This window comes from Leucoraja erinacea, chromosome 10, assembly GCF_028641065.1.
Source record: "Leucoraja erinacea ecotype New England chromosome 10, Leri_hhj_1, whole genome shotgun sequence".
NCBI lineage: Eukaryota > Metazoa > Chordata > Chondrichthyes > Rajiformes > Rajidae > Leucoraja > Leucoraja erinaceus.
This window is the reverse complement of record NC_073386.1, coordinates 8046629-8118717: the sequence shown is the minus strand read 5'-3', so window position 1 is coordinate 8118717 and position 72089 is coordinate 8046629. Positions and strand designations below refer to the sequence as shown.

Sequence of the window (72089 nt, the reverse complement as noted above, 5' to 3'; positions counted from 1 at the left end):
AAGTCAAACATTCCAGGACTTCTCCATTCCTCTGATCAAGTGCTTGTTTACATAATTTCAATGCAACGTCAATGAAAGAATAGCTTTGATGCCCAACTGCTCAAATCATACCTGATTTTCCACAATAAAAGTGCCTTTTACCGAACCTTTGCCCTTCGAGTTTAACACACTTATTCTGAATCACTGAATTCTAGAAAAACATTAAATCTCTAAACTAAACTTAACATCAATTTCCGTATTTTAATCTAATATTCCAGACAATTGAATCAACTTATCTCACGCTCACACATGAATATTCACAAGAAAGACTGGAATACAATATTCTTCACTGGTAACATTTCGTTTAGTTTTGAGACACAGCACGGAACCAGGCCCTGTGGCCCACGAGTCCACACTAACCAGCATCACCTACACAACCTTGTTCTATGTTATCCCTCTGTCTCATCCGCTCCCTACACATTAAGGGTAATTTCCACAATTAACCTACCACCCCAGCATGTCTTTGGAATAAAGGAGCAATTGTATTTCATTTAAAAATATATATACATTACAATATATAAGATGTTGTACTTGAAGTAAAAATTGTAAAATGTTTCCGTTGTCAGTTTGGTTCATGCGGTAACACACTCATAGAAACATGGAAACATAGAAACATAGAAACTAGGTGCAGGAGGAGGCCATTCGGCCCTTTGAGCCAGCACCGCCATTCATTGTGATCATGGCTGATCGTCCCCTATCAATAACCCGTGCCTGCCTTTCTCCCCATATCCCTTGACTCCACTAGCCCCTAGAGCTCCATCTAACTGTCTCTTAAATCCTCATGTTTGGTTGGAACAATTCTGGCAATGAACCCCACCTGCTTCAAATCATAAATAATAGTGGTGGTCCAGAGGAACTCAGCGTCTGAAGGTGCCGTTTTGGGTCAGGACCCATCTTCAGACTGTTTGGTGTTGGGTGGTAGAGTTCCTCCAGCACTTTGTGCCTTCCTCCTGCTCCAGTTAGACTGAAGAATGGTCTTGTGCGTGATGTGTAGGAAGGAACTGCGGATGTTAGTTTAAACCGTAGGTAGACACAAAATGCTGGAGTAACTCAGTGGGCCAGGCAGCATCTCTGGAGAGAAGGAATGGGTGACGTTTCGGGTCGAGACCCTTCGTCAGACTGATGAACACTTTACACTTCCTTATCTATGTATCTCCCTCTCCCCGGCATCAATCTGAAGAAAGGTCTCGACCCGCAATGTCAACCATTCCTTCTCTCCAGAGATGCTGCCTGTCCTGCTGAGTTACTCCAGCATTTTGTGTCTATCTTCTTGTTCATGATTCCAGCATCTACAGTCGCTTTGGTCTCCAGAGACTGGTAGTCCCCTGTAGTGTTGAGGAAAGCTTGTATTGCCAGAGGAGCATTGCTTTGAATAGATCCGTGATCCTGTTCATTGGTTTAGGTAGATGGTAAATTATGATGTGAAGTGAGCCAGCACAAACATCAGTATCAAAGTACCAAATGGACCTGAGCATCATGTAGTAGCCATTTAGCTTAACTCAGTTTGCTATAAAGGGCCTGTCCCACCAGCATGCGCCTGCATGCGGCGAGCGCGACCAAACCGGAAACGGGGGTGGCGCGGAGGTCGAGTGAGTGACGTGAAGTTCGAGCGAAGTCCGCAGGAAGTTCGCGTGTGACTTACGGCGTCAAGACGCTGCGTACGGCGTCGAGATGCTGCGCACGCCCGTCGAGGCGGTGCGTACGGCGTCGAGGCGGCTGCGGGCCGGCAGGCCGTTGCCGCGCGGAATTTTTGAACAGGGTCAGTTTTTCGGAGCCCCGCGCGATGTCGGGACCAGCTACGCACAACTCCATACGGCTCCGTCGATCAAAGTGGGACCGGCCCCGTGAGGCCGTGCGGCTCAAGCGACCACGTTAGGTCGCGCTTGCCGCATGGAGTCGCATGCTGGTGGGACAGGCCCTTAACTGTAACCAGTTACCTTTAAATTTTATCTGCCTGTAATTATGTGGGTGGGATTTATACGTAGTCTGAGGCGTGTTTGCGGCTGGGATTCTCACGCAGACTCCCTGTAAGTTTACTTTAGCTTGAAGAAGCATGGGGGAGAGGTCACAGCTTTTGATCATGCATGAGTAAGATCAAAATGTACTTATACAAGAAGAAGTTTGGATGAATATCTTACTGATTTTACTGTTACAATAAAGAAACTATTAATCAAGAGACTGTGTTTGGAAGATTTATCTGTCAACAGCATTGAATGCCTCGTGGAGAGCTCGTGAGTGCGTTTTGATTATCTCCTGAACCCCTGTCTTCAATAATAGTGACTAAAGGAAAGATTCCTTGAACAATATGAAAATCTGCCACTATACATTGTGTTCCTCCAAGGGAGATCGATCGAGTGACCAAATGGTGTCAGAACAACAACCTTGCTCTCACCATCAGTAAAACCAAGGAACTGATCAATGACTTTGGAACAGAAAGGTCGAGGATCCTCAAACCTGTCTTCATCGTTGGGCCGATGGCCACACCATCCTGGCCACACACTCATCTTTCTGCTACCTTCAGGTAGAAGGTACAGGAGCCTGAAGACTGCAACAACCAGGTTCAGGAATAGCTACTTCCCCACAGCAATCAGGCTATTAAACCTGGCTCGGACAAAACTCTGATTATTGGTGGCCCATTATCTGCTATTTGCACTTTATCAGTTTATTTGTTTATGTTTATATATATATATATTGTGGTATATGGACACACTGATCTATTTTGTAGTAAATGCCTACTATGTTCCGTGTGCTGAAGCAAAGCAAGAATTCCATTGGCCTATCAGGGACACATGACAATAAACTCACTTGAATTTGAACTTGAGTGAGTCAAAAACCTCAAATTCCTGATTGTGCATATCTCTGAAATTCTGCCCTGGACCCGGCACGCTGATGCTATCATAAAGAAAGCCCATCGATCTTCCTTAGAAGATTGAGGAGATTTGGTAAGTCAATGAATACTCTGTTGAACTTCTACAGGTGTACGGTAGAGAGCATATTGACTGGTTGCATCCTAGTCTGGTTTCGCAACTCGAATGCTCAGAAACAAAGAAGATTGTAAAAATTGGTGGACACTGCCCGATCCATGACGGGCACTGACCTCCCCTCCCCTCCCCTCCATCAGAGAGATCTACAGGAATCGCTGCCTCAAAAACACAGACTCTCAGAGATCCACACCACCCTGGCCACACTTCACTCTTGCCATTGGGGAAAAAGTTATACAAGCCTGAAACCTGCAACCTCCATGTTTACATATCTGTCGTGCTGCTGCAAGTAAGAATTTCATTGTTCTGTTTCGGGACAAATGACAATAAAACACTCTTGACTCTTGTTTATGGTCTGTGGTCTGCTCTGTTTCTAGTTAAATTATTTTTGTGGTTTTACAATTTGGGAGTAGGAGTTGACACCCAGTCCTTTGAACTGGATCTGCTTTTCATCAAGTACACTTCTGATCATTTACTTTGGCACCAAATCCCCCCTACTTTCCCCAGATTCCTTAATATTCAAATGTCTTTCCATCGCTGCTTCAAATAAACTCAGTGACTGAACCTCCACGGCACTAATGGAAGTCATCATCCTTTGCCTGAAGACCTTTCTCCTCATCTCAGTCGCAAACAGGCTGCCCTTGCTCGGTCTGTGACTGTTCCCTGGGTCCAGACACCTCAGGCAGGGGAAGCATCCTCCCAGCCACCGTCCCGTTGAGCCTCATGAGGACTTTGCAAGTTTTGTTGAGATCTTCTCTCATTCTTCTCAGCTCTATAGAACACATCCCCAGTCTCCCTAGTCTCAAGTGCCAGAGCAAACTCACCATGTGTACCCAGTCAAGTGAATCTACAGTCATGGGTCAATAGACAACAGACAATAAGTGCAGGAGTAGGCCATTCGGTCCTTCGAGCCAGCACCACCATTCAATGTGATCATGGCTGATCATCCCCAATCAGTATCCCGTTCCTGCCTTCTCCCCATGTCCCCTGACTCCGCTATTTTTAAGAGCCCTATCTAGCTCTCTCTGGAAAGCATCCAGAGAACCGGCCTCCACCTGAGGCAGAGAATTCCACAGACTCACCACTCTGTGAGAAAAAGTGTTTCCTCGTCTCCATTCTAAATGGCTTAATCCTTATTCTTAAACTGTGGCCCCTGGTTCTGGACTCCACCAACATCAGGAACATGTTTCCTGCCTCCAGCGTGTCCAAGCCCTTAACAATCTTATATGTTTCTGTCCTGACCTGAAACACTCTCTATCGCAAGTCATCTTTTCAATTCAATGAATATGATTGGTTCAATGGATATTTATTGTCACATATGCAATTAAACATCACACAATGTAATTCATTATGCATGTAATAATGCCGGTCCCGCCACGTGTGGTGCCAAGTTACCGAGTTCCATGTCCGGATTTCCGCGTGTCTGTTCTACCGCAGCGGCTCCCGGTCCCCTCTGTTGCCCACGACCGTCTCGGCCCACGAACCAACGTCTCTCTCTTCTCCTCATAAGTCATCTTGTCTCCTGGGGGCAACCTCCTGAAACTGTGACCCCCCTTGTTCTGGACTTCCCCAACATCGGGAACAATCTTCCTGCATCTAGCCTGTCCAACCTCTTATTTGCTTCTCAATTCCCAAACTGATTGAATCAACAACACAGAGGCAAAGTTATTTATTTATTTTGAAACTGGTTACCTTTTCCCATCGCATCTATCCGCTGAGACGTGATTGGAATGGAGTACGCGGCGGATATTTTTTTCTACTCCCTACGTTCAATCTGTTGACATTCTGGTCCCAGCTCATTATGGACCATAGATTGGATCACTCCGCTCGGCAAAGCTTATCTGAATCAATTCATTTTATCGCATGGCTAGTAAGAGTTGATGGAGTTTAGGCTGTTCACTTGCGTGAACTCCATTTCTCACAAACAATTACAATTCCCAAGATCTCCAATTACTATTTTTCCCAGTCGCACTGGAATTCAGTGCAACAGGATTCAGTTGCAAGGTGATAGCAATCAGGATTTCAGCCTCCAGCTCTGAGCAGCAGCACATAAATGCCAATTAACCGTGGCAACACTTGGCAGCCCCTGGGCTATTCCAGATTATTGTGCAATTAAAGAGTACATATGGACAACACTGTAACATATTAAAGTATATAATCCATAAACCTACAGGAAATTGACAACACTTACAGCAAGACCAAAAGGAAGGATCTGCAGATTTTTAAGTCATGTGAAAGAGAAGCGGAGAGTGGACAGTTTGGCTGCTCATGTCTGTCACACCATCGTCATGGCTAATCTTTTAGCTTAGTTTAGTTTAGAGATACAGCATGGAAACACGTGCTTCGCCCCATCGAGTCCACACCGACCTCCCATTAGCAATCGCTCTACGTTATCCAACCTTCTCATCCACTCCCTGCCCGCTAGGGGGCGATTTACACCGTGCCACTTGACCGACAAACTCGCACATCTTTGGGGTGTGGGTGGAAGGTGGAGAACCCGAGGGAACCCAAGCAGCCACAAGGAGAACGTGCAAACTTCACACAGACAGCACATGAGGTCAGGATCAAGCCTGGGTTTAGTTTATAGTTTAGAGATACACCGTGGAAACAGGCCCTTCAGCCCACCGAGTCTGCACTGATCAGCGATCCCCGTACAGTAACACTAACCTATACACTAATGCCCCTGCCCCACTTAGGAAACCTGAACGGGAACCTCTGGAGACTTTGCGCCCCACCCAAGGTTTCCGTGCGGTTCCCGGAGGTTTTTGTCAGCCTCCCTACCTGCTTCCACTACCTGCAACCTCCGGCAACCACCTGCAACATCCGGGAACCGCACGGAAACCTTGGGTGGGGCGCAAAGTCTCCAGAGGTTTCCGTTCAGGTTTCCTAAGTGGGACATGGGGCTTAAGGGACAATTTACAATTTTTACCGAAGCCAATTAACCTACAAACCTGCACATCTTTGGAGTGCGGGAGGAAACCGGAGAAAAACACACGCGGTCACAGGGGAGAACGTTCAAACTCCGTACAGACAGCACCCGAAGTCAGGATCGAACCTAGACCTCTGGTGATGTGAGGCATTAATTCTACTAGCTGTACTGTGCTGCCCAATTGTACCTTAATATAAATTAATGTAAAATGTAAAACCCTTAATGTATCCTTTAAAACTGGAACTGTTGGGCCATTTTAAACCAGTAAAACACACGAAAAGTAAAATATGCACCTTGTTAAAATTAAGTACCCTGGCAACTGTGCTCTGAACAGGCTTTAGGAGAAACCTATGAAAGTAACACAAATCAAATTTACCTACAACACGGCCAATATAACACTTGAAATTAATTTAAAGTGGAAAAGCAAGGGAAAATACATGCATAAAGAACAATTCTGCAGGGGAATACTATTGCTAAGCCTCTTCAATGTACCTGGCTTAGCACACAGCTATCACACACTGGAGACCTTAATTCAGTACAGTACATTAAGGGCTAACCCCTGCACACACTGGCTTTAAAACTCGGAGACAGCACACCCACTATTTTCCTTTTCTACAGCTCATCTAAAGCGGAAGCTACCCAGTCTTTCTGAAGAAAGGTCCCAACCAAAACATATAACCATATAACCATATAACAATGGTTATATGTTTTGGTTGGGACCTTTCTTGGACATCATCTCTCCATGTTCCCCAGAGATGCTGCCTGACCCGCTGTTATTCCAGCACTTTGTGTCACTTTCAGTAGCTTTGTTAACTCCAAACTCAACACGGAATGGAGATGAATGAAAACAACACAAAATAACAAAATGTTCTAGGATAAGAATTCTTATAGAGTCTTATAGCACGGAAACAGGCTCTTTGACCCAACTTGCCCACACCATCCAACATGTCCCATCTACACTAGTCTCACCTGCCTGCATTTGACCGTTTAAATCTGTCCTATTCATGTACCTGTCCAAATATTTCTTAAATGTTGCGATGGAACCTGCCTCAATTGTGTGCAAAATGTTACCGCTCATTTTCCCCCCCTAGCCTTATACCAATGTTCTCTGGTTCTCGGTTCCCCTACTCTGAGCAAGAGACTCTGTGCATCTACCCGATCTATTCCTCTCATGAATTTATTAAATGAACCCTCAGTCTCCTTCGCTCCATGGAATTGAGTCCTAGTCTGATCATACTCTCCCTATAGCTCAGGCCCTCGAATCTTGCCAACAACCTCGTCAATGTTTAATGTTTCATGAAACATTGGAATGGACCTCACCCTCACCCCCAGTCAGATTGGACTGGACCAGGTTCATCCTAATCAACATCTCCAGATGGGACGTGTATCTGCCTCTTCAACTAAGAACCTTCAACATTTTGAGCTGCTGTAGCGCTAAGCCTCGACAGTTGGCGGCATTTAACGGTGCCGTATGGCCTGGGGAGGCGTGGCTTTTTGCGGTCTGCAGACGCGGTAAAGACATTGGTTTCGCTTTGTGGGCTTATGGGCCTGTAAGCTGCTCGTGGAGGAGGCCGTGTAGAGGCTCTCTTTGTCTCCCCCCGGATACGGTCCCAGCCCGTCCCCACGTACCTCGGTGTGACGCTCGACAGAACGTTGTCATTCAAACAACACCTGGAAGGTGCCAAGGCAAAGACAAGCGCCCGTGCCGCACTGATACGCCGCCGAGCCGGCACCACACGGGGAGCCACGACGTAGACACTGCGCATGTCCACAGTGGCCCTGGTGTTCTCAGCCGCCGAGTACTGCGCCCCGGTCTGGTGCCATATCCCTCACGCCAAGAAGCTGGATGCTGCCCTCAACAGTGCCCTGCGGACTGTCTCCGGATGTCTACGGGCAACCCCAGTAAACCAACCACCCGTCCCCGCTGGCATCGCCCCAGCCAACATCAGACGAGAAGCAGCCACGCTGGCCCTCTCACGAAAGGCACAGACCAGTGAATCCCACCACGTCCATCAGATCGTCACAGATACACCACGACGTGTGCGCCTCAAGTCATGGCGCCACTTTGCCACGCAAGCCCAAGAGCTGCTCCACACAACACAGGCTGATGCTTCCAAGTCCGTCTGGGTCAAGACGCGATGGAGAGACCAGTGGAAGTCAGCGGAACCATCTAGGCTACCCCATTACATCGATGACCCCATGGACGTCCCTGGCCAGGACCTGCCCCGAAAGCAGTGGACAAACTTCAACCGCTTGAGGACAGGCGTCGGACGCTATGGAGTAGCGATGAAGATGTGGGGCCTCGTGGACAGTGAGCGCCTCCTGCGAGTGTGGGAACCCACCACAGACAGTGGAGCACATAGTCACCAGTTGCCCCAAACACCGGCCACCGAATGGTGAACGCAATTATCAAAAAAGCTCATCAGCGCCTCTACTTCCTGAGAAGATTACGGAGAGTCGGATTGTCAAGGAGGACTCTCTCTAACTTCTACAGGTGCACAGTCGAGAGCATGCTGACCGATTGCATCGTGGCTTGGTTCAGCAACTTGAGTGCCCTGGAGAGGAAAAGACTACAAAAAGTAGTAAACATTGCCCAGTCCATCATCGGCTGTGACCTTCCTTCCATCGAGGGAATTTATCGCAGTCGCTGCCTCAAAAAACCTGGCAGTATCATCAAAGACCCACACCATCCTGGCCACACACTCATCTCCCTCCTACCTTCAAGTAAAAGGTACAGGAGCCTGAAGACTGCAACAACCAGGTTCAGGAATAGCTACTTCCACACAGCCATCAGGCTATTAAACCTGGCTTGGACAAAACTCTGATTATTAATAACCACTTTCTGTCATTTGCACTTTACCAGTTTATTTATTCATGTGTGTATATATTTATATCATGGTATATGGATACATTTATCTGTTTTGTAGTAAATGCCTACTATTTTCTGTGTGCTTAAGGAAAGCAAGAATTTCATTGTCCTATACAGGGACACATGACAATAAACTCACTTGAGCTTGAACGAGGACTGATTGAACTGGACGATGACACGTTGGCCTGGCTCGCCTCAACGGAGCTGCAGGTCTAAAAGACATACGACAGAAGACGAAGAAGAACTAGTTACACACAGCTTAAGTCTGGCACGCACTAACCTATGCACCATACGAGGGGTCGCAGTGCAACCGCTAGCCTCACTAATGCAATCCAAACCCTTTAACTCTGCTTCTCCCTCCACAGTTGCTGCCTGACCTGACTGAACATTTGCAGCATCCTCACAGTTTATTTGAGAGGAGATTTGACAAAGATGTACCTGACCATGACTGGTTTGGAAAGGATAAGAAGATGGATGTTGTTGTAATTAACTGATGATTCAAGGCCAGGGGATACTGGTATAACAATGAATGTAACAAACGATGTAAGGAAATAGAAGGATAAAACGTCACTATGTAGATATCGATTATCATCTGAAATTCATCACCAGAAGTGTTGACGACATTTTTTTTGATAACACTTTCAAAAGCAAATTGGATAGGGGTACGTGAGAATACTTTCTAGAGCTACTTGGCACGAACAGGGAAGTTGGACAGATGGAACTGTCCATCATTAGGGTGACACTGTGGCGCAGCGGTAGAGTTGCTGCCTCACAGAGTCTGGAGTTCCGGATTCGATCCCGACTACGGATGCTGTCTGTACGGAGTTTGCACGTTCTCCCCGTGACCGCATAGGTTCCTCCCACACACCATAGACGTACAGGTATGTAGGTTAATTGGCTTGGTGTGTGTGTAAGTTGTCCATAATGTGTGTAGGATAGTGTTAATGTGCAGGGATCGCTGGTCAGCGCAGACTATGTGGGCCAAAGGGCCAGCTTCTGCGCTGTATCTCTAAACTAAACTAAACTAAACTAAACTTCATAGCTAGCAGAGATTCAAGGGTCCGAATGGCCTTTTGATAATGCTGCGTCATAGAACAATGACATACAACACACGGTCCACATCTCTGACTTCACCCTAGAAGAATATTTCAATCTAAAACTCAGATTATTTTGTCTTCACTTTTGTTTTGCAGTTTTGTGCACCACTTAATTTGGCCCATCAATAGGATAGGATATTCAAGAAACGCGGGGCTTTGGGAAGCTTGTGTAAGCTGATCCCACCCTCATTCTCCTGTCTTAACTCATTTCAAAACCTTTTCTAACTTCAGCTTTCCTTTGGCAACAAACTCAAGTAAGTTGAAGCTGGTCAAGTTGAGCCTGAAGACGGGTCTCGACCCAGCAACGTCACCCATTCCTTCTCTCCAGAGATGCTGCCTGTCCCGCTGAGTTACTCCAGCTTTTTGTGTCGATCTTAAGTTTATTGTCATTTGGTGAGGTTCAGGCACCATTAAAATTTTATTCTAGTTTCTTTCCCCCCCCCCCCCCCCCCCCCCCCCCCCCCCCCACACTTGCAATCAGTCTGATTGGGTCCCCAACCCGAAACGTCACCTATCTGTCTTCTCCAGAGATGCTGCCTGACCCGCTGAGTTACTCCAGGACCTTGTGTCTTTCCTTGGTAAACCAGCATCTGCAGTTCCTGGTTTCTGCACCATGAAAATCTTACTTGCAGGCACATAGACATAGACAAACACATAAAACACAAGACATACGTCAATTATACAAGACAGTGAATAAAGGCTGTGCAAATCGAGACATTATTGTTGCATATGAGGATGCAAATTCAGCAACTTCTAAAAGAACCTGATGTTTTTACCAGCCTGCCTATAATTCCAGATGGTTATGCACAGCAATATATACCTTGCGTTCAGTCATCTAGGATTACTGGTAAATTATGCAGGATATTAACGTTTCCTGTCATCTGGCAGTCATTTCAGTCACACGTACAATTAATCATTTGTGCAAATTAGTAGCAAAGTGACTAAAGTGATCAAGACTCTTCGGAGTAGCAAAATTAATGTAGAACAATTTAAGTTGCCTTCATCCAGCTGCCTTTCCTGTTAAGATATTTTACTGCTTCAGAACAACTTATCGCAATGAGTCAGCTCAGCACAGAACATACTGTTCAAAACTAAAATGTAGCAGACTGAGGAGAATTGTTTCGGCCAGCAGATTGAGGCCGATATGTTGGGAAGGACAAACATGGCAGAGATAACGAGCGCCCCGTCCTTGAAGCTTGACACCTGCCAGAACCTATCACCTGCTCTTGGGGAAAAGATGTTCCCAAACTCTTGTGGAATGTTAACTTTCCCCGCGAACGCAGTGAAGGTTGCCCTTGGTCTTCATCACGGCTACTCTCTTCCCAAATCCTCCTGCTCCCTCTCTCCTCCTGAAGATATCAAGTGTTCTTTAAGATAGAATGCTTTGTATTATCCAGTTTTAGAGACTGAGGGGAGGAAGTCATTTTGGTCCATTGTTTTATGCACTTGATTGTTCGTGGAGTTAGTAAGTTTGGGATGAACCCATTCCAATTGGGTGCTCTGGTATGTAAGAGGTTTGACCTACGTTCAGTTGTATAGAGAAGACTGGCCTCATGGAATTACGCAGGAGATCCTGAAAAACAGATTAGGAATGCATTTCCGTAAGCAGTTTATCACTTTCTGGGAGACAGCATGCGTGGATCTATAGATGGTAATCTTTCCTCTCCAGCTGAACACAGCTATCCTGCAGCAGACAGACGTCATTGCTCCCATAAAAAACAATGGCTGCTATTTCATTTGTTTTGTGGCCCCAGCATATGTGGAGGCTTGGTAGACTGCCACGAGGAATCTTTCAGGAAACTACTGCAAAATGTTTTTGAAAATATACTGCAGAAATAGTGAAACATTTTAAACCAATATGATAAGATGCATTCCTGTTATCAAGCTACATCCATCTAACATAGAATATTGAACACACAACATGGAAATGTACAGCAGAACAACAGGCCCTTTGGCCCACAATGTCTGTGCCGCACATAATGCTAAAATAACTTAATCTAATCTGCATGCAAATGATCCATATCCAAGTGCCCATCTAAAAGCCTCTTAAATACCACAATAATATCTGCTTTCCACCACCACCTCATTCCAAGCACCTCCCATTCCCTGTTAGAAATCTGCCCCTTCATTACTCTTTTAAACTTTGCCCCTTGCCTGTTAGAGCTTTGCCTCCAGTCTTTGACATTTCCACCCTGGGAAAAAGGTTTCCACTCTGTCTACCCTATCCTTGCCTCTCGTAATTTTATATATTTCTATCAGGTCTCCTCGCAACATCCTGCGTTCTAGAAATAAAAACTATCTAAATTTGTTCAATGTCTCCTTCAGTTAATGCCCCCCAAATCCATGCCGCATTCCAGTAAACCCCTTCTGCTATCTCTATATTTACTCTTATATTAATTTACAGCACTCTCATTACTCTGCAGATTGATGAAAAACTTTGAATTCACACCTTTTGATTTCACTATATATTATGTGACCCTGCTTTATATACATACTCTCGGGTCATGAGTTTTAAATAAATACATTTCAGAATACTTGCAGGCAGCTAAATCTATGGTGACTGTTCACTTTGATGCGGAAGTGCACATCAAGTCGTAGAGTCACAGCACGGAAACAGGTCCTTCGTCCTAACACCCATGCTGACCAAGACGCTCCATCTACACCAGTCCCACCTGTTCAGTTTCGACCCCTATCCCTCTCTAAACCATTCCTATCCATGTACCTGCCAAATGACTCTAAATAGCTGCTTTAGTATCTGCCTCAACGACATCATCTTACAGCTCATTCCATATACCCACCAATCTCTATGTAGTAAAAGTTTTTGCATTTCATATTAAATGTTTTGTCTCAACTTAAACCCATTTGGGAGATCATCCTTTCTTGAGTATCATGAGGAGGGTCTACACAGAGTGTGTACAATTATTGTTTTGCCAACCAGGTATCTCAGTTGTGCCAAGACTTTGTGTTCATTGTAGGGTGTTAGATCGCCTTGGTATTGGGAGACAAGATAGACTTGAGCATGTAATTAACGAGAATCCTTGCCCTGTTCATAGTAGGTCAAGTATGCACTGGCTCATGCCCAAGAAAAGAGCCCCAATTACTTTAGATATTTCTCGAATGTTTGGCTCAATGTGCTGGAGGGCATAGGAGGCCTTGAGCTTGGGCAGCCATGAACCCTTCAATTATTTGATATTACATGGCAAGTGATAAATAGTTCCACAGCATTAAGCAGAGGGCCAAGATGTCTCAGAGTTAAAGAAAACCAGATCCAACAAAGTGCATTAGATATTACTGAGTACATAGACAAAATAGTAAACTTGGAAGCATTTATGTTGTGATGGAAAAGTATTAACTATTCACTGTGGTGCAATGCACCCAGGTCTGCACTGCTTATTTATGCCTTAACACGAAGCTGGCATGGTTCTGCGCTTCCTTCTTCCAGTGCCAGTTGTACAACTGCAAACTCACAATGGGTTACCCCTGTCATGAATACAGGGAGAAGGCAGGAGAATGGGGTTAACAGGGCAAAATATGAGTCGCGTGTACCGAGGTACAGTGAAAAGCTTTTGCTGCGTGCTAACCAGTCATCAGAAAGATAATACGGTTACAATCAATCCATTTACAGTGTATACATACATAATAAAGGAATTACGTTTAGTGCAAGGTAAAGCCAGCAAAGTCCGATCAATGATAGTCCGAGGGTCATCAAAGAGGTAGCTAGTAGTGCAGCACTGCTCTCTGGTTGTGGTAGGATGATTGCCTGATAACAACTGGGAAGAAACTGTCCCTGAATCTGGAGGTGTGCGTTTTCACACTTCTATACCTCTTATCTGATGGGAGAGGCCAGGGGAGAGGGGAGAAGAGGGAGTGACCAGGGTCGACACATCCTTCATTAGGTTGCTGGCTTTGCCGAGGCAGCACGAGGTATAAATGGAGTCAATAGACGGTTAGTTGGTTTGTGTGATGGCCTGGGCTGTGTCCACAATTCACTGCAATTTCTTGTGGATTCTTCCCCCAAATACATTAGGTCGATAGCAAGAAACCTTTCCTCCCCCTGTCCCGCTGAGTTACTCCAGCTTTTTGTGTCTACTTGAATTTATTTACACCTGTTCAGCCACAGACCTGTTATGTCAATCCATTTTGATTTGACTAATGTTTGCAATTTTTTGAAAATTAGTATTTATTTAATATTCTGTAGATACATTATTCAGCTTCATGGAGCCACAAGGAACTGCAATTACTGGAATTTTGAGTAAAACACAGAGTGCTGGAGGAACTCAAGCGGGTCAGGTAGCATCCGTAGAGGGGATAGGAAGGCAAAACTTCAGGTTGGGATATGCTTTATTTTCTAAGCACACCAGTATCACATTAGCACATCAATAATCTTAGAATAAGTCCACAGACCTTACATATTCTGATCATTTCTGCTGTGCAACCCATCTGATTTGTTGAGATTGAATTTAGTGCCCTATCATTTAGTGCCCAGGGTGGGTGGGGGCGCTGTGACCCGGCAGCCCTGCCAGCAGCTTGTTAAGTTTTTTCTACTTTTTAATGCGTCTCAATGTGTGTGTTTAATGTTTCTCTGTATCATGTGTGGGGGAAACCTCTTTGATCACCTCCTCCACGGAAAGGCAACTTTTTCCATGTCCCCTCCCTCGTGGCCTAACATCGAGGATCGGTGCGGCTTTTCCTGGAGACCCGCCCGGGGCTTCAGCAGCGAGAACTATTTCGTCGCAGAGCGGGCAAGCCCTCGCCGGGGGTCGCCGGAGGGGAGCGCTCCATTGGCTGGCCCGCGGCAGCCTGAAGCCACGGGTTGCGGAGGTCCAAATAGCGCAGCGTCCGGAGGCTGGGATCCCTCGTTGGGGACCCAGAAGAGCTCCGACCGCCGGACCGCGGCCTACTCTAACCGAAGGCGCAGTGGGGATTTACATTCCGGAGCTAGATCACTGGAGAGGAGCTCCGACTGCCGGCCCTGCGGTGCTTCTGGCTGCGGCGGGGACTTTAGATCTTCGACCACCGGCCTGCCACCATCTTGAAGCCGCGGTCTCCGGATTTACCTGGATTTACCTTGTCTTCACATCTGGACGCCCACAGCGGCGACTGCGGAGGGTTGTGGTCCCAACCACGGGGGGAAATGGAGAACTGGCCAATTTTTGTGCCTTCCACCACAGTGATGAATGCTGTGGTGGATATTTGTGTTAAATTTTTATTGTGTATTGTGTGTTTTTTTTAAATTGTACTGTTGCTGGCAAATTAATTTCACTGCACTTTATGTGCAAGTGACAAATAAAACTTGACTTGATATTGGCCGGCCCGATAACACGGCATGGAATAATTTCTGTAGAACCTTTAGAAAGATTTAGACTTCTTCCATTGATCCAGTTCAGACCCCTCTCTCATTACCGCATACATGAACAGCAATGGAACCGACCTCAAACCTGTTCAACCATTCAAGTGATTAAGACAGCTCTGTAACACTACCTAATTTCCTGCCTTTTCACACATCCCTCAATGCCTTTCAATCTTAAGATTCAAAGTTGACAACTGGTCTAATGCCAAGTGGCGTTCGTGGAAGAGAACTCCAAACTTCTACAGCTCCGAGTGTAGAATTTATTTCCCAACTTCAATCGTGAAATGTCTGGCTCTAATTTTAACACCACGCCCCTTGCACTCCCACCCGCAGCTTGTTTGTATACCCCATTAGTTCCCCTCAATCGCCTCAAAACTTCCTTTAAATGAACCCATAACCTTTAAAATCCTAGAGAACACATACGCAACGAGTAATCTCTCCCTATACTTAAAAACTGGAGGCCAGAAATTGTTTTGCATCCAACGCAAGGAAGATAAAAAAAAAGAAAGAAAAAAAAAAATCAACAGCAGCAGTGGTGTCACTGAAACAGGTGGAAATGGTTAAAGCAGAAACTGTTTCTGCCGCTGGTGTAGGTCAGGGTTCGGCAACATTCGGGATAAATGACAACTATGCTCAACTGCCTCATGCCCAAATTTATGAAGCAAAACCAATGGATGCACATTAATTTGCACTTGCTGTTTATGAATATTTGAAATCTGAGAGAGAAAAAAAAACCGTTCACCATATAATCCTCACTAGCAATAAGCTCCAGAAGGAATTAGTACTAGTTTTTTTTTTAAAAAGGTCAGTCAGTGAGCAGCCTGCTTTTAATGAATGCAACATCATGCACTAGGAGTATATTGTAGGAAAATAATGAGCAACTGGAATGTGCTCACTTCAAAATGGGTTTTGAAAAATCGGTGAATTACTAAAAGACTGGAGCATATATTCAATTCATTCTTTGCAGATTCAAACTCCATCTCGGAAGATTTTATCGAAAGAATTATTTTAAACTCCAGATGCTACATTTTCCTGGCGGTGGTGGATTGGGGGAGGGGAGGGGGAAGAGGACGGTTTGCATTACAGGCTCCAAGCAGTCTAGAGTACCATGTGCTCATTATGAATTCACAATTTGAGTACACAATACTATCAACTTAACATCAGTTTCCCATTACAGTGGTTAATTTAAATCATGAGATATGAAATCCCAACACAAAACCCACCTCCTTACTGTTACCACATACGAGGTTTTCTCCTCCCCCCCCCCCCCCCCCGCGAGCCCTCTCTTGTCGCCACCTCGCTGACGTACTTATTGTCAACTGCACATCTGAGCCACAATCTTGTAGTTCCTCTAACCTGCAGTCCTTAATCATAAGAGATTAAGGCATTCAAAAGAGTTCGAGCTCTTAGGGCTTGCGGAATCAAGGGATATGGGGAGAAGGCAGGAACGGGGTACTGATTATGGATGATCAGCCATGATCAAATTGAATAGCAGTGCTGGCTCGAAGGGCCGAATGGCCTACTCCTGCACATATTGTTTATGTAGCTATGTATAACAAATGACAAATATAATTAACACTGAAGTCACTGCGGTCATATTAAACGTGGCTGACATTGGTCTCATGGCAAAGCACTCAGTTTACTGTTGCTTGCCCATAAAGAGTGAATCAATTATTTGTTTATTTGTTCCAAACAAGTAAAGACATAAATAGGAATAAATAACAACAACAAAATCTAAGTAGTCAAACAATTGGACATTCCAGGCAATATTTGCAAAGCAATGCAAAGCATAAAGCAAAATTTAAATGTCCAACACTTTTTCTTTACAAGCTCGAAAAGGAGTGAGAAGAATAACTTATTTAATCTCACCTCTTCTCCCTAAACCCTTCTTCCATATTCAATAATTAATTAATAAATAATATTCTAGACCATTTTTAGAGATGCATAGACATATATATACACACATACAACTGATATACACATACAAGTAAAATGTATGAAGTAACCAAAAAACATAAATAAATAATAAATAAAATAATAAATAAACATTAACCCCTGTTTGTCAACCACCCCCTTCACCCCTGTACCTTGTGAAAAAAAGTTTTTTGTATGTCATTTTGAACTGGTTCATATTTGGACATTGCTTTAACTCCACATTCAAACTGTTCCACAATTCTACTCCACAGACCGAAATACAAAAAGTTTTTCTGGTCGTGCGGACTCTTTGTACCTTAAAATTAAATATTCTTCTTAAATTATAACCCCCCACTCGCTCATTGAATAATTTTTGTATATTTCCAGGTAAGTTTTAATTTTTGGCCCTAAATATTATATGTGCTGTTTTAAATGCAACCAAATCTTCTAATTTTAATAATTTTGACTGTAAGAATAATGGATTAGTGTGACCCAGATACCTGACATTGTGAATAATACGTATTGCTCTTTTTTGCAGAATAGTTAATGAATGGAGCGAACTTTTATAGTTATTGCCCCAGACTTCTGCACAGTAATTTAAATAGGGTAAGATTAGTGAACAGTAGAGAATGCGGAGTGATTTGTGATCCAGAACCTGCTTAACTTTGTGTAATACAGAAATGCTTTTTGACAGTTTGGATTGTACATGTTTAATGTGTGATTTCCAGCTGATTCTATCATCCATTATAAATTAGCAAATGGTTAGTGCATTTCATGCAGAAAAGGCACTCCAATGCTCTTTATGGAATAGGCCAAGTAATTGTTGGATCTTTGTATAAAAATAAGTATCTGAAAGATGACTGAAAGACTGGGAAATTGGTGAATCTCTCAGGTATGGAAAGAGGAACGAGCATGTTGTTAGGATAAGAGGTCCAGAGAAGAGATCTGATGGAATTAAAAGCTCATTCATCAACAGTTCAACAGCAAGGGCAGTACCAACAGTTAGGTCTGCTTTACTGGTCTGTTTCCAACCCAAACATTCTCATCCATTAAAAATGGAGTTAGCAAAACAAGAGATAGCCATCGACATTTGAAAGTTGAGTGTGTGCCCTCTGAAGTTCCAGTTTCAATCCTTCTCATTGAAAAGTTGGCAGCAAAGCCATTTTCAGTTCTCATTCACCAATGTCTAACTGAGTCATTAAACTGACGTGAAGATCTGTATCAAAAACCCAGGCAAAAGAAAACATACAAGCAAAAGGCATTTTCATATATTTTAATGTTTTTGGAATGTGTATCTGAAATAAACAGTTTGATCTTTTGTTCAAATCTATACGCCATAAAAAGTCAAAAATAAGTCTTCCAAATTAAAAATTAAAAAAGGCATATTTAAACAAACACCTTAAGGGTGACCATAATGATAATCACCAAAAGTTCAGAAGTAAACGTGATCCATTTGATCCACTTCTACATTGCAACCATTATTTAACAAAATCTTCAGTTCATCCTGCATTTGGTGTAGATCAGATCACATTGTTGCAACCCTCAATAAATATCACATCAAAAAACTGATGTGATGAAAAATGCAATAAATACCACAAGCGAAAAGGCATGACAGCCACATCTTTTCATTGAAGAGCTTTGCTTTGTAATAAAAGGTATAAAGAGCAAACAGAAAAAGTCAAATGGTAGACAAGACATTTCAGTGCTTTTGGTGACAAAGGGGTACACATTCTAAAGGGTTTTCAGATAGAATTGACATCAATTTTCTCATGAATTTCACACTTCAGCAACATTTGTGTAGACTTGGAAAATCAGTCAATCCAGATTGTCAGCTACACTAATCATGTTATCAGCCTTTCTTGTTTCCTCTGTTGGAATATTGTTTAATATTGACGTTTTGGAGAAGAAAATTAAAATTAGATAATATCACTAATGGCATTCCTTCCATGCCTTTTAATAAAACGATTGACAATCAAACTCAGAGGACGCAGAGAATACAAGATTACTTACATCAAAATACAAAATTTTCCTGAGAAATGGGGAATGTTTTGCGAGGTTTGAAGAAAGAGGATTGGTAACAACAATGCTCATTAATGTGGTTGAGAAAATGAAAAAAATCCGATCTAAAAAAAGAGGCTGGTTAGTTTAGTAGAAAATTCTGAATGCCTTGTTGTGTACATCTGTGAATATCCACAAATGCAACACAGATCGCGAAATATCGTAACACCAGTTAGATGCCTTCAAAGAACGGGTGCTCCAAAGCCATTTCTGCAGTTATTCTGGTGGCTGGGTTCAAATCTAAAAGTTTATCGAGAAGGTCATAGGCGAGATCTGAAACTGCACACCAGTTCTTCACATCTGATGATTTAGCTTTGCTTTTGACAGAGTTCCACTCGACATCCTGCGTTACCTTTCTGGCTTGGTTTTGAACCTCTTGTATGGATGACAAAGAAGCAGTTTGTTTTATTCCCTCATCCTTTGCATCTGGAGCTGGCACCGTGCCAGAGATATGTGAACAATCCATTAACTCACTCTTTTGACTTGATTTTCGTTTACTGAAGCAGTGTGTTCCTCGGAGTCTTTCACACAGAGTCCTCAAATCCAATTTTGGACATTCCTTGCTGCATGACACGGCTTTACCTAAAATAGAGAAATTAAATAAGATGCATTCATTCTAATCCTTATCATTCTTTCACACAAGTTTATTTTGCAAAATAAAAAAATGATTTTCCAATAGATGAAAACAAACATTTTGGTTAAAATACAACATATGTTTAAAGATTGGGGTTGATAGCACTATAAATATTAATTGTGTAGGAAGGAACTGCAAATGCTGGTCTACACCGAAGATGGACACACAATGCTGGAACACGAATGGCATAGAGAACAAACGTTTTCATAATCACCTCACATAGCACCAGAGGACAGGCACCTGATACAAGACCACCGTTACCTTCCTGAAGATCCATGCCCATAATTGAGTTCCAGCTCCATAATTGAGTTCCAGCTCCGTCATTTTTTTCCAAACTGTACTTCCATATTTTTCAATGGCGTAATATTTTTTTTCCCAACATTCCAAAGATTTTCTGATTTTATGTGCCATGCCACTACTGTATTTCTCTTTAAGGGTCCTCCTCCTTTTAAAACACATCCTTTCATACTATAGCACAGTATCGATGGCACACCTTCAAGTTTAAACCCGAGGCAAACAAACTGAGCATTAAGAATCAAGCTTCCATTTGGGCGATTGAAAAAAACTAAAATATTTCTAATCACTCAAATGTGAACAGTATCCACAACCAAAATCTAAAGGGCGCATGGGAGGGGGAAGGCTCAAAAAAAATAATTTTCCGCAGATCTTCCATCTTTGGGGTCTTTAATTACAGCGTTAGCTAGTTAACACATAGCGAGCACTGACATTTCCATCATTTTATGTGATTTCCATTATTTATCCGGACTTTGCCAAGTAGGGCATCCCAGGTTTCTTGCTTGTTCTGAAAGAGGTGGCACTGAGGGGTTTGTGGTTTAATAAAACATTGAGCCAAGTTGCACCAATCTCCCACGTGGGATCAATCTCCCAAGTCCAAGGTCTTACTGAAGTCCTCGTGGACCTTATGAACCATCTGTCCTCGACACCACGCTTCGTAATCTCTTCAAAATATTCAGGCAATCAAATCGTTCAGACAGGATCATTCACTAACACTGCTATGCTCTAATATCCCTGCCTTCTCTGGCACATATTAATCCGGTTGCTCATCTTCCCCCAGTTAACTGCCCTACCACTAATGTTAGGCACACAATTAATAGTGTGTAGGGAGTGGTTGAGAAAATTGGATAACATAGAATTAGTGTAAATAAGTGATTAATGGTTGGCATGGAAATGTGGGCCGAAACACCTGTTTCAATGGTGTATCCTTCAATTCAATCAAAATATTCTGCACACAAATCTTATCAAATCCTTCATAGTTTTAAAGATCTCCATGTGGCACCCCTCTTGGCAACAGAAATAAAAAAACTGGATTGTTGTATATTTCTTAATGTTAGCAAAGATGTTACAAGCGAATCTGAAATCTTTGCCCCTTGTATACTTTTCTGCAACATGTTATTGTATCTGTTCACCAAGTGTGGGCAGTGCAAGATCTTATGCCAGTTTAACTTTTCTGTTTGCAATTATATTTTGCAATTGCCAGCTTCAACCCGATAGGAGCTGCATCAAATTATCTGAAATTCCTTTCACTTAGGGCTATTACATCTGGCAAAGTAAAAGCCCACAGGCAATATGCTCCATGCACCATCAGTGCCTTACAACTATATAATTAATAACACATGTCCGTGCACCCACAAGGAACTGCATCAAACTGTACACTTCAGAAAAGAATATTACATCTGGCAATGAGAAAGCTCATCGTTTTGATTTTAAAAAAAAAGGATTGCGTTAATTCAGTGACCAATCACCCCATGGAACAATTTATTAACAAAACATGTCCATCTGCAAACAAATCCTATAAACAACCAGTACTAAGTGTAGGAACAATACAGCATTACAAAAATCCTGTGCAGTTTCAAATTGGAGGCATATAAGGCATATTGTATAAAATAAAACATTAATCTGTGTCTTTTGCATGTGGTAGCCTCGAGTTTGGAACAAATGTAGTCATTATCAAAAACTTCAAGTTACAAGTTGACATGATACTATTATTTCCTTTAAATTCCCTCTGGAAAAAGGAGGCACACATTTTTGTATTGTTATAAACTACATCTTTTTTCAGTTTTCCAGTCAATTATGCGATGTCTTTTAGAATTACCCCCTGCACATTTGAGTATAATATTATTTGGCCACACTAGCATCATGTCTGGTCAGTTTACTTGGTTAAATATTATGACATTGTTAAACAGTCCAACTCAGGACGCCCCTCATTCTCAGAGCATCTACATTAAACATTTCAATACTGCCAGATAATATTTTAGAAGTTTAACTTTGTATTTATTTTCTTAATATATGCAACAGCAGTTATTAACTTTGCTAATGAATTAACTCCTTGCTCCACCCTTCCCCTCCGCCCCCCTTGGATTAGTCTCAGTTAGACCTTACATCAGCTAGATTCGATGGCGCTACTTGTGTGCGCAAGTAAAGCATGTTGTTAGTCTTATTTTCTCTCTGCAGTCCAGAGAAGTACCTTCTGTTGGTTAGCCAACTCCCCCAACCTCAAGGAAATATAGCTGGAATCTGACCCACACTGATATAAATCACCATTCATGTTACTGAGTGCCGCTCCACTGCTAACTTGTTAGTAGAAAAGTGGTTACAACTTCCTTCCAATTTTTTTCTTTCTTTATTCTGACTTGGGGGTGATGGCTCATGCAGGAGTGGTTCCATAAACATCAGCAGCATGAGGCCATTTCCTGTACATCAGCCAAAGATAGTTTTTTCTAGTATTTCAACAGAGAAGCATCAAAGTCCTGACCATTCTCAGGTTAGAAAGCAATCAACCAAAGCTCACCACTCTGCCACAATTCAGCGCACTGCCACGGAGCTCAAGAGGAAACTAAAATAGATCCACTTCTTCTGAAGATGGTTGCAAATGTTTTGGTCTCATTCACATCCATCTTCTTTGAGAATGTTTTTAGAGATGGCTGCTAATTACTGCTCAATTGCCCACCACCCTATGTCATTTGGATGTAGCAGGACTGAAGACCTTTAATCAGATCTACCAGTTGCTTGATCTTCTAGCCATCTATTGTATGCAGCCTTATGTTCAGTACGTGGGTAGTCATAGAAACATAGACATAGAAACATAGAAATTAGGTGCAGGAGTAGGCCATTCGGCCCTTCGAGCCTGCACCGCCATTCAATATGATCATGGCTGATCATCCAACTCAGTATCCCGTACCTGCCTTCTCTCCATACCCCCCGATCCCCTTAGCCACATCTAACTCCCTCTTAAATATAGCCAATGAACTGGCCTCAACTACCCTCTGTGGCAGAGAGTTCCAGAGATTCACCACTCTCTGCGTGAAAAAAGTTCTTCTCATCTCGGTTTTTTAAGGATTTCCCCTTTATCCTTAAGCTGTGACCCCTTGTCCTGGACTTCCCTAACATCGGGAACAATCTTCCTGCATCTAGCCTGTCCAACCCCTTAAGAATTTTGTAAGTTTCTATAAGATCCCCTCTCAATCTTCTAAATTCTAGAGAGTATAAACCAAGTCTATCCAGTCTTTCTTCATAAGACAGTCCTGACATCCCAGGAATCAGTCTGGTGAACCGTCTCTGCACTCCCTCTATGGCAATAATGTCCTTCCTCAGATTTGGAGACCAAAACTGTACGCAATACTCCAGGTGTGGTCTCACCAAGACCCTGTACAACTGCAGTAGAACCTCTCTGCTCCTATACTCAAATCCTTTTGCAATGAAAGCTAACATACCATTCGCTTTCTTTACTGCCTGCTGCACCTGCATGCCTACCTTCAATGACTGGTGTACCATGACACCCAGGTCTCGCTGCATCTCCCCCTTTCCCAATCGGCCACCATTTAGATAATAGTCTGCTTTCCTGTTTTTTTGCCACCAAAATGGATAACCTCACATTTATCCACATTATACTGCATCTGCCAAACATTTGCCCACTCACCCAGCCTATCCAAGTCACCCTGCAGTCTCCTAGCATCCTCCTCACAGCTAACACTGCCCCCCAGCTTAGTGTCATCCGCAAACTTGGAGATATTGCCTTCAATTCCCTCATCCAGATCATTAATATATATTGTAAATAGCTGGGGTCCCAGTACTGAGCCTTGGGGTACCCCACTAGTCACTGCCTGCCATTGTGAAAAGGACCCGTTTACTCCTACTCTTTGCTTCCTGTTTGCCAGCCAGTTCTCTATCCACATCAATATTGAACCCCCAATGCCTTGTGCTTTAAGTTTGTATACTAATTTCTTATGTGGGACCTTGTCGAAAGCCTTCTGGAAGTCCAGATACACCACATCCACTGGTTCTCCCCTATCCACTCTACTAGTTACATCCTCGAAAAATTCTATAAGATTCGTCAGACATGATTTACCTTTCGTAAATCCATGCTGACTTTGTCCAATGATTTCACCACTTTCCAAATGTGCTGCTATCCCATCTTTAATAACTGACTCTAGCAGTTTCCCCACTACCGATGTTAGACTAACTGGTCTGTAATTCCCCATTTTCTCTCTCCCTCCCTTCTTAAAAAGTGGGGTTACGTTTGCTACCCGCCAATCTTCAGGAACTACTCCAGAATCTAAAGAGTTTTGAAAGATTATTACTAATGCATCCACTATTTCTGGAGCTAATTCCTTAAGTACTCTGGGATGCAGCCTATCTGGCCCTGGGGATTTATCGGCCTTTAATCCATTCAATTTACCCAACACCACTTCCCGGCTAACCTGGATTTCACTCAATTCCTCCAACTCCTTTGACCCGCGATCCCCTGCTATTTCCGGCAAATTATTTATGTCTTCCTTAGTGAAGACGGAACCAAAGTAGTTATTCAATTGGTCCGCCATATCCTTGTTCCCCATGATCAACTTCCCTGTTTCTGACTGCAAGGGACCTACATTTGTTTTAACTAATCTCTTTCTTTTCACATATCTATAAAAACTTTTGCAGTCAGTTTTTATGTTCCCTGCCAGTTTTCTTTCATAATCTATTTTTCCTTTCCTAATTAAGCCCTTTGTCCTCCTCTGCTGGTCTTTGAATTTCTCCCAGTCCTCCGGTATGCTGCTTTTTCTGGCTAATTTGTACGCATCATCCTTCGCTTTGATACTATCCCTGATTTCCCTTGTTATCCACGGATGTACTACCTTCCCCGATTTATTCTTTTGCCAAACTGGGATGAACAATTTTTGTAGTTCATCCATGCAGTCTTTAAATGTCTTCCATTGCATATCCACCGTCAACCCTTTTAGAATTAATTGCCAGTCAATCTTGGCCAATTCACGTCTCATACCCTCAAAGTTACCTTTCTTTAAGTTCAGAACCATTGTTTCTGAATTAACAATGTCACTCTCCATCCTAATGAAGAACTCAACCATATTATGGTCACTCTTGCCCAAGGGGGCACGTACAACAAGATTGCTAACTAACCCTTCCTCATTACTCAATACCCAGTCTAAAATAGCCTGCTCTCTCGTTGGTTCCTCTACATGTTGATTTAGATAACTATCACGCATACATTCCAAGAAATCCTCTTCCTCAGCACCCCTGCCAATTTGATTCACCCAATCTATATGTAGATTGAAGTCACCCATTATAACCGTTTTGCCTTTGTCGCACGCATTTCTAATTTCCTGTTTGATACCATCTCCAACTTCACTACTACTGTTAGGTGGCCTGTACACAACACCCACCAGCGTTTTCTGCCCCTTAGTGTTGTGCAGCTCTACCCATACCGATTCCACATCCTCCAAACTAATGTCCTTCCTTTCCATTGCATTAATCCCCTCTCTAATCAGTAACGCTACCCCACCTCCTTTTCCTTTCTGTCTATCCCTCCTGAATATTGAATATCCCTGGATGTTCAGCTCCCAGCCTTTGTCACCCTGGAGCCATGTCTCCGTGATCCCAACTATATCATAGTCATTAATAGCTATCTGCACATTCAACTCATCCACCTTATTACGAATGCTCCTTGCATTGAGACACAAAGCCTTCAGGCTTGTTTTTACAACACTCTTACCCCTTATACAATGATGTTGAAAAGTGGCCCTTTTTGATTTTTGCCCTGGTTTTGTCTGCCTGCCACTTTTACTTTTCACCTTGCTACCTATTTCTTCTACCCTCATTTTACACCCTTCGGTCTCTACGCTCACACATTTAAGAAACCCTTTCCCTTTAACTCCATCCTCCACTGTCCCATTCAACACCCCACCCCCCTTATTCAGTTTAAAGCCACCCGTGTAGCAGTGGCAAACCTGCCTGCCAGAATGCTGGTCCCACACCTGTTAAGATGCAATCCGTCCCTTTTGTACAGTTCCCCCTTACCCCAAAACAGATCCCAGTGATCTAAGAATCTAAATCCCTGCCCCGTAGCCGTGTTGTACCGGGACCCCATCTTTAGGGTACATTTGGTGTTATCCTTGTCTAGCTCAGAGTTCAATGAGAAAGAAAATGACACAGACAGAGATAGAAATAATGAGACTTCTCAAAAGAGAAATGCGAGGACATTCAGCATGTAGTCCAATTGGAATCAATGAATAATAAAACACATTTATTAAGAAGAGGCTGGGTGACAAAAAATATTTGCAATGAAGTATATTTGTTCTGATTGTTAATTAAGCTACTTTAAAATGTTTAAAATTGTTAATGTTTAATACGGAGCAGAAACTGTTGAGTGTTGACATTGATCGATTGTTAAAAATAAAATCTGTGGCAAGTACAACTATGGTCAAACATCGCCTTTGACATTGTCTTTCACATGAAATATTGGACGTTAAAAAAACACTGCTTGTCTTAACACATCTCAAATATCTTTTAGAAAGAAGCAAAACAGTAGTGATCTTTAAAAAAAAAAAAAGATTTTATGAATATGTATAACATACCAAATAATTTAGCAGCCTGGACGGTTTCCTTCGATCCACGAATAGTCATTATCTGTGCCAATGCAGTTAAATCATCACTGGCTTTGAAAAATGGATACCGGGCACTCAACAAGGACAGGAATACAACGCCTGCAGACCACATGTCGATAGCTGTGAAGCAAAGCATATTATGGGTCTTCATATAAAAAACTAACTAAAAGCAATTAATTTCTTAGATATTTTAAAACCACTGCAAGAGAAATTACAAAGCTTAAAAAAGCTGTTTTCTGAAGCAGTCATTATCGTGGCTAGATTTTGCATTACAAACACACAAAAAAAGCACATTTCTGTAATGTATTGCACAGTCACATACAAGTTTTAAAACAGACATTCCACAAGATGAATACAGATGTTGAACCTAATATAAAAAGTTGCCCTTCATTTTCCATGCCGTGATCAAGTGACTCAATTGAATTTTACTAGCATATATCTCCACTCAGATTTTAAAAGGGGAACACAAAGTTTACAAAATTCAATCAGATGTTAAATAACAAAATGGGTATCTGGTTAGACTAGTCAACATTTATTCCATTTCAACCAACCAAAGATGTTCCTATGAACTAGGAACTCGGGTTCAGATGTACAAATGTTTCTCTATGGTCTAAGGAAACAACATGTGACCAGAAATTTACTTCAAGGGCCAGAATTTGGATTCAAGGCCAGCTGGCTACTTCTGTTTCAGCAACAAATTCACCAGGCGTAATGCAGATAACTAAAAGTTGCAGCAGAGGGTAGGCTGAACCTTGACGAGATAAGAATACACGACATGCAGATTGCAGTCAAGGAATTTTCAAACGCTCAATATTTCCGAATTTCAAACAAAAACATTAAATAAAAACCTAGTTAATTGGAACAAGATTGTTGTGCACAAATCTACTTGCAATAAAACTCAACATACCATGTCTCTATCTTTTGCACTACCTACTCTTAACTTCCTAAATAGAGAGACATACACCTAGGTTCCTCCTAAAATCAGTACCTTTCAAACCTCAATGTAAAATGTACTCTTTTGTATTTTTTCCCCCAATCAAAGTGGATGACTTGTTTTTACATTTCACTATTTGCAATGTCCTTCCCAATTCACTTAGCCTATTTATACACCTCCGATGCCATACAGTTTTGTATCGCTAACAAACGAGGAAATACTAAACTTAATCTGAATCATTGCATCATTTATATTTTGAAGATTTGGGACAACAGCACTAAATCTCACATTACCCCTTTAGACTGCCTCCAAATCCAAAAATAGCCAGTTTATTTATTTTTTCTGTCCATTTACCACTCCTCAATCTATTTTAGTACATTACTCCTGATACTGCACTTTCTCATTTTGTTTAATATTCTTACGTAGCACAATATCAAAGTCCTCCTGAAACTTCAAATCTGCCCCACAAATTGGTTTCCCCAATTTGTTCTGCTACAAGCTCATCCACGATTCCGCTGATCATTCTGCTCAATCTTACTATCATTTTTCCATCGTTTTATCATTATCTCAACAAGAGATTTCAGCATATTCACCACTACTGATGACAGGCTAACTATTTGACAGTTTCCTCTGTTGTCTGTCACTTTTCTGAGTGAGATTATACCTGCTAACTTCCAAACTGTGGAAGCCTTTCTTGAAATAATGGGATTTTGGAAACTGACAGGAGACCATCCATCATCTCCATAGCCACTTCTTTCAGAACCCTAGGATACGGGTCATTTAGTCCTGGGGATTATCAACTTAATTTGATGGAAAACAGAAATGAATTTCCTAACTCAACAAAATTACCCTGCATTAATTTGAAGCTAAGTTATAAACATTCCTAGTTTGAAACACTAGACCCGCTTTCAATATTTTTTCAAAATTCTACTATCTTTGCTTTAAATTCCACTAAAACTTTGCATTAAAAATGATTTAATGTAAAGAATGATTGGTGCTTATTGAAAGAAAATCAGCATTATGTGCATAGATGGCATAATTTCATTGAAAAGTATTTGCTAGCCCAAGATTTGTTGCATGGAATTAATTCATTACCAAAGTGGATTTGACTTTGTCAACATGGTTATGATAATCAATTAATAAATTGTAATGATCTGTGTCACATATGCTTGTTGTCACAGTGAAATTTAGTTTAGAGCTACAGTGTGGAAACAGGCCCTTCGGCCCACCGAGTTTACATGGACCAGCGATCCCGTGCATTAACACTATCCTACACTAGGGACAATTTATATATGCGTCTGTGTGTGTGTGTGTGTGTGTGTGTGTGTGTGTGTGTGTGTGTGTGTGTGTGTGTGTGTGTGTGTGTGTGTGTGTGTGTGTGTGTGTGTGTGTGTGCATACACACACACACACACACACACACACACACACACTCTAGTACCTGTAAATCAGTATTCTGCTGAGGAAATCAGTATTTTTACGCGGTGCCATTTTTTTTTTTAAATGTACGGCCATACTCATGTAAGAGTACAAGAATGCATAACTTTGCTACCAATTGACATGTCTTCTACGCACCTTACTTCAATTCAATTCAACTCAACTTTATTGTCATTGCACAGATACAAGTATAGGTACAACGAAATGCAGTTTAGCGTCTGGTCATAGTCATAGTGCAAGATAGGAATAATAAAATAAAAAAATAAAAATAAAAAATTTATTTAAAAAAACACAGAAAAATACAGAACAAGCATACATTAGAGTAAGAAGAGTACTGGTTAACAATGTGGATGGAGAGACCAAAGATATCTAGCGATGGGACTTGACAGTGCATTCATTGCCATCTCTTTGTATACTACTGTTTGAACGGCTCCTTCCTACTTTTAGCATAATGATGTAGAAGCCATTTTGGAAGCCTCCCTCTCCTCCCTCCTTCCCTCTGCCCCTCTTTCTCTCCCTCCCTCCCCCTTTTCGTCTCAGCTCCCTCTCCCCTTCCTTTTTTTCTCCCTTCCTCTCTCATTCCCCCCTTCTCCTTCCCTCCCTCCCCACTCCATCCTCTCCCTTTCTCCACCCCTCCCTCTCTCCCCCTTGAGCCCACCCACCATTCTGTAAAATCAAGGCCAATCCCAAGGTAACTGCAATCCCACTGGTAACCTTTCACCACTAGGCTTATCCAGAATTCTACCACTGCCTGAAAAATAAGCAAAATTTCAAAGATTCTGGCCATAGTGCTATGTGTAAAGCCCATAGCGCTATGTTTAAAGCCCATAGTGCTCCAGCCGGTAGTGCTATATTTAAAACCCATACCGCTGTAGCTGACAGCTCTTCGTTTAAATTCCCACGCGTTAAACTGACAGCGCTCTGTTTAAACCTGGGGCGGGACAGGCAGATCAATGTATCCAAAAATAATCATCCAGATCTTGAAATTTAAAATACTAATAGATTAAATCTGCTATAATTTTTAGAGGTACAGTATGACTTTTTATATCCTTGCATTTTTATGCAGCAAGATCTTAAGTTAGTTTCACTGGGTTATTACTATTCCATTGGCGAGTGGTATGTTAATGAAACAGGACGTCAGACCGATTTTTAAAAAATCTGTAATTTACAACGTAAAATCGTACGTCAGTTTTCTTATCGCATTTCCGTACAAAATACAGAAAATCCGTACTACTTGGCAGCTCCGGTATAAGCTTTATTAGATCATATTTTAACACATACACATTTCAAAAGTATGTTTTCTTCAGTTGTACGGCATTATCATAACAAATACTTTTTAAACTAAAGTGAATAAAAAGCCAATGTACCAGATATCTGCAGCATTTAAACACATTCCTAATGGCATAACTAAAAGCTGAATTTAGGCCCTTACAACAAAAAGCAACACCTTTCTGAAAATAATAAATTCGATTATCTGTTCCCCAAAAATTACTAAGTTTTGTTTTCCTACCTAAAAATTTTCAATTTTAACTTTTTGTTGATTTTTTGGTAGATTATGTAACCGGGAACATTCCGTTGACAGAAAGGTACATTTTCCAAGAGCTCGTCAACAGTTGAGTGCAATGACATATCAATCCTCTTTCATTGTTCTGTCTTATACATGGCATTTTGGGAGCCTATAAACAAGGCCTAACACCTGTTCAAGACACATTACAAATTTTGAAATGGAAATTTGTACCAACACGGATGGTTCCTTTGTATTTTGCTCAGTCCATGCATTTCAGGATGCAGACTTGGGGCAAGTATCCAAGTGCTGACAAAAATCTGAATGCCAGCAAGGAACAATGTATGTTAATCGTTATTTAACTCAACACCTGGCCAAAGTTACAATCCTAATATTTCATCAAAATTGGGCTATTGGAGGAATGTTGAGTTTCCCTAGTTGCTTTATGACCTGCAAAGGCAAATGTTTCCTCTCAAGGGAAATGTACAAAGTTTTTTTTTAAATTACATTTTAAAAAGGGTGACACCATAAATACTGCAACAACCCATACCTCTTTCCCCCACCAAATTATTTAAGTTTTGGTTTCCTGTTGAAGGCAATTAAAATACGTATTTTAACCCTTCCTTACCTGAAGTCTGATGTGGGCACTTCATTAAGACTTCTGGAGCTCGGAATCCTGGAGTACCTGCTCTTGGAGCAACTTGATGACGTCTAACAAAAAAGTGTTAATTTTATTGTGTGTAATTAATCTTTTAAGGAACAAGCAAAGATTATGCAATTCATGTGACTTCATGTTAATGTGCTAATTAAGTGGATTGTTGCAAAACTCAGATTGTAAACTTCAATATTCCAAATGTACTTGGATTGCCTTAATACCACTCAGTTCTGGATTAGAAGATCTTTCATTTCACTTCCTATTAAATTTAATTATGCCCTGGACTTGAATTCAATTTTCAGGGTTCATGTCAAGCGTAAGGGCAGCATTATTTACCCATTTCGAATCGCCCGTGAAATGTAGTGCTGAGCTGCTTCTTGGATACAGTACAATGCCTCAGAAAAGCTGATGGCCAGGAAGGTCCATGAATTGGACCAAGTTGGAATGGTATACACCTTGGATGGAAACTCCCAGTGATGTCGATCCAATCCTCCAACTGCACTCCTACGCCTGGTGGCAGAATTTAGACTTTAGAGATACAGTGTGGAATTAAACCATTCGGCCCACCGAGTCCACGCTGACCAGTGATACACTAACACTATCCTACAACCTAGAGACAATTTACAATTTTTACCAAAGCCAATTAACCTACAAACCTGTACATCTTTGGAATGTGGGATGAAACTGGAGCACCCAGAGAAAACCCACGTGGTCACAGGGAGAACATACAAACTCCATACTGAATGATGGCATGAAAGCCTTGGACCTTGGACAGACAAGTAGAAAATGATACAATCAGTGAGTTAGATAAACAACGGGCTAGACAGCCCCACATTTTGCCACCACCTTCCAAACAGCCGCACTAACTCTTTTTTGAGTTCTAGCCCTCACTGCTACTTCTGCCCTATAAAGCAGGGCAGTCCCGAACTTTCAAATTTGCAGACGACACCATAATTGTGGGCCAGATATCAAATAATAATTTGATATCTGGTGTTGAGACATCAACCTTGCTCTCAATGTCAGCAAGACAAAGGAGATCGACTTAAGGAAGCGAAGCAAACACATATCAGTTTGCATTGACAGTGCCGAAGTAGAGATGGATGAAAACTTCAAATTCATAGGAGTCAATATCCCTAACAACTTCTCCTGGACCACCCATATTGAGGCAACAACCAAAAAAGCACACCAACTCCTCCACTTCCTTAGAAGGGTTGGGAAGTTTGGTACGTCCCCAATAACTCTCACCAACTTCTATAGATGTACCATGGAGAGCATTTTATCAGGATGCATCACAGCTTGGTTTGGGAACAGCTCCATCCAAGACCGCAAGAAATTGCAGTGAATTGTGGACGTAGCCCAGACCATCACACAAACCAACCTCCCTTCTATTGACTCCATTTACACCTCACGCTACCTCGCCAAGGCCAGCAGCATAATCAAGGATGAGTCACCCTGGACATTCCCTCTTCCCCCCTCTCCCATCAATCAAAAGGTATAGTAGTGTGAAAACACTCACCTCCAGATTCAGGGAGTTTCTTCCCAGCTGTTATCAGACAAGTGAATCATTCTAGCACAACCAGAAAGTAGTTCTAAAATACTATCTATCTCTGTGGTGACCGTTGGACTATCCTTGATCGAATTTTGCTGGCTTTACCTTGCATTAAACGTTATTCCTTTATCATGTACCTATACACTGTAAATGGCTCGATTGTAATCATGTATTGTCTCTCCGCTGACTGGATAGCACGCAACAAAAGCTTTTCACTGTGCCCTGGTACAGGGGGGGATCATTTGGAAACATATAAAATTATAAATGGACTGGATTAGGGAGTATTAACATGTTCCCCGTGTTGGGTGAGTCAAGAACCAGGGGCCACAGTCTTAGAATAAAGGGGAGGTCATCATTTAAGACAGAGGTGAGAAAAAAACTTTTTCTCCCAGAGAGTTGTGAATTTATGGAATTCCCTGCCACAGAGGGCAATGGAGGCCAAATCACTGGATGGATTCAAGAGACAGTTAGATAGAGCTCTAGGGGCTAGTGGAGTCATGGGATATGGGGAGATGGCAGGCACGGGTTATTGATAGGGGACGATCAGCCATGATCACAATGAATGGGGGTGCTGGCTCAAAGGGCCGAATGGCCTCCACCTGCACCTATTTTCTATGTTTCTATGGTACACATGGCATAAACTAAATTAGTCCAAGCTAGCAATTATATCTCGAGTGGGGCTCCTGAGACTCTGCCCAGATAGCCAATGTCCTTAAGCTCACAATGAACAAGAATGATATTGTACCAACCCAATTTTTCAACTGTTTCTAAATACTCCAAATAATCAAAGACATCTAAATGCCTCCAATCCAATGTGAAAATGGTTGGAATTAAAAAAAAGTTTATTTAAAGTTATATATCTGTTATAAATTAAAAGGATGATAAACACTGGCCATGCCTCTCCTGATTAGCAACTATATAAAGGCGAAGGGTTGGATATGAAATACGACACTGAAAGATTGGAGGTACATCTTAGATTCAGTACCGACTCCTGCAACAGCAGACCAGGAGGGAGTTGAACTACCTACTGACTGCCAGCATGCCTTTGATTTCTGTGCTGCTATGTGGCAAGTCAGGAACACCGTGACCCACCAAGAAGGCTTTGCTCATGGTTCTCTTCTGAATTGCCAGGTTAACTCAATTATGTTTTGTCCATAATCTTAAAGTCAACTGCTTCACATCCAAAGAAGCTAAACTTTGAGCAGGCTGCCACCTAGTGCAATGAATGCAGTCAGTTAATGAACAGCAAAAAGAATTTCAATTGATTGATGGAAGAGGTTTTTGTCATATATGACTATAGAATTTACCCAATTTTTGAAACATGTTACATGTTGCATATTAATAACTTGAACGTAAACGTAGACAGGCTGGTTAATAAGTTTGCAGATGACACCAAGATTGCTGAGGTCGCGGACTGCGAGGAAGGCTGCCATAGTATCCAGTGGAATGTGGATCAGCTACAAAAATGGCAAATGGAGTTTAATCTGAGAACGTGTGAGGTGTTGCACTTAGGGAGGTCAAATGCAAGGGGGAAATTTACAAATAATGGCAAAACCGTTAACATATACAGAGGGATCTTCGGGTCTATGTCCATAGTTTTATAGGACCTTGGTTAGGCCGTACTTGGAGTATTGTATGCAATTTTGGGTGCACCATTACAGGAAGGTTGTGGAGGTTTTGAAAAAGTTGCAGAGGTGGTTTACCAGAATGATGCCTGGATTAGGGAGTATTAGCTATAGGGAGACTTTGGACAGATTTGGATTGTTTTCTCTGGAATGTCAGAAGTTGAGGGGACCTGATAGAGGTATATAAAATGAGATGCATAGAGAGAGTAGACAAAAGTGCTGGAGAAACTCAGCGTGTGCGGCAGCATCTATGGAGCGAAGGAAAAGTTTCGGGCCAAAACCTCTTTTCAGACTGATGTAGGGTTTGGGGGGGGGGGGGGGGGGGGAGGGGGGGGAAGGAAGGAAAAAGGAAGAGGAGGAGCCAGAGGGCTGAGGGAGAGCTGAGAGGGGGGGGGGGGGAGACAGCAAGGGCTACCGGAAATTGGAGAAGTCAATGTTCAAGCCGCTGGGGTGCAGACTGCCCAAGCAGAATATGAGGTGCTGCTCCTCCAATTTCCAGTGGTGCTCACTCTGGCCATGGAGGAGACAGAGAGGGCAGTCAGAACTTCTTTCTCAGCATAGAAAAATCAAATGCTAGAGCGGCAAGGCTTCAAGGTGAGAAGGGCAAAGTTTAATGGCGATGCACGAGGCAAGTTTTTTTTACGCAGATGGTAGCGAGTGCAGAAACCGCTGCCAGTGGTGGATTCACATACGATAACGGCATTTCTGAGACTTTTGGATAGGCACATGGATATGCAGCATGGGAATGAAGGATTTGGATTATATGCAGGCAGATAAGAGTCGGTCTTGGGATCATGTTTAGCACAATTTGTCTTGTCCATTGTGGGCCGAAGGGCAGGTTCCTGTCCTACACTGTTCTATGTTACAATAAGGACCAATTCAAAATCAATGTAGAACCAAATTCATTTCTGATGACATCCAGAGAAACAATGATAAAAATGAGCATTTTCTCATTAGGTTGGACCAAACACGGGCAGGTGGGATTGGTGCAGATGGGGCATCTTGGTTGGCATGGGCAAGTTGGGCCGAAGTGCCTGTTTCCGTGCTGTACAACTCTGAGCATTTTCTCCTTTTCAAATGGATTGGGTGACAGAATATGGAAACTGGATATGAAAGCAAAAGATCAAGACTATTGAGACTAAAGTCTTCTATTGGAAGGCTTCAACAGTCGCAAGTGAAATGAATTGAAGCGAATCCACCTTGCCCAATGCGGGCTCCAGTACATAATGGACAACTGTCTTTAATCAGTGCCAACTTGACAGTCAAAGATACATGTTCATAAAGAGCCGTCCCAGATGCACAAGAGGCTAACACATTAATAAAGAATGAAGATGGTAGACTTAAATTGAATTCAGTCCTTATGTCAAACACACGTTTGTTTCAAACATTATGCAAATTTCTGGTAAGCATTCGTTCCCAAGCTTCCAACCGGGATTGCACTACCACACAGTTTATTCTGGGTTTCCTTTCATTTAAATCAAACTATTAAAAATAACACAATTATAATAAAATATTTTAGTGAATCAATGCATTTATGGATTTTGTGTTTCTTCACAATTAACAGTTTCATAAATTGTATATTTTATTTTACCTTGAGAAACAAACACTGCATATCCTGTCCGTGGTGTAACAATCACATGTCAGGTTAGATGGACAAACGCTAGACTTCCGGATTAAACAACTTGAAGTACTCTTTGATGGCCCTGCTTTACGTTTTGCCACTAATATTTTCCTCGAGGTTATATCTGCAGTCTTAATAGATCTTGCTGGCTGTAAAAAGAATGGAGGAGAAGCTAAACAAAGGGGAAACCTGTGTGCAAATTGAGTAAGTAACTTGTGTACAGTTATGGAAATATAATATTAAAATCTAAGAATATCAGCAACTGTTTCCCACGCAGTAAAATGCAGCTCTTAAAGGCAAATAACTTTTAAATGGTTAACACCGATTAGGCAATAGGTGCAGGAGTAGGCCATTCGGCCCTTCGAGCCAACACCGCCATTCACTGTGATCATGGCTGATCATACACAATCAGTACCCCGTTCCTGCCTTCTCACCATATCCCCTAACTCCACTATCTTTAAATAGACAATAGACAATTACTTGTTTCACAGTAATTTACAGAATCGCGTGAAGGTTCATACCATGCGAACAAAACAGTATTATTAATTACTGTGGAATCATTACACAACACTTATGTGCTAATTGACGACATATTTATATTCTTGCTCTTATAAATCAATTTCCACGGAAACATGGCAGCAATTTTACTTCAGTTAAATAGGCACAACTTTGTTTGCAGAGAAAATCGTGGTGCATGATGTTTAGCTGGGACAGTTTGTATTGTCCTCTTTGAATACTGACAGGTACACAGGAACAGTAATCAAATTAGTATTAAAAACATTAAATTCTGATCGTGTATCTCATTATGTAAAATGAATTGAATTCATTGGGCATTCCAATTTCCAAGGAATGTAGTTTTTGATTATTTAACTCGAGCACTGAAATAGGTCCGTCAGCCCATGCCAACTAAGATGATCCATGTGCCCGCGCCTGACCCATATCCTTCTAAACCTCCCCTATCCATGTACCTGTCCAAATGTCTTATAAATATTATAATTCTTAACAAAGATTGATGAAGTGCTGCTTTTAACCTGGTCCATGACTTTAGCCATGTTTCAGATTACCAAAGGGCTGTGCAATAGAACAACCAACTACATTTATATAGTGCTTTCAGAGTAGTAAAATGTCCTAGGAGCATTACCCACAACGTTTCAAACAGATCTGCACAGGGAGATATTAGGACACAGTAATTAAGAGATTTAAGTATGTTCATAGTCCAATGGTCTGTAATTAAAGAGGTGCAATTGAAAAGGAGAAGCAAATGGAAGGAGAGAGACCCAGGACGACTTTTGCTGGGAGTAATTCAACAGAAGAAACATCATCCAGTAACAGCTTAAAATGCTTAAAGTTATTATGACAGTCACATGAAAATGTAACTGCTACAAACAATAATGCTGAAATTAATGCCACAGTGCCCAATTCCAAATGGGGGGAAGGATTGATTGTTGATGCATCAAATTACCAAACATATAGTTGATTAAATACTATAAGTCAGTAAATATTATATCCAGTTTGGACTGCTATTACTTTAATATCACGAGTCTAAAATAAAAATCCAGCTGTTGGATCACATACAACACATAAATCACCAAGGACCCAAAAGTATGGTATTAGCTGAAAAGAACTGGTGCTGATCTTCAAAATATGCACAATGTAAAAAGCAGTTGTTTTCAAGGTGTTCTTAATTCCTTGTTATGGTCTTCTTACCTTCACACTTGCTCCCTCAAAAATCCCAGTGTTACGAACATTCATACTTCTTTCCCCAAAAACAGAACGTGGAACTGATGATTCCCCCTACAATAAAAATGTTTTAAAGCTATTTGTGCGCTTCAGGAAGTATGATGCATGTAAAATGAGACGTATACAAACCAATCAAAACCCCCAAAGTAATTTTTGCTTAAGCATTTCAAAATATGAAATTAGAAAAAGTGAGATACTGAGTGAACTGTTAAGTGCATGATGCCGGGTGACAGAACTCCATGCATATATATCCCATGCATCATAACATTCAAGGCGTTTGGTGCTGTTTGCACTGGCTTTAGCCGAGAGCTCTTCACTGTCTCTTGCTTTCCCCTTCCAATATCCTGGAAATCCTCAGAATCATCCTACCAACAACTAGAGAGCAGTCCTGAGCTACTGTCTACCGCATTGGAGACTCTTCGACTACGATTGATCGGACTTTACTGAACTTTATCCTGCACTAAACGTTAGTCATGTTATTCCCTTTATCATGTACCTGTACACTGTGGATGGCTCGGTTGCAATCATGTATTGTCTTTCTGCTGACTGGTTAGCAAGCAACTAAGCTTTTCACTGTGCCTCAGTAAATGTGACAAAACTAAACAGCTCAAATTACCCCATGCATAGGCAATTTGCTTATGAATACTATCACTAAATTCAATTTCAAGTATTGCAGCCCAAAATGTGTCAGTAGGCAAAAAGAATTCTCATCTCCCCTCAGCTTATTCCACCTCGTGTTATTAAATCTGCAAGCTCTGGTTACAAATCATCCTAGTGAATTCAATTTCTCCTTCCTCCACCAATATCTTAACTGCCTAAGAATTTTGCAAATTTATATATTTTTGCTGTAAAATCCAACTGACCCTAGCAACTATTAAAAAAAAAAACACAACATATGCTGTCCGGGATTTCATAGATCAAACAAATTTAATCAATCTGAAATTAATTAATTTTGTGCAATGGTAAAAGTTGCAATTTGAGATGAACGTCTTCAATAACACTCTTAGCTCAGCCAATCATCACTATCAAATTGTGGCAGTCACAAAAATTACATATTGTTCACTATTACTCACTGACACAAGTATAATTAAATGATTAATTTCAACTTGGCTAACACCAGGAATTAAGACACTGCACAAAGTGGCAACGTGTATTCAGAATCCAACAAAATGAGTGTGCTGTCAAATGACGACTAGAAACTCTATTCAGAGTTACAGCTCTTTCTATGAATTCTGTATTGTAGGAGTCATACAGCATGGAAACATGCCATTCACCCCACCGAGTCCAGGCTGTCCATCGAACACCTGCTCACGGTAATTCTATCTTAACCCACTTTTGCATTCACTCCATACACAGTAGTGGCAATTTAGAGGTCAATGAAGCAACAAACCCAAACGTCTTTGGGATGCGAAAGGAAATTGGGGCACATGGTGGAAACCCACACGGTCACAGGTACAAAATGCAAACTCTGCACAGACAACAACCCAGGACAGGATTGAGCCCATGTCTTTGGAGCTGAGAGGCAGAATTTCTATCAGCTGCATCATCAAGGAGTGGGACAAACGATCATCTGGCTTTCAGATATTCCAATTAACACCGAGTACAGAAAAATTCACAGCATTGGTGTGGGGAAGGTTGAAGAGAGCCAAGAAAAGTTGATGGCTAAACTGCTTAAAGTAATGTTTGTACAAACTGAAAAATGGAATGTATAATGCACACAAATGGTAGGAGCAATAGACAATAGGTGCAGGAGTAGGCCATTCGGCCCTTCAAGACAGCATCGCCATTCAATGTGATCATGGCTGATCATCCCCAATCAGTACCCCGTTCCTGCCTTCTCCACATATTCCCTGACTCTGCCATCTTTAAGAGCTCTATCTAGCTCTTATCAAGCATGGGGAAGACTGCAGTACACATCTTGAAATATGTCCAGTTTCTGCCCTCAGCATCAAGGCTTGAAAGCAGTTAAAAAGTTGGCTTGAAACCATCCCTTAGTATGAACGAGTCCAGTAAAAAAGAAACAATCAAAAGACTTGGACTCTGTTAGTCTTTAAATGAGATGGTTTAAAGACTATACAAAAAATAGAAAATTGCAACACAGTAAATAGCATAAAAGGGAAATCCAGAAAAAAGAAATGATGATTGTATGGATTCAAATTTGTAAATGTAGGATCAATGTTAGGAAATTTTCTTGTATCAGGTTTTGAATAAACTATCTTGATAATATAATTAAGTAGTTGCATAGTACAACAGTTTCAACTTGGCTGTTCAAGCTACAAAGTTGCAGAGGCAGCATGTTATCTCTGCAAAATCAAACATTCTAAACATCCATTATCCTGAAGGCCCACTATCAACAAGTCCCAATTTACCAAATAGATAACATTCTCAGCTTGAGATCACACCATGCAGAAGAGGGAGAGTACCAAGCCAATTTAGATTTAACTAATGTGCTCACTGAATGATCACTGGAAGACTAGAGACTTATTTTCAGATTTCGCAGGTGTGGGGCGGCACAGTGGCGCAGCAGTAGAGTTGTGGTAGAATTGCTGCCTTACAGCGCCAGAGACCTGGGGTTCAACCCTGACTGAGTGCAGCCTGTACATTCTCCCTGTGACCACACGTTCTTTCTCCGCATGCTCAGGTTTCCTCCCACACTCCAAAGATGTACAGGTTTGTAGGTTAATTGGCTTTGGTAAAACAGTAAATTGTCCCTGGTGCGTAGGAAAGTGCTAGTGTATGGGGTGATTACTGGTCGAGACGGACACGGCGGACCAAACAGCCTGTTCCTGAACCGTACCTCTAAAGTCTAAAGGTCCTGCCCAGATTACAAACATCCAATTTGTGTATAATATATGAATGAGACCATCAGTATGAATTTACTAGCTGCTGCGAGGCCTCAGCCACCGTCTGCTGTGTGGGGAATCCGATTGTGATTGTATGTTCAACTTGTGAACTGTTTGCATTATGAAAGTTCACAGGAACTTGCCGTAACATGGGGATAACCTGTCGATGAAGAAAATTCTGACAGCAGACTCTCAAGACAACATTCAACAGATACTGGGGTTCCGATTGGATTTACTGGTCCAGTACATTAATAGATAGAGGAAGTGGATTGAAATATTGATAGAGGAAGGACCCAACATAAGGCAAGCAAATGAATGAAAGTACATAAGAAATTCTGCAAACTTCACACTAAACATTTTGCCCACTATTAAATTTAGACAGCCAAAAACTTTTTGGTACAAACACAGAACCCACAAGCATTATTATTATTCCATATATTTAAACTAAAGTATGTTATGAAAATAAACTTGGATATCAAGACCGAACCTTTCCAGGTTTAGCCTGTGTGGGGGGCCAGGGTCTTTTGATGGGCTGCTTCTCAGCACTGTGTTGAACCAAGGCTTTACTTGTCGTTTGGCTAGGAGGATGCTTGATCCCAGAGCTGGTAGCCGATTTAGTCTTTAAGCAACTTTTCTGTTGGTCTTCTGTTCTTACTACTTTCAGAAGCTCAATTTTAGTGTTAGGTGTACCTTGGGCCAAACCAAAGTCCACTAAGGCATATCTGTAATTAAATAAGAGGCAAAAACTTTAGTTAAAAATATTTAATAATCTATGGTTAAATAAACATAAATAAAGCTTTCAAACCTCATGATTATATGATCAAAGGACATTTACGTCACAAAGGAAGCCACTTGGCCCACTGTGTCTGTATTAGTTTAAAAGGCCTCTCGATCCACTATCATTTATCAGCTCAATGGACCTGTCCATTGCCATGTAGGTCATGGGTCTTCAAATGAACAACCATTGTTAAGTACCATGTATGTTTCATCCTCTGTAGCATTTCCAGCTGTGTGATCCAGTTCTCACGACCCCCACAGTCAAAATACTTTCCTCATCTCCCTTCTAATCTTTTGCCAATTGCTTTAAATCAATGCCTCCTCGTTGCTGATCTCTCTGCTAAGGGAATTAGGTCCTTATTGAGCTATCCTGTGCACTAATAATTTTATACACCTCAATTAACCTCCTCCCCCCCCCCCCCCCCCCCCCCTCAGCCTCCTTGTTCCAAGTAAAATAATGTATCTCAGTATCTCATTAAGTTGGAAAGAGTGCAGAGAAAATTTATGAAGATGTTGCCAGGACTCAATGGCATGAGCTTTAGTGAAAGATTGGGTAGACTAGGACTTATTTCCTGCAGTGCAGAAGGTTGAGGAGTATAGCATATAAAATCATGAGGGCAATAGAGAGGATGAATGCAGTCTTTTACCCAAAGTAGGAGAAATCAAGAACCAGAGGGCATATGTTTAAGGTGAGAGGGGAAAGATTTAATAGGAACCCAAGGGGTCACTTTTCTACAATGAGGGTAGTGAGATATGGAATGGAATGAACTGCCAAAAGTAGTAGTTGAGGCAGGTACTATAATAGCATTTTAAAAGACAATTGGGAAAGTACATGGATAAGAAAGGTCTAGACAGATATCAGCCAAAATCAAGCTTCAGGGACTACTAGCTTAGATGATGTATCTTAGTCAGCATGGACAAGTTGGACCAAAAGGCCTGTTTCCATTCTGTGTACACGACTCTATGAATTCCAGTTTGTGCACTCATCATAGCTACAAGTTTCCAGTGGGGATAAGATCTCCATCAATCTCCTCTGCACTCTCTCATGGGCATCAAATTATTTCTGTAATATTGTGACCAGCACTGTATGTTCAAACTCAAACAGTGGCCAAACAAGTGGCAAGCAAGACCCTGTCTTTGGGGGCGCCATACTCCACACTTATATGGATTAAATTCCATTTGTCTCTCTTCTGCCCAACTGATTGCATTACTAAGATCTTTCATCGTTTCTCCTCATTGTCAAGCAGAGAGCAGGTTTTGTATGATCTGTAAATTTCTTAACAATACCCCAGTCACGAAGAACAGCTATCAACCATTTCTCTTTACAGACTGTCACTGAGCCAATTTGTCTCTCTTGTACCACATGGGCATTTACCATGGGGACTTGGTTTCATGAGGTCCTGCTAAAAATCTGGGCAGAATAATCACATCTCCTTCAGCAGCACATCTTGTTACCACCTCAAATAATTCACTTGTTATTCTTTACAAGTGCATGCTGCGCTTACTTGTAATACCTAGATCTGTAATCTCAACTAAACAAAATTAAAATAAAACCTTCCCAAAAAAAACTGGCATTCAATTAAATTACGTGTAGCTTCTTTTTAGCCAACTATGTACTTTAATTACATCATGGCAGAAGAATTCTCAAGTAGAAAAACATACTTTTTCAGACATCCATTGTACAGGAAGTTGCTTGGCTTAATGTCACGGTGAATGATGCCAAAGTGATGAATACGTCTCAACGCTTTTAGTAAATTATACATGTACTCTCTCACATCTTCCAGCTTCATTGAACTCAGAAGGTCCTGAAATTTTTTTTTGCACATTTAAAATAAAAATTAATAGATCCATATTTTAAAGTTAACACAGGAAAGGTGCAACAAATGTAATTTGCATCAAACTTACTAAAAAGGAGTCATGCTCCAGATATGGCATTACAATAACCACGTGATCATCCTTCCTCAAGCAGTATTTAACTCCCATTACATTGTCTTCACCCCTGAAATACATAATTTGATCGCATATATGACAATAAAGGATCTATTAAAGAATGACAATAAAGGATCTATCTATATAACACAATTCCTGAAAAATATTAATCAGAATCAATTTTGATCTATAAAATACAATGTACCAGTCATTCTGTTAATTGTCCAAATGTCAGGAACACGCAATAAATCATTTTTATTTGGAGGCCATAGGAATTGAGATTCCTTTGATTTTAATATACCACTATTGCTCAATACTTCAATCTACTTCTAAAGTACAATTTGATGTAAAGTGACATTTTTATAAGACTAATGTTTAGTCTAGCTTTCAGCTTAGAGATACAGCGCAGTAACAGGCGCTTCGGCCCTCCGTGTCCACATCAACCAACGATCCCAGCACATTAAAACACACCAGGGCCAATTTACACATATACCAAGCCAATTAACCTACAAACCTGTACGTCTTTGGAATGTGGAAGGAATCAGAAGATCTTGGAGAAACCCACGGAGAAAACGTACAATGTCCGTACAGACAGCACGCGTTGTCAGGATTGAACCCGGGTCTCTGGAGCTGCAAGCGCTACTAGGCAGCAACTCTACTGCTGCGCCAACATTGTTCTTGTCATTGTTTAACTAAAGGAGTTTTATATTAACATAATATTATATTGGTCAACATACAAACTACTGTAACTTTGTAAAATATCTTACATCGGATATCCCTTATGTCAAATATTGTGATCACTGCACAACTCACAAGGTCAATGTAAAATGACAATTAAAATAACTTAAGATGAAAATAGTAGGGCCAACAAAATACCTAAGTATAGACAATGTAAGCCAATTCAATGATGAAGTAAACTCCACAGGGAGTTGCAATAGCCAAGGATTGTGCATTGTTGTTAACATTGAAAGTGCAAGTGCTACTACTCCGGTAGGCGGCGCGGCTCTGGCCAGCAGCGGCCTCTGCAGCCTGTCCGCGGTTTTATTATTTTTTGTCTGTGTTTCTGTGTAGTTTTTGTTATTTTATGTTGGGGTGTGTGTGTGGGGGGCGGGGGGGGGGGGTGGGAGGGGGGGGGGGGAAACTTTTTGAATCTCTCCCTGCACTGAGACCCGACCTTTTCTCGTCGGGTCTCAGTCGTCGTTGAGGCCGTAACGAGGAGCGGCCTCCAACAGGAAGAGACCGGGGACTCAGGTGTCGACTCACCTCACCGTCGCGGAGCTGGCCGGGTCCGGAGCGGTGGAGGAGCGCTGCTGCTGCTGATGCTGATGCTGTTGCTGCTGCTGCTGCTGCTGCTGGAGAGTCGGAGGCTCTCTACAGGTCTGTGGACGACGGCGCCGAGCCCACGGCTCCCTGGAGGGAGACCGCTTTTCGGGGCTTCTGCGGCGGCGACTTCTCCCGCCCGAGTTGCGGGGTCGAAGAGCTCCTGGAGCGGGGCCTGACACCGCTGCCCTGCGCGGCTGGAATGGCCGCGGACTCTGCGAGCGCACACCGGGGGCACCAACACCAAGACCCGGTGTGCGACCTCGCACCACCCGGCGTGGCTTTAATGGCCGCGGGACAATCGCCATCGCCAGCCGGGGGCTATGACTTTGACTCTGACATCGGGGGGGGGAGAGAGTGCAGTGGAGAGATACGTTTATTTGGCCTCCATCACAGTTATGTGATGGATGTTTATGTTAAATGTAATTATGTTGTGTCTGGGGTCTATTTGTGTGTTATGTATGGCTGCAGAAACGGCATTTCGTTTGGACCTCCAGGGGTCCAAATGACAAATAAATTGATTCCGATTCTGATTCTGATTCTGATTCTGATTGTTGTTAACATTGAAAGTGCATTAAATATTGAAAAATACTTCTGTTGAAAAACAATACAAATTTCCACTTGCTGTATTATACCAAGGCTAAAGTCATCTGTTAAAGTACCTTATTCATGGAAAAGTATTTAATGCAGCGCAAAACAGACGTGCAATCTCCTTGTAAAAACAACTCTCTTCCTTTTAGATTAGTTACCTCAATACATCAAGGCAACCTCAGAAGCACATCTGCTCTAACTCACTTCAAGGTCTCTCATTAAAAATGACAACATTTGCACCAGACACGAGATAAACTCTTATCAACAGAGCATGCATGTTCTGTCTAAATGTACCACTGATTATATATTTGAATCAACAAATATACGCCTTAGAGTCTGGTCGAGTTGTAATTTGAGAACATGCAGCACAACCAAGTTCATATCATTTGATCACTTCTGCCTTCAGCTTCAGCCTCCATTCAATAAGAATCATCAATGTCAAGATAAAGTCAAGAATGTCTAATTAGTTATATGCACCAGGTATGGAACAATGATTCTTATTTGCCGTCCCTTACAGGAACATTAAGACAAAATAAGCCTACAATAAACAATAAATGATCATACTAGGTGACCAGACCGTTACAGTGCAAGCTGTAATAAAATGACAGCATCTTTACTATTGGGTAACAGTAAAGCAATTTAACAACTAAAATTATAAAGATATTAATAACCCAATATTTTGGGATATCACTGCTGAAGAGTCACAACACTACCGCAAATTGCTTACGAACAGACCCAAAATATTGAAGATAGACACAAAGTGCTGGAGCAACTCAGCGGGTCAGGCAGCATCAATGGAGAAAATGGATGGGTGACATTTCGGATCAGGACCCTTCATCAGACTGGGTCTGACCCGCTGAGTTACTCCAGCACAGAGTCTGCCTTGTTGAAGGTACATAACGATCTGTTTCTCACCATTGACTCCGGCGACTGTGCAATCCTGCTCCTTCTCGACCTCAGCGCAGCATTTGATACAGTGAACCACACCATCCTAATTGACTATGGGATTGGTATTGATGGCACTGACCTGAGCTGGTTCGTCTCCTACCTCAAAGATAGGAGTTTCTCAACAAACATAGGCGACTCTTTCTCCTCCCCAGCTAGCCTTTGCTGTGGAGTTCCACAAGGCTCCATCCTAGACCCCATTCTCTTCTCCCTGTATATGCTCCCCTTAGGCCAAGTCATTCAAAGGCATGGCATTTCCTTCCACTGCTATGCAGACGATACACAGCTCTATCCCCCCCTGAAACTCAACAACCGATCAAATCTACTCAGCCTTATGCGCTGCCTCGAGGATATAAAGTGTTGGATGGCCCAGAACTCCAACTAAACGAGAGCAAGTCTGAGATCATCCTACTTGTTCCTCTGACTTCATCAAAACGATAGCAGGCAGCCTTGGAAGCCTTACCCCCTTACTCTAACCTCACGTCAAAAACCTTGGCATGATATTTGACTCCGCGTTGAAGTTTGATAAACTAGTCAATGCCCTGGTAAAAGCTAGCTTCTTCCAGGTTCGCACGATAGCTAAAATAAAACCATTCCTCCAATTTGATGACCTTGAAAAGATCATCCACTCATTTATCTCCTCCCGCCTTGATTACTGCAACTCCCTTTACACTGGCAATCATCCCTGTCCCGCCTGCAATTGGTCCAAAACGCCGCAGCAAGACTTCTGACAGGCACCCGAAAAAAGGGACTACATCACCCCGATTCTGGCCTCTCCATTGACTCCCAGTGCGGTTCAGAATCAATTTCAAGCTCCTCCTTTATGTGTACAAAGCCCTTAAAAGGCTTGCTCCCACCTACATCAAAAATCTGCTAACCCACCATACTACCTCCAGGTCCCTCGGGTCGGTCGACTTGGGGTTACTGACCATCCCGTGGTCCAGGCATATGCTCAGGGGCGACCGCGCCTTTGCGGTTGCAGCACCTAGACTATGGAATAGCATCCCTCTTCCCATCAGAACTGCCCCCTCCATCAACTCTTTTAAGTCTAGACTTAAAACGTATTTCTACTCACAAAAAAAAACAATTTAGGCACAGGTTTACAAACAACTATTCACATCCCTAAAATTATCCAAACTGGGATACTTGGGTCTAATATTTCATCGGTAAGTTATTAATTATGCTAGATCACAATTTACAGAGTCATATAACAGATTTCCCCTCAAATTTTAGTGTCCTGCATTAACGGTCAACATACTGACCAAATTTCTAGTTTCTAAATTCCAATATTTAATCACCTACATTCTTAATTTCAATATTTTATCCATAGAGATTTATTTGCCAATGTTCAAGTTGATGGATCTGCAGTTAATGTTGAATATTCCATGGACACAATAAAGGACCAAAAACAATTTTTATTTAGTTATGCACAAAAGCAAGTAGACAAACTGCAGCTATTTGGAACAATCTGGGCTTTAAATAAGGCTATTTAAACAATTACGTAATTTTTATGTTAATATTTTAGTTAGCTATTGGTAAGACAGTAAGACAGATCTTACCCATGGCAAATTATCTTTGAGTAGTATTTTGCATAAGGCTCTTTGGATGGGCAGAAGGACCACAGTTTCTTTCACTCCAGATCATTGGGACAGCCGCCAGACCAATTGCACTGGCTCAGCTGCCGCTGCAGGGCTCAGCCAATTAATCATAGTCAGAGGATTAATTATATATATTCTTTGGTCTATTGAGTGCAATGTAACATTAGTTTTCTAGCCTCGCTATCATGCAAGCCCAATCTCTATTAAATAAAATTAGATTTGACGATTTATTTTGCGCGGGGTTGGAGACCATAAGAAACAATTGGACCTCTATTTCATTATTCCACATTTCTGGCAACATGTAGACTAACAGCAGAGTCACCCATTTGAAGTTTTTGATCTCCATTCAGTGGACAAATTAATGTGGGCCAGCAACCAAGAACCCTGCCAACTTGCTAATGATGCATATTATTGGCTAAAAACAAGAGAGGAGAGAAAAGTTAGTCAAATGGCCGTCAAATAAAGTTTCTTTTTTCAAGTCTTGTTTCATGCTTTCAATGAATCACTGTTGAGGTCAAGGTAGATTCAGAGTCAGCCAATAATTTTTCAAGAATTTCTTTTGAAGTCTTTTGTTCTCTACAGCATAATTCCAGATGAAGGTTCATGTGTAAACTATACCTAAACTTGCTAAAGGGCTCCAAAAAAAATTCACACAAAATAGAAATTAAATCTCATTCTATTTGAGAGACATCGAGCTATCTGGAGTGCTGAGTGGGTAAACATATGTTGTACTCCAGGGACCAAAAAAAACATTATATTCATGCTTTGTTTATGATTTGCTAAAGAAATCCTTCTGCAGAACCCAAGTCAGTACAATTCATCTGGCTCCCACCTGAAGGATATAGAATAAAATAAAATGGTTTCATCGACTATTCCATGAGCCTTATTGAAAGATATTACTCCACAACTCATGGGAACAAATCTTGCTGGAGGAACTGAGTGGGTTTAGCTCAGTTGAGTGGGTTCCCATCTGTGGTAGCAAATTGGACAGTTGTGTTTCTGGTCTGAACCTTTCATCAGGACTGAAAGAATAGAGGAGAGATGGCCAATATAAAGAGGTGAGTAGCAGGGGTGAGGAAGAGCTGGTAAGCAGTGGGTGGATCCTGGTGTGGAAAGGCTAAGGAGAGTCTGGTGGGACAAGCGTGGAAATGTTGAGGCGATACAAGGCGGTAACAAAGGGCTGAGATGATAGAATCTGATAGGAAATAAAGGTGAAATATGGAACCAAATAAGGGCGGTAATGAGGGCAGATGGGAACAGTGGGGGGGAGGTGGGAAGGGGCTGAATGGGAGGAATGTACAGGTGAGGGTTTAAGGAAGAAAGAACTGTGATAGGGGTCCAAGGTGTATTTAAAAAGGCATAACCGAGAGGACCTGGGTTGATCAGGAGAAAGGGATAGTGGGGCAGAGGGATCCAGATTAACTAAGGCATCACCAACTAAGGCATTATCTCCAGTTTGTCCTGAAATACGCAGGGAAAATGGCCAGCATTGTAAAAGGCAAGTCAGTGGAATGGTGGAAATTGGGACAAACAGAGAAATCTTTAACACCTTTTTGATATGGATATTTTACAACTGGAGCCAAATGAAATGTGCTCATTGCTCATGTGAAGGTAAGAGCCAGCAGCACATTATTTTACACTTCAAACGTTCTTCTATAACTAACAAAGTGATTGAAATGCACTTAAGTCAAATCATTAATTTACAACTGAGCAGAGAAACACAAATATTTAAAAACAATTATCACTTTAACAAACCAAAGGAACCTTAATGTAAAACATAGAGACACAGTGTGGAAACAGTCCCTTCGGCTCATAGTCCATGCCAACTAGAAATCACCCTGTACACTAGTGCTATCCTACACTCTTGGGACAATTTACTGAAGCAAATTAAACTACAAACCTGCACGTCTTGGAATGCTGGAGGAAGCTGGAGCATCCAGAATAAAACCTATATAATCACTGGGAGAACATACAAACTGCATACAGACAGCACCTGTAGTCAGGATCAAACCAAGGTCTCTGGCACTGCATGGCAATAGCTCTACTGCTGCGCCACTGTGCCACCCTGTTGTTTGATGATGTTTGCATATTTCCACTTCACTGTTTTATTTACAATATGTGACATTATTGTTGATTGCAATTACCCATAGGACAGAGAAATAGTTAAACAGCAGCCATTTAGAGAACAGATTGGCAAATAAAATGTTGACTGTTTCTACCACAACCATATCACCAGCTCTGTGAAGACACAGTTAAATTTTAACGTTGATACTGACCCAGCAACTGTCAGACATTGAAGTTCAGCAGCAATGCGCACTGGATGGCTTGTTGGAATTAAATGTTTTAGTGCAAACCTCTCTACTTTTCCCGACTTTAACTGAGCAGTAGCCAAATAGACAGAACTGAATGTACCTGCAGAAGGGCAGAAATAATAAATCACCATAAATAAACATTAAAAAAAACCCACACATATTGTTAAAATATCCTGGTACTGATCTTTCAGAACACAACCAGATATCTGTAGATATATTTAAAAACCCCACTGTAGATAAAATATCAAAAGTAAGCAGAATTATACTCAGAAGCACAACATCACATATTTGTCATGCCATTAAAAAAAATGAAGAGATTCAAACTGCAGTTTCCAGTGCTGGCGCTAAGGTATCGGACTGTGGCGCAGCTTCCAGAAGCGCAAGCAAAAAACACAGGTGGATTCTGTTAAAAGCAGTCAGTGTATATCCACATTACAGATCTCAAATTAAAAGTGATACGTGAATTTCTCCTGCAATTAAAATATCTTATGTTCAAATAGAATAAAATTATCAGAAGGATATTCTATTGTTAAGTTTTATTTTTCAAAGAAGCAAAAATACTGATTGTTAACTGATGCTGAGTAGTGTGTTCAGGGTCAAAAGAAATTCAGAGATAAGAGCAAAAACAAAAAAAAACTGATTCTGACACATGAAGGCAGACCACACAGCAAACTTCAGTAGCCACAGCAGCTGCAACAAAAAGGAATTTACAATGGTAACTAAAAGTATGAATTCATTTATTCATTCAAGGAAATAAATAACAATTTAGATTTTGTAGCTGCAGGATATCATACAGCACTTATGGGCTACATTCAAAATGTAATCGCTATTCCAATGCAGGAAATATATAGAAACAAATTCAGGAAGATGCAAACAGAAGCAATGCAATAAGGGTTAGATTTTGTTTAAATAGTTGTGGTTTTAACTACAAGATTAATATTTGCAGGGACACCAAGTACAAAGAACAATGCTGAAAGAAAAAAAACTGCATTTATGTAAAACACAAAGTGCTGAAGAAACTCAGTTGGTCAGGCGGTATTTGTGGAGAAAATGGGCATGGGTGATGTTTTGGGTCAGGATCCTTCTTCAGATTGCATTTATGTAGTGCTGCTGGATGGCAGCAACAAGACACTTGATAAATTGAATTTAACTTGGTAAAATTCACAGATGTACAAGATATTTATAAATTTTGATCTTTGGCTATACAAATCCAGGTAGCCACAGAATGATCTACAAACAAACAGAACAGAAATAGCGTTGTATTTTCATTACAGATTAGCTCAAGAATCTTAGAAATGAAAAAGAGTAGCGCTCAAGAAACCACAAACATATCCACAGTTCTATTACATTACGATTTCAGTAAGATTTAAGTTACTTCTGGTCTTGTTACCTTTTTGAAGAAACAATATAGAGTTTTTAAAAGATTTTGGCATACATAAAAACACTTCCCTTTGTGAATTCTTAAATTTAGTAAATCTTTACGCAGCAGTTGGAAATCTGTTTAATGACACTTCCATGTGCTCTATAATAACAATGCACAGATGTAATTTTAGAGTTGGTCATACAGAAACAGGCCCTTCAGCCAATCCTGCCTGCTGGCCATAAAGTATTCATTTACACTAAGACAAGAGCTCTTCTAGGTACATTCTAAATGCTGCGAGAGCTTCTTCCTCCACTCATGCTATTCCAAACTTCAATAGCTTCCAAGTGAAAACAAATCTTCCATTTATCCCCTCTAAATCTCCATGTCCTCTGTTTATATATACACCTTTCCTATGGGGAAAGGTTTAATTTTGTCTATCTTATCTGTACCCCTCGTAATTGTATACATCTGAGACTCCCTCAGAATTCTCTGCTTCAAGGAAAACCCATTCAAAGCCACATGACATTTCGGGTTTGAGGTTTTGGGCTTTGACTATTCCTTTTTTCTTTGCATCTATCTTCCATGTAAATTGGATCTGCACACTCTCTATTTTCCGTGTAAATTGAACACACTCTCTCGCTACCATCCAAACTATCCAAAAACGATGGTCTGGACAAACTTGCAATCAAGATCCATGAATATCAAGTTCTGGATAACGAATACCGCTGAAGATGGAAGGTAGAGTTTCCATGAGGCAGTGATATCAATTTCATGAGTTTTAGAAATGATTCTGCAAGTGTCAGGTGGGTTTGTGAAAGAAATGTGCAGCTTGATTACCTTTAGTAAACAGTTTAAGAGAAAATATCACTGTTGGACCAACTTCAGCTGTATGCGCTTCAACAGTTTTGCAATAAAATCTAGTCGCTATGTTTTTTGTTTGGACTTTTAATTCATGAGCATCATGGGGATGGGGTAGTTTGGCCAAAAGAGTATTTGTATATTCAGACATCGATAATTGAAGACTGACTATCATCATTTATTTTGCTCTGCTGCATTGCACTGCCAGAATTGCATATTGAAATATTACATTATCTGTTCTACTGGCATAGAATGACTTTTTTTTTAATCCTAATACATCATGCTATGTTAGGTCTGATTTTTTGATATGTCTGTCAGAGTCTCAGTAAATAAGTTCATAACTCTTCTACTAAAGTCTGATGTTGAATTACATCACAAGGAAAAGTTCCAATAAAAGGCCAAGTTAAGAGCTAAACAGAACAAGATTCACAATATGACATGCCAGAAAGCAATTAAAAGTAGTAAAGATCAAGATGAAATTACGAGAATTTGTAGTTTATGTTGGTATTTAAATTGTTTAAACTTACCTTCACCAATTTTATCTTCAATGAAAAAAAAACTTGATAGGCGAGGTACTGCTTCATAGAGTTTCTCAATATCCATTTTAATCTCCGCTTGGAACAAAAGATAAATTATGTTTAAAAATCTTAATCATTTCCATGTATTTTGTTTATAAGGTAATATGTCTGAACCCAAGATAAAGGTTGCAAGACTGGTCTGTATACTTATTGGTGTAACACAGTGAAAATAAAACTTGTAGATCAGGGAACTTACAAATGCAAAGCATTAATTTCAGGTAGACATAAGAGACTGCAGATGCTGAAATCTTGAGCAAAACACTAAGTGCTAGAGCAACTCAGCAGGTCAGATAGCATCTGCTGAGGGAATGGACAGATAACATTTTGGGTAGGGACCCATCTTTAGTGATTGATATAGGGGAGAAAGCTGGAAAAGGTGGAGATGTCAGGTTGGGAGGAGATAGTGGGAGTCAGTAGGCTTGTAGTACACGTCAGTCTATAGCCTGTCCCTGTGATGGAGACAAAGAGAGATCGAGAAAGGGAGAGGCATCAGAGATTGTACGAGTGAATTTAAGGCAGGTGGAAATTAATAGTAAAGTTGAAGGGTGGAGGAGGCAGCCTGAATGCAGTTGTCAATGAAGCGGAGAAAGGTTCGGGGGAGGTAGTGGCAATGTACGTTTGGAATAAGGAGAGTTTAACGTTACCAACAAAAAGGTAGGGAAAAAAGAGCAGGTTTCCCCCACAGATGCTGTTCGACCCGCTGAAGTCCTCCAGCAGTTAGGTTTTTTTTTTGCTCTTGAACTTGTTGTAAACCAACATTCTCACAAAAAGAAACGGAGTGATTTCCATCTGCTGAGATAATGACCTAGTTTTATTTTGCAGCAACCTCCAAAAGAACATATTGTACAGCTTTTTGGTCCAGAATTTAAATCAAATAACTTTGCTTCTTGTTGGATCCCAATGTCCTGCCTGTATACCAAAGGTCAGGGTAGGCACAATAAATGGGATTAACACGAGTAGTCTAAAGTGTGGACCTTAAAATAAATCGCATCACCTTTTCTAACATATGCATACCAGTACTTCTTTTACATGCCTGCTGCATTGGTGGGGGAAGTATAGTTTTGCATTTAGATTTTGAACACAGATAACTATCACAGTTGGAAGAGCATTGTTGAACTGACACCTTCTTTGCATTTCATTAACCATTTTAGATGACAACGGTAATACGTTAAAAAATCCTGTGCATTTTGCATGTGTGCATCAAACAATCACAGCAGGTCAGAGATGCCCACTATCTACAAAGAACAAAGTCATTCACCCTCATGTTGGATCTTGCACTAGGTGTTTACAATATTTTCAATGGTCAATTTAGCTTTCAATCAGGACTGCAGTGATTCATCTCAGCTCCCATCCCTCCCTCTTTCTCTTCCTTTTTATCTCCCTCCCTCCTATTCGCTCCCTCCCTCTCTCCTTTCCTCCTTCTCCCTCCCAGAACAGTCTGTGACCCATAGTGCTATTTTTAAAGCTAACGCTATGTTTAAAGCCCATAGTGCTCCAGCCGGTAGCGCTATATTTTGAACCCATAGAGCTGGAGCTAACAGCTCTTCGTTTAAATTCCCACATGCTAAACTGACAGCACTGATTGAACCTGGAGCGGGACAGGCAGATTTTTTGATTCGATTCCTTTATTGTCATTCAGACCTTTTGGTCTGAACGAAATTTCGTTATCTGCAGTCATACACAATAATAATAAATAACTAAACACACAATAAACACAAATTAACATCCACCACAGTGAGTTCACCAAGCACCTCCTCACTGTGATGGAGGCAAAAGCTTCTCCACTTCTCCACTGTGGTGGAGGCAAGATCAAAGCTTACAAAAATAATCATCCAGGTCTTGAAATTTAAAATACTAATAGATTTAATCTGCTATAATTTTTAGAGGTACAGTATGATTTTTTTTTATATCCTTGCATTTTTTAAGCAGCAAAATCGTACATCCGTATTCTTAGCGCATTTCCGTACAAAATACGGAAAATCCGTACTACATGGCAGCTCTGGTAAACGCTTCTTCTAAATTTTAAACTCTTTTCCATCTCGGTTAAACTTCACCGTATGCATTAATGGTTTAATTTAACTTCATTGATATTTCCACGTTGGAAGTTCCCTCAATATACCCGACAATATGAAGAAAATCACCTCCAATTCTTTGATACTTCAAGTCAAACATATCCATTAGATTTAAGCGTGACATGACAAATGACACCTTGACCTGTAATTAAATATATGTTAACCGTCTCTTAATGTGAAGAACGCCTTATATATTACAAACATGCAAATAAAGGATTTTATGCATAGCCTACACAAAAGTTTTCATACCACAGATTTAATATTCTTAGATTAATAATCAGTACAATGGATAATGTGAATTAAAAAATTTGGAATTTAAAATGCCAACGTGGTTTATCTTCCTTCTACAGTTGTACTGCAGCCCTTGATAAAATCCAGAGAAATGTAAAAACTGAAATCAGTAAGTTAATGAAAAATAACGTATGTTATCTAAAAAGAACAGCATATGTATTTTTCTCAGACAGTATGCAGCTTCAATAAGCCAAAATGTGCACTGATTCTTAAATGGAATGATATTTATGCTTTCTGTTGGCAGATTGCACCTTGACTTACAGAATGACTGAAACAACTACAAAGATAAAGATGAAGTTTACTCCAACCATGTTTGTAAGGAACTTTTCATTAATTCAATCCGACAGTATGCTTTCTATCCGAATACATTTTGGTCCTATGGAAACAAAGCCCTCCCTTTCGAGGAACATTTATAGACATTAACGGTGGAGGCATCTTTATGCTTGTTACTACTGCTTGTCAAGCAGTTAACAATTTGAAGCGTTTTCTATCAAACTGCAATAACTGTTTCTCTCTGCAGTCGCTGCATGATCAGATTATCTCCAGCATTTTCCTATTTCCAGAATCTGCAGTTTTTCTTTCATTCATCCTTTGTTACACTAAGTACAAACACATCCTTCAAATTAATGCAACCTTAATGGTCTGTACAGATCATAATCTGGTACTGTGCTTCAATATGAAGTTAAAGCCATCAGAAAAGCTGAAGGAGGAATATGCAACTTACTTGAAAGTTTGTGACTACCTTTGTTTTCTTTACCAGAATCATTCTTCAACTGACCATTTTGATGCAAATTGAATGAATCTTTCGATAAACTTTCCAACGTTGCCATCCTGGTAGCTTACTGAAATAAAAGCACAGCGTAATGACAATTAGAAACTGATGGAATGACGTGAAAGCAAAACAGAATTGCTCTTTCAAAGTATTTTAAAATCAGTTTTACAGCACAGGAGGACTCAATTTGGATCATTGTCCAATGGGAGACACTGGAACAGCTGGTAGAGCTGCTGACTCACAGTGCCAGAGACCTGGGTTCAATCCTGATCTTGGGTACTGTCTGAGGAGATTGCACATTCACCTTGTGACCGCGTAGGTTTCTTCTGGGCACTCTGGTTTTCTCCCACATCCCAACGACATGCGGGTGTGTAGGTTAATTGACCTCTGCAAATTACCAAAGTGTGTAGAGAGTGGATGCAAAAGAGGGATAACATATGAGCAGGTGATCAATGTTGGTGTGGAATTGGTGGGCTGAAGGGCCTGTTTCTATGCGGCATCATTCCGTCCATCAATTCACACTTTCCTTTCTCACACATTGCTCTATTCACCCTTTCCATGCACACCTTAACTTTTCTGTAATAAGGTGTAATTGAAAGTGGCTTATTTGGAAGCATGTTATTGATTTCTCATATGATTAGAATTATGCTACTGTACCCCAGAGAATTATTCTCACACCGCAGAAGAAGCTCAATATGTCATCAAGTACTAATGTTCACCTTGACGGAGTTTTGTTTGGAAAAAGATCAAAAACACCAAAGACCAAATATAAATAACAATTCCACTAATCATATTGTTTTCAATTTGATTTTTGGTTCTCCTTACTTTTCACCAGATAAATAGGACAATTTATAAAAAAAAACTTGAGGCATCAAAGTGCATTGATGATGTGATTATAGTTTCTCAGGCAGAATTTCCACAAGATTGTAGCAATCTCACATCCCAGGGATACGTTTTTAGTTCGACACGATCCAGCACATTTGAAAAGTGAATTTGAATAAATTCTTTAGCCACAAACTCGTTGGTTCTGTTGTACACTCCAGCTGGGTTCCACTGTCACGACATTACATTAACCTTTGTTCACAATGATTTTGAACTTTCTTAACAATGTAAATTGTGCGGCTCTTCATGGTCCTAACGTGATGGCACGAATAAGAAAATGAAATCAAATATAAAGCACTCTCTCTGGATGAAATAACTTTGCTTCATTAATTAATACGCACAAAACTATATTTCAAATTAATTCCTAATTTTAAAAAGGTATTCAGAAGCAACAGGATGAGTGAAGTAGGAAATAGAGAATGTTATCAAATTTGTGCAAAGCATATTTTTTTATGACTGCACATAGACATAAGTACATATAATTGCATAGATTGGTCTCTGATTTTGGCCATTACACTATTGCATATGTACATATGCAATAGTGTAATGGCCAAAATCAGAGACCAATCTCAGTTTCTTCTTGCACTGTGGTTAAAATATTCGCAAGTCCTAATTGCAGTATTTATTCTGAAACAAAACCAAGATTTCGAATTAACTAAACAGCCTTCAAAAGGGACAACACTGCAACAAATCCCATCCACATTCCCTGGGCGATGATCCAAATCCTCTGAACCCATGAGAAGTTTTCCTTCAAAAGCAAAAAAAGACGTATTGCATAACCTCAACACTTAACTTTCGCCTTCCTATACCATCTCTGAACAATTTTGATTGGCAAGGAATTAAGTTGAATGCGTGCCAATGAAAAGAAAGAGAACTTCTAAGGCAACTTTTTTTTTCAAAACAAAATAAACTTGTTTTAATCGACTCTGCTTTGTTCAAGATGTCTTTAATCAAACACATCCCAAAAAAGAAATCCCACGAGGCGGTGCAGTGACTGACACAGGGCACCCGCATGCCTGTATGGTCCTGTTGGAGTGGTATACCAGTTTAGCTCACATCATCCTTGGATAGAAAATCAACCGAGGCAAAGGGTTTGGTACAAGGGCAGTAATAGAAAGGAAAGCAGTTAATCCATGAAACCTCTGCACACATGCAGAAACAGCAACTGTACAGTCACTCCCTGACTTATGCAAAAGGTCACTTACATAAACTCACACTTGCGTAAACAATTTAGGCTGTGGGCCGGGGAGCTTTTTCGTTCAGGTTCGTGACCCAACTCACAGAACTAACTGAATTTTTAATATTTTGTGTAAAAACATTATATAAATCATACCTGAAACTCGTCAAGAACAAAACCTGCACATTTTGTTTTAATATGACAAAAACTTCAAATTTTCCGAGAAGTAATTGTCCGATCAATGCAAATTTGACATTGAGGTCGGATGCAAATTGACCTATCACCGCGCTTTGTTTTATGGTTGCTAGGCAGCAAAGACTCTGGGATCATGGTTGCCTCCTCATTACATCAATAGCAATAGCAAGGTTTCCAAGGATAAAGGTAATGCTAACCTTGCTGGTCATTTTGTTTTTCAATTGATTTATCTTTATAAAGTTATGATGTGAACTGTTAAATAAAAATGATAAATAACAAATGTACTGCTAGGGCTAGGGTCAAGGTCGGTCGGGCTTGTCGGTAGGCCGATGGATGCTGTGGAGGATCGGTCGGGCTGTCGGAAGGCCAGTCAGTGCTGCAAGGGGTCGGGGTAGGCCGGTGAATGCTGCGAGGGGTCGGCCGGGCCGTCAGCCAGCTTGACAGTCAGTCGCAGCTGGGGGTGCTGAAGGCCGCTCGGGCGGCGTGCAGGGCAGTGCTGCTCCCCACCATCATCACCACGGCATGCTGGCAGAGGTCGACTCGTTTGAACGGCCGGCCATACATACGGAGCCCGTAGCCGGTCCCAAAGCAGCTCCAGCTCCAGCCGTGGCCAGCTCTGGAAGGGGGGGGGGGCGAGTTGGGGTTAGTATAGGGTTAGGCATTTTCCTTTCAGTGGAAGATGTAACTAGCAATGTTACAAAATTTTGAGATTTAAAAAATCAAGTCTGCAATTTATCCCATCAGATAAAGCATAACAATAAGTTTAATTTGACACCTAATTCACTTTCATATCTCAAGTAATAAAAAAGTTATGGCCATTTTCATACTCGGAAATTAGCATCTTGTTCCCTATTGATTTTCTATGGACATAACAAAAAAAGCTGTGATCGTCGACAGTCAAAAGCCCATAACCTTCTTAAAAATTAAGAGAACTGAATGAAATTTTCAGTTATCATAGATTGAAGCATTCTGAAACAAATATAAAATAATCTTACTTGGATGATCTGAAATTAAAGCATATAATTAGTTAGTTACCCAATTGTAGCTAATTTCAAACTTCAATTACTAGATCTAAACATCTATCCATTTCTTAATAAATGATTAACATTTTTAAATAGCCCAAGTGTCCAAATAATATTCACAAATAATTCACAATAAAACATGATTTTTAAATCTCATTTACATCAATTTATAGGCCAAATGGAAGGAATTTAGTGTTAATTTGCTGTAAATTAAAGTCAATTTAAATCGGCTTTCTAGTGGGTTCCTGTGAACACGCTGGTTTAGAACGTTCACATTGCGCTGGATTTGTGCCCTCAAGTGCCCAGAAAAATACTGCGGGATATAAAGAGCCCAAAATGAACTACTCGCTATAGAAAACTTTATATACAGGGTTATATACAAGCCCCATTTAATGTAAAAATAAGGTACATACCTTTAATTGTTTGCTTTATAAAACCCTGGGGCTGCGAGAGGTTGCGGAGTGAGAGAGTGATTTTTAAACTACTCTAAATATTATACAAGGCCATAAAAACTAATAATACCTTTTGCGACGGGGTCTTTCAGCAATTTTCCGTTAATGATTTACTAGGCTGAACATTTTCGATTGGAACAGCCTAGTAAAAATCGCGTTTTAAACCCGCCCCCTCTAAACAGCGCCAAAATCACACACACGGGGGTAGGGCAGATGCTCAGCCACGATTCAGGTAGGTTTTGTAACATACCTACCTTAACCATCCTCCAGCCTGGCAATGTCCCAGTCCCGCTATGACCGTGACCCCCACTCTGCACACTGGCAGTCAGTGGGGTTCAGTAAACGGGGGAACCCAGAACCACCCTCACCCATTAATTAGGCTGGTTCAGGAGCCGGACCTCTGCGGCAGTCTCATTCAAAAAACACACACAATTATATTATTTTTGTGTAATATAATTATACATAATTAAATATGATTACAGTCATAGTCACAATATCTATCTATCTATATGGTATAATATATGGTTTAAATAGACTAACACGGAAATAGGCTCCCCCATGGTGTAGTATGGGCACTGGACACTAGATGGTGCATACTTTTTCAATCACATTTTCTAATTTGTTTAATTAATTAATGTGCAACTTTTGGCACTGACGAGTTATGGCTTCCTTCTCAGTTATAATTTATCTAAATCTGTGCAAAATGTCGTGTAGTTCCGAGACATGGGTTACGAAAGTTAATTTCTAGACACATTTTTGATGCTCGGCCCACAGCCTAATTCTGGCTGTTAGTAACTTCCACAACACTGTACTCAAGTTTACATCTGAAACAAGCAGGCAATGGCGGTAGTGATTAACTAGAAAGTGCTCCGGACACAACTGGATGCCTCTGTGTGAGACAATACTCTCAGTGAGCTATTTCAGGCAGGGGATGGTGATCGCAACGTACGTAAAATCTGACTTGCGCAAGGGATCACGGAACTGCTATGCAAGTCGGAGTGCCTGTATTGGAAAAAGCCTAGAATCAGATCAGCTGCTTTGTAGGTACAGAATGAAACTGGGGACACTGTGAATGGACAAACCAGTTTAAAAAGTTCATAAATTCCTTCCTGAATCGAAAGGAGAGGATCAGAGGAACATAAACCAATGCTTAAAGAGCTGAAACCGAGTGAATAATCCCACAGCGTAACTTTGCAGTTTCTTCTTTCATTCATTCTGCTCAGTAATACATTAAATAATTCTACCAAAAAGATAGTTGGAAATGAACAGATCTCGCAGGGAATCAGTCCATAGGCACTGTATCTCAGCATCACACAAATGAGAGTTAAAACGGTACAGATCACATTTCTACATAAACTATACAGGAAAAAGTTGGTAGAGAACAGTGGCTAGTTCATGGCCACCATACTGGTGACATGGGGTGAGCTAAAGAGGAATAAAGACACTAATGGGCAAATATAGTCACTGAGGATTCTTTTGACAGAGACGGGATTTTAAAAATGTTTGGGGAAGAAATTCAGGAGGGCAAAACCAAAGCGAAGAATGAGTGTAACAATCGAGGAAGCTGGAAGATGTTACGGATGAATGGCAGCAAGGATTCTCCCAGAATGGAGAGGGTAAGAAATTTCGACATCCAGTCAGCCTGCAACATAGTCGTCTATTTTACATATAATCATGCTTCTTGGGATGGTTTTAATCTAATTTTACGTTGCAAAAATGTGATTTGGGCCCCATATAAACCGGCAGTGTTTTTCCTGCCGACATGGAGTTCAAATTCACCGCAAATGCAACGTTCCAATCGATCGCGTACCAGAAAAACCCACTCACAAGATGATTTAAATGCTCTTTTTTTTGGACAATTATGTCATAAGAACATCTAAATAGTCTATATTTTGTGTTATTGTCTATCCATAGTCAATATTCTTATACTAAATATCAGTTTTAGTCCCATGTATTGTGCAAAAAAATAATAATTTTAATTATATTGAGTGGATGTTTCTAGATTAATTTATGGGAATTAAACATTAAATTCCTTCCATCTGGCATATAAATTCATGACAGTGAGATTTTAAAATCATGTTATATTGTGAATTCTTGTGTGAATGGGATTAGTTTGGTATTTGGATACTTAGGCTATTTTATTAAAAAATCCCTTTCTTAAGAAATTGAATCTACAGGACATTCTTCATGGGAAAGTAGTGGGCAGAAAAGCATGTCATTCATGGTTTGAAGAGCAAAAACTTGTAGTTTACAATGCCAAAATTGAAAAGTTGAGGAAAAACAAGATGTACAGAGTTGCTTATTGGTTACAATCTGACGAGTGTGATGATGCTTCTGATTATGATATGCCAATGTACCAGCTAGCTATCTTCTCCATAAATACTTGGTCTATTGCTAGAAATTGTAATTTATTTACCTATCTGTTACGGACTTACAGCATATAATACAATAATATTAAAATTCTGATCTTGAGAATATCACATTTTTGAATTTTCAAGGCAGTCTGGGTGTTTATTACTACTTCTGTCACAACGGTCAATTTTGTAATTAACTACAATTAGGTAATTAACTAATTATTTGCTTTAATTTCAGGTCATCCAAGTAAGATGTTTTATATTTGTTTCAGAATGCTTCAATCTATAATAACTGAAAATTTCATTCAGTTCTCTTAATTTTCAAGAAAGTTATGGGCTTTTGACTGTCCTCGATCACAGCTTTTGTGTTAAGTTAATGGAAAAGCAATAGGGAACAAGATGCTAATTTCAGAGTATGAAAACGGCCATAGCCTTTTTTAATACTGAAGATATGAAAGTGAATTAGGTGTCAAATTAAACTTATTTTTATGCTTTGTCTGATGGGGTAAATTACAGGCTTGATTTTTAAAATCTCAAAATTTTGTAACATTGGTAGAAAAACATTACAGTCTCTAACTATTTTTGCAGATTTTCAAAAACAATCTTTATATAGAACATCTTTATTCATTTGAAAAACCTATATGGATCACATCCAAATCTTCCATCATAAACACTTTAAACTATATATCATCTGAGCACTTTGCGTTCTACACAAGATTCCAGCAGTCCCATGTCGACCGTTCTAACCCAAAACAGGTATCCTCCCAGCTAAGATCTCCAACCATTCTATCCACAGGAGAGTCTAACAATGAGACATAGTTACAAGGTGGTGGTCATTTAAAGTAGAACTACATGTGAATTTCTTCTCGCAGGGTGGTGAATGTCCGGAATTCTGCATTTTGGAGGACAGTCAACACTAGATCACCGAGGTAGATAATTTTTTGAAAGATAGAGGAATTTCAAGGCTCTGAGGTATTGACACTGGAGAGGAATTAAGGCCATGGGTAGATATTGAGGCTTGAAAGACCAAATGGCTTACTTATGTACTTGTAAAATATTATCATGGTTATACTGCTCTTACAATCTCCAGAGCACTATGTTACATAGATGAACAAGGACTAAGGATAGGCCTCTAGGTAAAAAGTTAAATCTAATCATATTTAATGTTATAAAAATGGATATTAAAATGTTTCAAGTCATATGGACACTCTCATAAAATTATGAATGCTAGACCCAAAGCCAGGAAAGTGTGGAGGGATTATTGTAAATGATCTTCTGTAGGTCAAACTGGATGTAAACAAAAAAAAACGAACAGGACCAATATGTTACATGTTTTTTTCTTATACTGTATTAATTTTATTCGTCCAAAAGTGGATTAAACTTATCTGTAATTGAATGGAAAATTACAGCTCCAGCCAATCACATATACCCTATGAAGGTTATTCAGACCATGATGTGTGCCAACATTACAGGAGAATGCAACGATAATTCCACTGATGTGCTTGCTCTTCATACGCCTGAATCCATCCTAAACCGCCATGGTGTACATCCACTACTCTGCTCTTTCCCCACATATCCCTGGTGAATCCTCAAACTATTTTGACTATCCAGAGCACTTTTCCTGTTGTATTCAACAGCAAAAACAACTTGGATAATCGCGACTTATCCTACGTGCACCTCACTCCTTTTTGCTCCTTGAATAACGAATGACTATTCGTGGCTTTAATGAGTTGCCTTTAAAAAAGGTAGAACTGTGCGGCATGAACAAACCAATATTTCAAAGTCTTCAGGCAAGTGCAAAACTGGCAATTTTCTCTCATCACATAGATACATAGACAATAGGTGCAGGAGTAGGCCATTCGGCCCTTCGAGCCAGTACCGTCATTCAATGTGATCATGGCTGATCATCCACAATCAGTACCCTGTTCCTGCCTTCTCCCCATATCTCTTGATTCCGCTAGTCATATGAGCTTTATCTAACTCTCTTTTGAATGCATGCAGTGAATCGGCCTCCACTGCCTTCTGACGCAGAGAATTCTACAAATTCACAACTCACTGTGTGAAAAAGCTTTTCCTCATCTCAGTTCTAAATGGCCTACCCCTTATTCTTAAACTGTGGCCCATGATTCTGGACTCCCCCAACATGGCATCTTACGCAAAAAGGGCCTTTCTAGTCAACTGGTTTAGTTCCCTGCAGCACTTTTGCAAGTTCGGGAATGGATCTATTTAAGCCTTACACTCCCAATGACTCATTCCAAATTCTTAGCTTTGAGGCAATTGAAATAAACAGTGCCATTCTTTAAAATTGTATTTACAAACAAGAACGTTCCTATTTCGCTCTTTATGCTTACTTTAGTTTTTTTACTTTAGCGATACCGTGTAGAAACTGGTCCTTTGGCCCACCGAACCCACGCCAACCAACAATCACCTGTACACTGGTTCTATGTTATCCCAGTTTCGCATCCTACACACTAGGGACAATTTACAGAAGTCAATTAACCTATAAACCTGCACGTCTTTGGAATGTGGGAGCAAACCAGAGCACCCAGAGAAAACCAACGCAGTCACACGGAGAACGTACAAACTCCATCCAGACAACACTCGTTCTCAGGATCAAAACCAGGTGTGTGGTGCTGTAAGGAAGCAACTCTACAGCTGCGTCACTGCATCACCCTAACTGGGAAAAGTAAATAAAAGTGCCAGACAAGAAGGGATTTCACTGAAATATGTACAGATCAACTGCAGGCAAATTAACAGATGACAGATATTCAACAAGCATTTTGAGATTACAATATGGGCAGAAGATTAGCTAGATGTATTCCTCTGAAATGATGAAGAGGCTTTCAAATGATAGGCCTCTGGATACGGAGACAATGAAAGCTGAGGAAAGAATGGTAAAATACAAGTAAACATTTTGCTCATGTAATAGAGCATCATGAAAGCTAGAAGCGATGGAAACCAGGAAAACTCTTGAGTACTTATGGAGAGCTGGGAATATGATAAATTTAACGTCTCCAAATCGTGGCACAGAAACATTAGGTCAAGTGATGTTCTCTCTTGCCGTACAGATTTTATGAGCATACTAATGACTGTTACGCTAATGAAGTCCAGGCACTGTGATAGAAATGTAAATCTGAATTTTGGCATGCAAGGAAGGAGATAGGGGTGAAGTTGGGAGGGTCATGAATATTAAGCATGGTTATTTTCTGAAAAGGGAAGGCGCAAGGAATTTCCCAAGTGCACCAAGGCCATCCATGGGACTGACTTCAGTAGATTTGCTAGGCCTGGATTCACAGGACAAGGAAAAAAATCTGATCCAGTGTATGCCGAGGAAAATGATGGTTTATTAAGAAGGGTTAAGTGGAGGGAACCATTATTGATAGGACTACTCCGAAAACCAGTCTAGACTCAACGAGCAAAATTGCTTCCTTTTATGCAGGAAGAAAATATGAGAATAAATGCAATGCAATTTCCCTAGTGTAAAAATGAGAAAGGCATTTGAAATACGTGTCTTGCACTTCTGCCATAAAGAGCAATTTGCATTTACACTGCACCTTTGGTATGGTTGAATGTCCAAGACTCAAAGGAGAATTATCAATGGGAGGGGAGAGAAGGGACACATAAATGCCCCATTCCCAACTTGAGGATCCCTGCAGTCTCAAACAGCCAGTACATCTGCTTCTCCCCAGGGTGGAAAAATCCAACACTAGAAGGTATAACTATGAGGTGAAAGGAAGGAAGTTCAATGTAGATGTGCAGGGCAAGTTTTTATTTAAACACTTGTGGGGGCCTAAAACGCATTGCCTGGGGTAGTGGTGGAGGCAGATACAATAGTGACGTTTAAGAGCCTTAGATAGGCTTATGGAAGTTCAGGATATGGATCAAGCAGGTCAGATAAGATCAGTTTAACTAGGCTTCACATTCGGCACAAACATTGTGGGCCGAAGAGCCTTTTCCTGTGCCCTTCTCCACCAATCTCCATCTATCTTGCTGGTCTCCCAAAAAAGCAGCTGGCAAATCAATAGACAATAGGTGCAGGAGTAGGCCCTTCGGCCCTTCCAGCCAGCACCGCCATTCAATGTGATAATGGCTGATCATCCCCAATCAACAGCGTTCCTGCCTTCTCCCCATATCCCCTGACTCCGCTATCTTTAAGAGCCCTATCTAGCGCACTCTCTTGAAAGTATCCAGAGAACCGGCCTCCACCGCCTTCTGAGGCAGAGAATTCCACAGACTCACAACTCTCTTGTGTGAAAAAGTGTTTCCTCGTCTCCGTTCTAAATGGCTTACCCCTTATTATTAAATTGTGGCCCCTGGTTCCGGACTCCCCCAACATCGGGAACATGTTTCCTGCCTCTAGCGTGTCCAAACCCTTAATAATCTTACATGTTTCAATAAGATGCCCTCTCATCCTTCTAAACTCCACAGTGTACAAGCCCAGCTGCTCCATTCTCTCAGCATATGACAGTCCCGCCATCCCAGGAATAAACCTTGTAAACCTACGCTGCACTCCCTCAATAGCAAGAATGTCCTTCCTCAAATTAGGGGACCAAAACGGCACACAATACTTCAGGTGTGGTCTCACTAGGGCCCTCTACAACTGCAGAACTCTACAACTCCTTGCTCCTATACTCAACTCCTCTTGTTATAAAGGCCAACATGCCATTCGCTTTCTTCACTGCCTGCTATACCTGCATGCTTACTTTCATTGACTGATGAACAAGGACCCCCAGATCCCGTTGTACTTCCCTAACTTGACACCATTTTAGATAGTAATCTGCCTTCCTGTTTTTGCTACCAAAATGGATAATCTCACATTTATCCATAGTAAATTGCATCAGCCATGCATCTGCCCATGCACCCAACCTGTCCAATCACCCTGCATTCTCAAAGCATCCTTTGGATAGACTCGGATAGACTCGGTTTGTACTCGCTAGAATTTAGAAGATTGAGGGGGGATCTTATAGAAACGTACAAAATTCTTAAGGGGTTGGACAGGCTAGATGCAGGAAGATTGTTCCCGATGTTGGGGAAGTCCAGAACAAGGGGTCACAGTTTAAGGATAAAGGGGAAATCTTTTAGGACTGAGATGAGAAAAACATTTTGGACACAGAGTGGTGAATCTCTGCAATTCTCTGCCACAAAATGTATTTGAGGCCATTTCATTGGTTATATTTAAGAGGGAGTTAGATGTGGCCCTTGTGGCTAAAGTGATCAGGCGGTATGGAGAGAAAGCAGGTACAGGATACCGAGTTGGATGATCAGCCATGATCATATTGAATGGCGGTGCAGGCTCGAAGGGCCGAATGTCCTACTCCTGCACCTATTTTCTACGTTTCTATCCTCCTCACAGTTCACACCGCCACCCAGCTTCATGTCATCTGCAAATTTGAAAATGTTACTTTGAAGCCCTTCATCTAAATCATTGATGTATATTGTAAATAGCTGCGGTACCCCACTAGTCACTGCCTGCCATTCTGAAAGGGACCCGTTAATCCCTACTCTGGAGCTCTTTGCCACAGAAGGCTGTGGAGGCAAATCCAGTGGCTATATTTAAGGCAGAGATAGATAAGATTTTTGATTAGTACGGGTGTCAGAGATTATCGTTGTCAGAGGTATATATTGTTAGTTTAATTGACCTGTAAAAATTGCCCCAATGAGAAAGTGGGATAACAAAATTAGTGTGAACAGGTATTCAATTGTCAACTTGGACTCAGTGGGCCGAAAGGCCCGTTTCCATACTGTATCTCTAAACTAAACCAAACCATTTTCATCTTACAGCTCAAAGTACTTCATAAATAATAAATTATTTGTTACTGTTCTACAGGCAGATACAACAGCAGTGTACATACACTGGCAAGTAACCAGGAAAGTGCATTAGATCCAAAGAATCTTAAAGTCACCGAGAAGTACAACACCAGTCATTTGACCCACTAATTCTTGAGCATCAATCACCCATTTACATTATTCCTCGTCTCAAATTCAGCCCATGTTACCAACTTCCTGAGAGAACTCTACGATTCACCCCACATAGCCGCAATTTACAGTGGTCAACATGTATATCTTTGGATATTTCCTCCAAAGTCACAGGGAGAACGTACAAACTCCACACAGGCAGCACCCGAGGTCAGGATCGAAGCCGAATCCATTACAAAAACCCCAATCAACTAAATGAACCAATTAGTCAAAAGACAAATTACTTCAATCTATTTGGGGAGTGGAGGGAAACCAAGGTGTTAAACTAAAAGCAATAATAAAGCACCATTTGTTCAGGGCACCTTTGCTCTTGAAATACTTTCTGTTGGACACAAGTTCTGCAAAGCTGCTGAAATATTTTAAATAAGTTTTTTCTTGTCTTTAGTTAAAAATTATAGGATTGAAAAAGTTAGCAAAATGGAGTGACAAGATATAAACCTCACAAATATTTGCATTAATGACAGCATCTTCAGATTATGGACTGCATTAATTACAGAACCTGCAGTTTATATTTTGCATTAATTGCACCATCCGCATTTTATACTTTGCATTAATTGCAGAATCTGCAGTTGATATATTCCATTAATTGCAGAATCTGTGGTCTCCATCGAGCATGAATTGGACTTTATGTTTTATTTGAACCCAGACCTCCCCCCCCCCCCCCCCCCCCCCCAATCCAAACTATCAACGAGGGGGCCTTTGTTACCGGTGTGGCCGGGCTCTGCAGCCAAGTAATCCTCACACAATCCCCGCCACAGCCGAGTGCGGTCTAGTCCGCAACCGGTGCCTTACCGAGACGCTGAGTGGGTGGGTGGGCGGCCTGCCGGAGAGGGGGAGAGAGAGAGAGAGAGTCAGGGAGCGGCGGGCGGGCTCCAGTTGCTCCACAGGCCGCGGCGCGCCATGGCGCCGGACAACACTCCGCCAACAAACTACCCGCCGAAACTGACGCAGCTCCACCCCGCAACCTGCATCACTCACTCACGCACACAGCGGTGGCCCCGGCCTCTGCATAACGCATGCCGGCCCACGCTTGAGCTAGTTCATCAGGCGAGTTTTAAGAGTGTTTTATTATCACATGTCCCAGATAGAACAATGACATTCTTACTTGCAACAGCACAACAGAATATATAAACATAGTACTCTGTAAACAATATAATAAACACGGGTTAAAAAAAGTCAGTGTGTGTGTAAATATCAAGAGAGATTCAAGAGAGTGTATTGTCATGTGTCCCAGACCGGACAATGAAATTCTTGCTTTGCTTCAGCACAACAGAATATGGTAGGCATAAATAAATACAGATCAGTGTGACCATATACCGTCGGGGTCACCAATTTTGCGGATCAAAGACAATAGTCGGTAGGTTTGAATCAAATTTTTTCAGAATCAGATTCACCGATTAAACACTCTAGGGCCTGTCCCACGAGCATGCGACTCCATGCGGCAAGCGCGACCTAAAGGGCCGGTCCCACCAGTATGCGCCTGCATGCGGCAAGTGCGACCTAACGTGGTCGCTTGAGCCGTACGGCCTCGCGGGGCCAGTCCCACTTCGATCGGCGGAGCCGTATGGAGTTGTGCGGAGCTGGTCCCGACATCGCGCGGGGCTCCGAAAAACTGACAAAAATTCCGCGCGGCAACGGCCTGCCGGCTCGCAGCCGCCTCGACGCCGTACGCACCGTCTTGATGCCGTACGCCCGTCGGACTTTGCTCAAACTTCACGTCACTCACTCGACCTCCGTGCGTACGGCATCGAGGTGGCTGCGGGCTTTAGGTTGCGCTTGCCGCATGGAGTCGCATGCTCGTGGGACAGGCCCTTCTGTCATTGAAACGCAACTGACCACAATGGTGGTCTCACAACGACTGAAAGGCAGAGCCCAGAAAACTGCACGAAAACACGACCCTTCCAGAGTCACGTACGCCCGGCATCCAACCGCAGGTTTCGATACTGACGAGCACCAGCAGGTGCCGCTACAATACACACATAAGCAGATAAAGTGCAATAGGCTATTAATGTTCAGAGTTTTGTTTGAGTTGAGTTTAATAGCCTGATGGGGAAGCAGCTATTCCTGAACCTGGATGTTGTAGATTTCAGGCTCCTGTGCCTTCTACCTGAAGGCAGCGAGGAGATGAGTGTGTGGCCAGGATGGTGTGGATCCTTGATGATGCTGGCAGCCTTTTTGAGGCAGCGACTGCGATAGATCCCCTCTATGGTAGGGAGGTCAGAGCCGATGATGGACTGGCCAGTGTTTACAACTTTTTGCAGCCTTTTCCGCTCCTGGACGCTCAAGTTGCTGAACCAAGCCACGATGCAACCGGTCAGCATACTCTCTACTGTGCACCTGCAGAAGTTCGAGAGAGTATAAACACATTCACATATATATATATACTCTGAAGAAGGGTCTCGACCCGAAACGTCACCCATTCCTTCTCTCCAGAGATGCTGCCTGTCCCGCTGAGATACTCAAGCTTTTTGTGTCTATCTTCACATTTATATGTGTGTGTGTGCGTGTGTGTGTGCGTGTGCGTGTGTGTGCGCGTGTGTGTATGTGTGTGTGCTTGTGTGTGTTTTTGTGCGTGTGTGTGTGCGTGTGTGTGTGTGTGTGTGCACGTCTGTTTGTGAATGGTCGAATTCTTTCTTTTATATATATTGTGTATATATACCTGTATATATATACTAGACGACCCGCAGACCAGTTGGGCCCCCACTTCCCCAACGCTATATTTCACCACTCACCCATACTCGAGGTGATGTTCAATCAGTGTGTGTGTAAATATATAAACACATTCTTACACACACACATATATATGTATATGCCATGCAATCATGGCTGATCTATCTTTCCCTCTCAACCCCATTCTCCTGCCTATTCCCCATATGGGAATTTCATTTCACTGTGCCATCTGGCACATGTAACAATTAAATGTATCTTGAATAACACAACACCCTTATATATCAAGCATCTGTCAATCTCTGCCTTAAACATATCCATTGGCTTGGCCTCCACATCTGTCTGTGGCAATTAATTCCAGATTCACCGCCCTCTAAAGAAAGTTTTCCTCATCTCCTTTCTAAATGTACATCGATTTATTCTAAGGCTATGATCTCTCTATGAATCTCCCACTTGTGGAAACATCCTCTCCACATTCACCCTATCCACTGAGGTCTCCCCTCATCCTTCTAAACTCCAGCAAGTTCAGGCGCAGTGCTGTCAAACGCTCATCATATGTTAACCAAATCATTCCTGGGATCATTCTTGTAAGTTCCTTGGAGGGTTGGCTCATATAATGTCTGCGTTTTCTGGATAAGAGTATTCCAAAGATTCACCACTTTCTGAGAGGAAAAATATCTCTTCTCTTCTTTACTCCTGAACATCTTAAGTATTATTATGAAACTATAAACCCTGGTTCCAAACTCCTCGGAGAAAACATTCCCTACCCGCCCAGATTGTCAACACCTGAAGAGTCATAGACTCATAGAAGTAAACAGCACACAATCAGTCCATCTTGTCCATGCAGACACAAAATGCTGGAATAACCCAACGGGACAGGCAGCATCTCTGGAGAGAAGGAATGGGTGACGTTTCGGGTCAAAACCCTTCTTCAGACTGCCTGAACTCTCGACAGAGAGAGGAGGAGAACTTCGTCAAAGTAGGCATACCTTACGGAGATTTTGTAGTGGAGCAGACAAAATGTGTAGGAAAGAACTACAGATGCTGGTTTAAATCAAAGATAGATACAAAATGCTGGAGTAACTCAGTGGAACAGGCAGCATCTCTGGAGAGAAGGAATGGGTGACGTTTCGGGTTGTCCATGACAACCATAGACATTAAAATCCATTAACCTTCATTAGGCCCATATCCCTCTATGCCTTTCATATCTATGTACCTGTCTAAACCCCTTTTAAATGTTGTAATTGTACCTGCCTCTGATGACTCGTTAAAGATGAT

The 72089-nt window shown here is 41.3% G+C and overlaps 1 protein-coding gene across 3 annotated transcripts; it reads right to left on the bottom strand.

The window, feature by feature from the left end:
* Nucleotides 1-18438: 18438 nt before the first annotated feature.
* Nucleotides 18439-69082, bottom strand: cdc7 (cell division cycle 7 homolog (S. cerevisiae)). 3 transcript variants are annotated; one of them, XM_055641387.1, is made up of 13 exons: nt 68937-69081; nt 56039-56156; nt 55093-55165; nt 52901-52987; nt 50117-50252; nt 43363-43456; nt 43120-43262; nt 41168-41402; nt 37805-37891; nt 36068-36246; nt 31276-31358; nt 26744-26893; nt 18439-19819 (listed from the first exon to the last, which is right to left on the bottom strand). In XM_055641387.1, the coding sequence occupies exons 2-13, from the start codon at nt 56078-56080 to the stop codon at nt 19410-19412; spliced, it is 1719 nt and encodes a 572-aa protein (XP_055497362.1). In that variant the 5' UTR covers nt 56081-56156; nt 68937-69081; the 3' UTR covers nt 18439-19409. The 3 variants fall into 3 exon arrangements, with proteins under 3 accessions (XP_055497362.1, XP_055497364.1, XP_055497363.1); XM_055641389.1 differs by lacking the exon at nt 37805-37891 and having other exon boundaries at nt 68937-69082; XM_055641388.1 differs by lacking the exon at nt 55093-55165.
* Nucleotides 69083-72089: the final 3007 nt, after the last annotated feature.

Bases quoted from the DNA above. Each gene is read 5' to 3' on its own strand.
- cdc7 (XM_055641387.1), bottom strand. From the start codon at position 56,080: ATGATTCTGGTAAAGAAAACAAAGGTAGTCACAAACTTTCAA. The intron at 43,263-43,362 runs GTAAGTTTGATG...AAAAAATTTCAG, and splicing joins TGGAGCATGACTCCTTTTTA to GACCTTCTGAGTTCAATGAA. The intron at 26,894-31,275 runs GTAAGGAAGGGT...TTTGCTTCACAG, and splicing joins GTGCCCACATCAGACTTCAG to CTATCGACATGTGGTCTGCA.